We start from the raw sequence: 60,948 nt of genomic DNA on the forward strand, positions 1-60,948 counted from the left end.
CTTGTAGGAACAACCTCAAGGGGGTGGCCATGGCAAGTCTTTGTAACTGGTGAACCCCAGTGCCACTTCCTAGCCTTTCGTGCCTCACCCTGAACAGGCCACTGGCAGAGGGCAACTCTAGTGCACTCTAGTGTAGCGTTTACATTAGTTCTTGCCTATTGTTCCAACCTACTATTTCTACCTAATGCTCGTACCTACGGAGACAATACCATCACAGAATTACGGGTCTGAATTTTGTTGCTTTTGAATGCTTTGTTTTTATTTTCACCATGATTGAATTTCTAGGCCATACCTGCAAGTAAGGTTTAAGAAAAAGCATATATTGTCAGGTGTAAGTACAGTGGAATGTCACGATAGTATTTGACTCTGTTGAGATTGTTATTCACCTGTACTAGGTAACTGATAGACAGATTCATTTTATATTTTATTTTCAAACTAGCAAAAATAACAAAATACCCTAGAAATCTATATTAAGTAATAAGCAATTACATTTGGAAGACTTCTTCCATTCGATTTACCTACCCTTTAAAATTCAACTTCCCCATCACCCCACTGTATTTAAATTGTTTCTATTCCGATATTTAATAAAAGTAACTTTGTGCAGATAGTCCAAAAAACTCATCGCAGCATAATTACTAAAAATCCAGATGAAATTTAGTAACGGAATTGATAACATAAAGTAATGAAGTTATTTTACTGCATATTTAACGCACCCCAAAAGACAACATATTGAATAGACTTGCCAGGAAAAATTTACTGGATAAAGAATCTGAATGTATGTTCATGCACCCAACAAGTGCTTCATGTCTGATTGGTACAATACTGATGTTATGTTTTACTAACTGTAAAATGGAAGCCTTGATAAATTTCTTTAAAATTTTTGTCTCAAAACCATAACAGGTTGCATAACAACTTGGGTACAGTAAGTATAAATTTGGAAATGGAGATTACAATTTTGTTTTCTCTGCCAATTCTTGCGTTGTAAGGAAGCACCAGGAACAGATGAAGAAATTGGCCTCATTCATTCGCATACATTCTCTAGCGGTCATATATAATGCACCAAAACCACAACTACATGCCCTTTATCTTTCCCAGCTGCTTTCTATGCCCTGGTCCAGTCCACTGACAGCACAGCACATTACCCATGTATACCACACACTTCTAATTCACTCATCCCATGCACATCTTACAACTCCTGCATGGTTAGGCTCCAAGCACTTCACACATTTTCAGCTATACCCCATACTTTGCATCCATAATCGACCATTGAGACAACTATCATCAAAATGCCCATCTTCACCCTAAACAGATTGTGAACTTTCCACACAATCTTCCATGCTTCTAAGATGTTTGCCCCATCCTATGACCTGTCCAGCTCTTGTGGTTACATTTGCTGCCATGTCCACTCCCAGATATCTAAAGCCCTTCACTTCAAGATTTTTCCCATCCAAATAACTTATTTCTCTCCACTGTTAAACCTAATAACCTTGCTTTTATTTCACATTCTAACTCATGACATCATATTCAGTAGTTTTTGACTTGAATTTGCTATTGCTAGACAACTGACTTGCCTCCCAAGCTTCCCTTCCACAACATACTACATACCTGCACCTCCCTCACCACCCAATACATAAATGGATTAACCATCCACGGTAACATCACCTATTATATCTGAAGGGTATATCAGGTAGAAGTTGGTACTAACATAGGTAGGAGCATCTGAAGTGTTAAGGATGAGGCATAAAGGCTACGAAGCAGCACATGAGCTCACCAGTTATGGAGAGACTCGGTTTTTCTCCGGTATTTTTCACACATTTTCAAAGCAAACACCTGATCCACACATTTTCTACCACCCCTGAAACCAAACTGTTCCTCCTGACTCTGATGCTCTGTGCATGCTGCCACTCCTCTCAATCACCACCCTTTTATACAGCTTACCAGGTACACTTGATGAACTTGCCTCTTGTAATTCAAACATTCCACTTTGTCCCTCTTGATACCATGGCACTATATCGACATTACCAATCCTCAGACCCATACTTACCCTGAAGATCCTAACAATTCAAGAACTTTTACATAAACTGACACACCAAACAACTTCATCCTACGAGTTGCTTTTTGTGTCTATTGGTTTGCCCAGGGAAAATAAGCTGCTGCTACCCAACACATCCACCTCTTTTTATTTTAGCACCTTTAACCTCTTGCTGTAGACAGCTTTCCTGTTTTGACAAACTTTAGTTCGCCTCCATGTCATTGTATTTTTAAAGTCCCTTTCACAATAATATCTTGTACGTTTATCTGGAGACTCCCCTAATTACCATTTAAAATACATAAAGTACATCTGCACTAATACTGTGCCTATTGGTGCAGATTTATTTATAATACATGAGAATCATGAGGTGTATGTATTACACATGCTTTTGAATAAGGCCAAAAGCCAAAAATTTAACAAGCATTGAAAATGCATCTTGCAGTCATACAATAGTCCTTATGCAAAAGGGATATAGTAGTACCAATCTAGAACCAACATCAAAGTATTCTACAACATCATATTGGCTATAAACCTGTGGAAAATACTACTGTTTGTACAGAGAACATCCCCACAACTTGTCATTAGTTGTATAATCTGCTGATATTTAATAGTTATTATCCCCAATCAGGTCACCACCATCAAGTGCAATTTTCAATCAAATCTGACACAATGTGCTTGCTCACATAATGGTTTATCTTTTTAAAGACATCTACTGCTTATGTAGTAACAACTGGAAATGTTAGTTATCCTATCTCAACACCTTCTTTGATGAATCACAAGGCCCAATTCATAGAAAAAAATTTGGTAAGTATTAATGGAAAATCTGATCTAAATTTGCATTAAAACCCATGTATCTGCCTTACCCTTGAAAAAATGCAAATACAATAGTAAAAACTACGAAAGTTCCTTTAACTTTCCATTTACATATTGTAATTCAAAAATGATTACAATTTACACCATTTGCCTATGTAAAAGTGGATCAAAAAGCTCTTCAAACTACGTGACATGGACCGTACTTCTGAACATGCCTTAGAACCAAGGTATAAAAGGTTTTAGAAAATTCATTATCATGCACTGTGACAAAATGATCAAATATTCATTTCAGTGCCACTTACAAAAATATACAAGAACTAATCAAACTGAACCAGGCTTCAAAATTTTCAAATATCTAATCTAAATAAAATCTAGCGTCTGAACACTAGAGTATTTAAACGATTCTACAACATATGAATATCAACTTCTGTATGACATACATATCTACACTTCATTTTTGGATAAAATTTTTCCTCTATATCTTGATTTTTTCATATGAAAAAAATGTGCCCAATAATTTATAAGCAAGAATCTTTCAAGGCTGAACAATGAATTGATTGGTAAGTATTGTAAAAGAAAAAAAAATCAATTTCATTACCTAATAGTTTACAATAAGCTTTAAATTTTCATAAAAATTTGATGGCAATTTTAAAATTTGCACATTCATATACCTAGGCTCTTTAAATATTAACCAAAAGCATTATTCAATAACGCATTAACTTAAATCCTTATGAAAGTAATTATGTATATATTACATTAACTAATATCATTGGAATGTATGGATTTGTATAAAAATATTAAAATATGAGATTCATTATCAAAAAGATAACTAAAATCTTTTTGTCATAAGCGTTCCTAAATAGGCTGATGACCTGCATATGAGTCACACAATCAAATTACAATACAGTCAGTGACTTAAACATTTATGGAAAAAATTTAAACTGTTTAAAAACATTGGTTGTACTAGTATGGTTAAAATGTGTGGATATCCTTGAGCAACCACTAAAAACACTGGTTCAACTTTTCAATATTACAACTTACTCCTTGTTTTGAAAATTATAAATTATATAAAACAATGTGACCATCAAAATAATCTTTTGGAAGTCTCCCATTTTTAAGAGCACAATGCTGAGCTTCCATAGCTCAGACATTCACGCCAAAATAGGCATTAACGACTAGGCTCTGCCACCTGACTTTGTGGTAACCTTTGTCTCAAAAAGTTTCCTTAAGAAAAAGACTTGAAAGGCCCCTGCAGCAATAATGGCAACACACTGAGCCATAGACCAATACTGCACATAGGAATTGTTGCTCAGCAGCAAATTGAAGTCCCGAGATTCTTTAGCTCTGGCTTGACTTTGGAAGAGCAAAATTTCATGTATACGCTGATCGACGCTCTTAATGGAATGCTGAAAATGAAAAGATGATAGATTAATTCATGTATGGAAGAGTGATATCTAGAATTCTACAAATAATTTTGAGAGGATGTCTATAATATTGCCATATATTCAAATGCAAAATATAGAATATATCTATGATAGGTAGCTATAATTATATCACATTCACATACAAGATCAAATTTACATTTAAGTGTCAAATGATTATATATGGGAAATATTATACATTCACTTACTGTAAAGTTGTTCACACTGATATCCAGCTGCTCAAGTTCTTGCGTATACTTTTCCCATAAGTCATATCTGGGGAGAGAATATCAACGTCTCATTATTCTAAAAACTTTATGGAAAAAACAAAAACCATCATTATGATATCTGGTAATGTTAAAACTGTTGTTTGCTTTTGCTACAGCACTGGTGACAGGTTCGTATCAGAAACCACAGAAGCTCACGTCTGAGTTTGGTACAGTGTATAAAAGGAGAAAATTGAGAGTAAAAGGGAATAAGAGCAAGGTTAGTAGGTTTAACAGCAAAAAGGGTTATGTTATTTGGAATGGAATTTTAATGAAGAGAACTTGAAGGAAGTGGAGTATCATAAATACCTAGGAATGGATACGGTGGCAAATGAAACCACTGGAACTGAGGTATGCCATAAGGTGGTGAGGGGGCAAACATCTTGCATACACTAATAAATGTGAAAATAGTGTTCTCTGTCTGCAAAGATGGGTATGTCTGATGGTATAGTAGTCTTGGATGCAAAACAGGGGCATGAGACAATAATGTGAAGAATAGCGTGAATGTATTGCAAATGTCTGAGAACAATATACGGTGTCAGGAAGGTTGACTGAATAAGAAGTGACAAGGTAAGAGATAGGTGTGGTTGTAAGAGAAGTATGTACATATGACAGCAGAAGGTGTGCTGAAATGTTTTGGAGATATGGATAAGATGACTGAGGAAAGGATGACTTAAGAGGGCTTACATGCAGAAGAGGGAAAATGAGGAACCCTAGGAAGAGGTGAAAAGATGGGAGTGAAATATACTCTGAATACTCGGGAGGGTGTGCAACATGCAAGGGATTTAGCAAACTGGAGCATGTTGCTCCCAGGGGACAATCTACAATCATTGAGCTGAACTATATCATGAGGGGCAGTTCATAGAACCCATGGAAAGGACTATGGGGACTGGTTGTGGGTAAGCAGCCATTTTTTCATCTTTTATGTATATTTGTATATACTGTATATTTATTTTTCATCAGCAAGGTACCACCAAGAACAGACGACTGAGCCTTAAAGAGAAAAATCCTCACTTGGCCCCCTTTTCAATCCTTCTTTTGGAAAGTAAAACAGTACGGGAGGATTTCTGGCCCCCCAGTTCCCACCCCTTTCAGTCACCTACGACATGCAGGGAGTACATAGGAAGTATTCTTTCTCCTCCATCCCTAAAGATACATATAAATTGTAAGAGGTCACAGAGGTGTGCATGATCTAGTATATGCATATAACCTAGAGGAAAGTGAAACATGTTAAGTTTTCAAGTGCACTTTCATGCAATGATCACATCATCAGGGAGGTATAAGAATAATGTACCACAATCAGTTTATATACAAGGAAGAGACATAGCTAAAACATCATTGGTAAACAAGCATTACCAGATGTTGGTGTTCAGGTCTGGCATCAAGTCTGTGATAAAACTTTTATTTTGAGGACAGGAAAGGTAACTATTTACAAATTTTGCCTATGAAAAAGCTATCCATTTTGGAAAAGACCACTAATATTAATGCTACAAATCTTTGTGTATTTAAAAATAGAAGATTCAATGATATTTCTTGTGGTAAAGGAGTTATAGTTAATAAATGAATTAGCAATACTCCTGTCAATACACTGGTCATAATTTATATGATCATACAAAGCATTTAATGCTTGTCCTGTTCATACACTATATTTATGTTGCTTAAGTCTAACATGTCGTGTCTCATTTTCCTCATAATTATATGCATGCATATAACACAGAAAGGGGCCAAGTGAGGATATTCCCTCTAAGGCTCAGTCCTCTGTTCTTAATGCTGCTCTGTTAATGTGGGAAATGGCAAATACGTATGAAAAAATGAGAGGAAAGATTGACAAAAAGGAAGGAACAAGGAGAAGTGGGAGACCAAAGTGGAGAGGGAAGGATGGAGTGAAAAAGATTTTGAGCGATCGGGGCCTGAACATACAGGAAGGTGAAAGGCGTGCAAGGAATAGAGTGAATTGGAATGATGTGGTATACCAGGGTCGACGTGCTGTCAATGGATTGAAACAGGGAATGTGAAGCGTATGGGGTAAACCATGGAAAGTTTTGTGTGTACACATACAGTACTCCATTCATTTGATATATAAAATGAAAATAAAAAGGATAATGGAAAAAGCCAGTTTCATAGCAAGCACTTGGTATGTTGACATGGCATCCAATAGGATTGTACGATTCTAGTGACCCTACAGGTCAATGACAACATTCCAGTGGCAGTCTCTGGCTGGTTGAGGGTGGGTCTTAAACAAAAGGGCTTCAATCACAATGAACAAGAGATGACAAAAGAAGAAGGCTAGTGCTTCTACACCCGAAATACTGAGTGCTGAATGTTCCTAATCCTGATTATCCCGAGATATCTCACTGAATGTCTCATGCTCATGGGACAGAAAGCACAGTAAATTTATAAACCTAGTTATTAACAGCTACTATGAATCATTACAGTATTATCAATACCATATAATAGATTATAGACTTTTACTTGAATATATGGAAGTGCATTAGTATTCCCTTACCTGAACGTTGTCATGTACAAGTTTATGAGTTTGGCAGCAAAGCGTGAGAACTGATTATCAATGCAGACCGCATAATAACCTCCAGTCTTGGACACCTCTTCATACTCTGCAGACTGCTTCCATGTGTAGGGGTGAACAATCTCGCCTTTGGGATTCCGCACTGCCATGCCAGCCATTCCATCACCACCTTTCAACACCTATAACAAACAAATGAGTACCAGGATTCAGTGCGAAGAATGATGTAAATAGAGGACAGAAGCAGACAGGATTTCAGCTGAAAATGAGCAGACAGCATTAACATCATAAGCTGCATAGGGATATAAATCTACTGAAATATTTAAGGATCATACATAAAGTCTCCTTCAAATATAAGAAGCAGATTTAAGGGTTTAAGCCATTTTCCCAATTTGCCCTATACTTGTAACCTTTTTTTCTAGTATTCTCTTGACATATATTCTTTGTGAGTACCAACAAAATATATATCAGTTCTGGCAGTCTGTCTTATGACCATTCATGTGTACTGGACAAATTTAAGCTCTCCATTCCAAATGGAAGAAGCATTGCACACATGCAACATGGTCTTTTGACTTTTGGAGAATTCTGTGAGGATTCCACTGGTACCTACAGACTGTTTCTTCTTCATCTTCAATCAGCTATTTTATGCTCGCACTTGTTAATAATCACCACAACTAGTCTATATACTTTGAATGATTAAGTAATATGAACAGAATTAACAGCAATACACACATAAATATCTCACCTATGTAGTGTCCAAAGAGGGCAAAATATATGATTTCTTTTACATGTGTCTAGTCATTACCATGATGAGTTCAATACTATTTTCTTGCATAAATATATCAAATTAACCAAAAAATTTACCTGTTCAATACAAATTCTGACACGGAAAACATGTCCAATTTTATAACAGTCTAAGCCTTAACTAATCACAGAAATTTTGGATCAGGAACTGTACTATAATTATACATGAATGACTCCTGATAAGAGAATCCCTAAGCAATAGAGGCACCAATGGAGACAAGTATTCAGTCAAGTAAGTGTGATTCTAGCAGGTCTGAGAATCTGTGGCACCTGTCTGAAACATGTTAAGGGCAAGACACCAACTTTCACTTCAAGAAACTCAGATACCATTAAATAACACCTATAAATGGAAACCCTTGGCATTCGAAACATGTAAACCATTACTTCATTATACAATCAAAAATTCACAGTACCGAGAGATAATTACATCTAAGTTTGATTGATTTCCTAACAAAACTTATATATTATAAAAGATATTAAATTTTTGAAGTATGTTGGCATTAGAAAATAAAGAAATATATAATTATATTTTTTTTTATTATACTTTGACGCTGTCTTCCGCGTTAGTGAGGTAGTGCAAGGAAACAGACAAAAGAAGGTCCAACCCACCCACATACACATGTATATACATAAACGCCCACACACGCACACATACATACCTATACATTTCAACGTATACATACATATACATACACAGACATATACATACACACACATGCACATATTCATACATGCTGCCTATATAATTATATTTTTTTTATTATACTTTGACGCTGTCTTCCGCGTTAGTGAGGTAGTGCAAGGAAACAGACAAAAGAAGGTCCAACCCACCCACATACACATGTATATACATAAACGCCCACACACGCACACATACATACCTATACATTTCAACGTATACATACATATACACAGACAAAAGAAGGTCCAACCCACACACATACACATGTATATACATAAATGCCCACACACGCACACATACATACCTATACATTTCAACGTATACATACATATACATACACAGACATATACATACGCACACATGCACATATTCATACATGCTGCCTTCATCCATTCCTGCTGCCACCCTACCATATACGAAATGACACACACACACACACCTGTGTGTGCACAATGTAGTGCTAGGAAAAAACAACAAAGGCCACATTCGTTCACACTCAGTCTCTAGCTGTCATGTGTAATGCACCGAAACCACAGCTCCCTTTCCACATCCAGGCCCCACAAAACTTTCCATGGTTTACCCCAGATGCTTCACAAGCCCTGGTTCAATCCAGTGACAGCAGTCGACCCCGGTATACCACATCATTCCAATTCACTCTATTCTTTGCATGCCTGTCACCCTCCTGTATGTTCAGACCCCGATCGCTCAAAATCTCTTTCACTCCATCCTTCCACTTCCAATTTGGTCCTCCACTTCTTGTTCCCTCCACCTCTGAGACATATCCTCTTTGTCGATCTTTCCTCACTTATTCTCTCCATGTGGCCAAACCATTTCAATACAACCTCTTCTGCTCTCTCAACCACACTCTTTTTATTACCATACATCTCTCTTACCCTTTCATTACTTAATTGATCAAAGCACCTCACACCACATACTGACCTCAAACATCTCATTTCTAACACATCCACCCTCCTCCGCACAACCCTATCTATCACCCATGCCTCACAGCCATATAACATTGTAGGAACCACTATTCCTTCAAACATACCCATTTTTGCTCTGAGATAACATTCTCGCCTTCCACACATTCTTCAATGCTCTCAGAACCTTTGCCCCCTCCCCACCCTGTGACTCACTTCCACTTCCATGGTTCCATCGCTGCTAAACCACTCCAAGATATCTGAAACATTTCACTTCCTCCAGTTTTTCTCCATTCAAACTTACCTCCCAGTTTGCTTGTCCCTCAACCCTACTGAACCTAATAACCTTGCTCTTATTTACATTCACTCTCAGCTTTCTTCTATTATTATTCTATTCATTCCTAAAAAGGATATGTGTTAATAACAGCTGTCAATGCAGTTCATGATCCTAAATGCCAGTAATCAATTAATTAAAAATGATTCATAAATAACATTATTACCACATTAGAATGACATTATCAAGACCAGTAACCGAAGAATGAAATACGTAAAGAATGAAGTATCCTTTGTCTGGCTCAGCCAGATTTATTAGGGAATGATTAACAGCTCCTCTCTGCATCAACACCTCAAACTCAAAGGTACATTTTCCTTTCCTTTCTCCTCAGGGAAGAGATAGGGGTAGCAGGATCATCTGCTTCACCCTTTGGGTTACCATTTTCTGCTGCTGGCAGTACTGACAATAGAGAACTCTTCCTTTGTCAATTTGCTTTGAGGAACTTTTTTTGTAATATACATCTGATGATAGTAACTTCAGATACCTTTCTGTCTCTCTATGCAGCACTGTATAGCACTAGACAGTAGATCATATCATTTACTCCTCTAGAAACTTTAAAGCTGTATTCATGGTTTGGATCGCTATCAGTAAGAATGTGCAAACCTGCTTCATAATGTTATAAACTTCACAAACTTTTACAAGTTTGAAAATAACATAAAACTGACTTTCAGTCTTCCTTATACTGAAAGGGATTTATGAGTGAGTACAGCAAGTGGCTTGGGTGACTAGTTGTGTGTTACGGAGAAACTCCTGTAAGCCCATCATGCTGAGGTCTGGCAGTTATTCAATTAATAAAAACTGACAATAAAGAGCTGCTACTGTGTGCTTTCTGGATTCATTTCATACCCTCGGTACTAATTTGTAGTAACATTCCCAGTATCACTCCAGAAGTCCTTGCCCACAGCCACAGTTCATATGGACTCCAGTCATGACAGCAACTTGGCATGAAATGACCTGGGTGCCTTGTGAAACCACACTTCCATTTGTTGTTACAAAGACCATCTGGTTTGTGCTTAGAATTCACAATCAAGATGCTGTGAACAAGCTTGATGCTGTGAGAAACAACAGGCACAGTATACAATCTCTCCAGAGTCATAATTCACACCCTGGTGTGAACGACCTACATGAAGTTCCCAATGGGCCTTTTAAGTCACATAATACTTCTATGAGGCTTGCCATTTAGCTACCGTCTTGAATCAACGTGAAACCTCCTGCCTCTTACCTCCAGCTGCACAGCCAAAGGACCTCTATAAAGCCTCCTTCCCTTGCGGTACAGCTACAGGATCTAAGAAATGCCTCTTCCCTCCTGCAGCATAACTGTAATACCTCAGCAATGCCCCTTTTGTCCTGCAGTACAGCTACTGGATCTTGGCAATGCCTCATCCCTCCTAAGGCACTAACTAGGGGTTTTAGTCATGCGTCTTCCCAACTGCAGTACAACCATGGAACTTCAGCAATGTCTCTTCCCTCTTACACCACCTGCAGCATAGCCACAGTGCCTTAAGAATGCCTTTTCTCTACTGCAGTAGCACCACGAGACCAGGCAAGAACTCTCATCATTTGCAGCAGCCCCATGGTAAACTTGGATCACCTTTCCTATTCTTGCAGCAGCTGAAGCAGCTAGCCCCTAAGCTCCACTTCCCTGAACTTATTATTATTAATACAGCATTGATGTGTTATTTGTGTTTCTCTCTCCCCATTTTAGTCTTAGCATTCCAATACCTGATGTGACAGATTGGTCAAGTATGGTACACAATATTACTGAGTCAATCTTCCCTGCTCAACCTGACCACAGTAAATTCTGCTATCATTGCCTTGCCTTCTGCAGCTTGAAGTTGCACTCCACTCCAAGGCTGCTGCTCCCAGCTCTTTTTTTTTTTGATGGCCCTTGTAAGAAAAGATATATCCTGACTTTTTATCCTGCTCCCCCAACCCCCATCCCCCTCTATTTTGCTGATAAAACATGTACCTCACCCACATCCAGTGGCTGCCACATAATAAAGTGGAAGAAGAGGAGTACTGCATTGATACTCCCAATATCACTTCAAATGTCCAAATTACTTGCCCACGGCCATGGTCCACAAAGGCTCCTATCATGATGTCTAGCCCAATGTGAACGACCTCAATGCTTTCCACAATCTTAGGCTTGTTAAAAAGCTAAATTCAAATCACACTGGTGGGAATGACACTGAAGAAAAGATAGATAGGAAAATAGAAGGAAAGGAGGAAGGTAACAAGTCCTGGGGCTCAACCAGGTGGTCTATTCCTGAGCCTTACCCATATAATTACAAATGACCCCTGACTTACAATTTTCCAACTTTACAATTGTGAGATATTCAACACTTTATTATAAAACAGACTTTGTGTCATATGATTTTGTCCAACGGTAGGCTAATGTAAGTGTTCTGAGAATGTTTAAGGTATACTAAGGCTCAGCTCAGAGGTTCAGTAAGTTAGATGTAACTATTAAATGCATTTTCAACACTATATTTTCAACTTACGATGGGTTTATCAGAATGTAACCTCATCATAAGTCAAGGAGCATCTGTATATATCAACCTTACCCTCAACCTCACTCTGAGCTTCATGTTGCCACAGGTGTAAAGAGAGAATGCGGGCAATTGCTCATCCTAACATAAATCTAAACTCATACACAACTTAAGTTAGATGTAAACTATTAAATGCATTTTCAACACTATATTTTCAACTTATGATGGGTTTATCAGAATGTAACCTCATCATAAGTCAAGGAGCATCTGTATATATCAACCTTACCCTCTACCTCACTCTGAGCTTCATGTTGCCACAGGTGTAAAGAGAGAATACGGGCAACTGCTCGTCCTAACATAAATTTAAACTCATACACAACTTAACCCCAAATTTCACTCAATCAAAATTGCTACAGCACCCAAGAGGTCAATCATTTCACAGCAAATTGACACACCCCATAGGATAATGCTAGAAATAAGCAATTAAGATTATTCTTCACCCTAACCAAACCTGTCTCATGCACACTCACCCTCAATATTATACATTAACCTCACCAAGTTGTCACAAAGAAGGTTTAGAGAAGTTGACAAAACCTTATTCTAAAATTAAAACTGTTACCAGTGCCTAACAGGAAAGCTGTGTCCCATAACACAATGCAAAAAAAGTGCAATTCAGACCAATCTTCCCTTAACTGAATCTTCAGATGAATGTGCAACCTCACCTTCGTCAAGTTGCTACAAAGATGAGAAAGAAGATCGGACAACTACTTACCCTAACATAGCCTTTAAACTCATGCAGAACCTCACTCACAACCTACCCATCAACCTCACCCTTAATTTCACCCTTAACATTTGCTAAAAATATCCCAGATGACAGTCGCTTCAGGAAGTGCCCAACAGGATAATGATATAGTTTCAATTCAGACCAATCTTTCCCCTTGTGCACAACCTAATCCTGAAACACACATTAGATATTCATTTTCTCTTAACCACATCAAGCTCCCACCAAGATGTAGAAAAAAAATCTACCATCCACAATCATCATATCAACATTACCCTCAACCTCAATAAATGCTGTTAGCACCCCCAAGAATAGCTGTCCCAGAGGACAACGCTTTGGGCCAGTAAGAACCTTTACAATGTGATGCAACGGTTAAGGTTAAGGAAGAAATTACAGGCGAGGTTGATAGGAAGGTTGTGCACAAATTTAGAGGTTATGTTAGAGTTAGCAGTCGCCAGGTCTTCTCTATAATACCTGTGGTAATTTAGGGAGGTTGATGCATACAATCATAGGTGAGGTTGCCCATAAGTCCATTTGGCTAAAGTGAAAATTGCTCTTTTCTATCACTGTACTGTGGGGCACTGATATCCTGTGAGGTAACTGTCATCTGGTTGAAGGTAAAACTAAAGATGAGGTTGTCATTTTAGTGTTAGGTAAGGTTGAGCAGTTATCCAGATTTCTCTCAAAAACTTTGTCGGAACTTGGTGAGGTTTATGTATCACACTGTGGCTGAGGCTGATGTGTGACACTGTGGCTGAGGTTCAGGGTTAAGATGTATACGTGTGATGTTTAGGGTGAGGTTCAGGGTTAAGATGTATACGTGTGATGTTTAAGGTGAGGTAAATATATGATATTGTGGATGAAGCTGGCCATGAATCTGAAGGTTCAATTAGAGTCAAGACTCGCCTGAATTGCTGTTTTCTAATAATTTCCTGTGGGGTGTCGCTGTCCTGTGAGGCAACTGCCCTCTAGGGAATTGGTAACATTTGTTTAGGGGACGATTTTAAGGGTGAGGTTGTGTGTGACTTTAGAGGTTATATTAGGGTGAGGTTGTATGTGACTTTAGAGGTTATATTAGGGTGAGGTTGTGTGTGACTTTAGAGGTTATATTACGGTGAGCAACTTGGTGAGGTTGCTACATAATATTGTGGGTAGGGTTGTACATATGGCTAATAACATACCATAAGGTACTGACACATTCTCACACGAAACCTTAATCATGATAGCTTTTATACAATGTCCTGTGGGGTACCATTGGCGTGTTTACGCCAGTGTCCTTTGGCCTATGGGGTGTCCCTGGCGTGCTAACGATACTATCCCCCTACGGCGCCGACAGAACCTCAGTCCTTTACATATTCCATCCTCAATATTGCAAGTTGATATAACTTACTATAAATATCACTCTGCGTTCTAAATCTCCACATCCTTTAAGTCAATCATCACAGAAACCTCGATGCTTAAGAGAGTTTTCGATTCACTTGCCATAAGGTACCGACACGTTCTTAAATTTAAACATAACTACATTTCAACCATATGTGAACCCGTCTTTACATTTATGCCCGTCTAATTCTAGTGATAGAAAACATATTCCTTCGACTTTTCATACAGCAAAAGCCATTCCAAGACAGAGGGCACCGTGAACCGTTTGACACTTGGCCTTACCTGCATGTTGACATAGATGGTGGCTGCCGGGTGCACATACTGGTAGTAACAGTCCTCTTTCCCGGCATCTATGTGGATCTTGTATTCCATGGCAATTCCTGGCGCATTTTCAAACGCCCAGTCCCCAGTCTGGGTGGAGGAAACGACTGACAGGAGGAAAAAAGCTATACACTGCAACCACAATATGGTCATGCTTGCGGGACGTCAGTCTCTCGGGCTATGGGGAAAGTTGTTTACCTGAGGTGTTCGTATCCTCTGAAAGATCTGTGGCTTGGTCTTCGCTATACACCAATTAGATAAAAAGTTCTTCTATATCCTATTCATTAAAACTTTCACCACTTGTTCCATTACAATCTTAAGCAATAAGAATGTTTTAGTGTGTTTCACATTTGTTAGAAAAACATCAGATGATGGATTATGCAGACGATTGAAATGAAGACGAATGCAACAGGTGTCATTTCTGAAAGATCTTGAATTAATTAATGGTTACCTTAGCGTACTCGTCCATTAATCTTATTTCAGATTATTTGGTTTCGTAATTTTCAACATCACATATGCTTAGGTCCACCAAGTCTTCTAATTATATGTTCTGCTGGGCATCCGTGACTATTGTCTCCAAAAAGAGAACCTTGGGATTTTCCTCCAGAGAATCCCCAGATGTGTACTGACAAATGTCTTTTGTTCTTCATTAATTATAACTGTGGGGTCCTCAAGCCTAATATGGCCCGCCCTCACGGTTAAATTTCAGCCCTTATTGGAATTATCTTATGTGAAATCTTTGAATTCTTTTTTTTTTCTTCCTATCATCCTTTTACTAAAGAGCTTACGTTTGTACTATACCTAATTGTTCATGATAATAAGCCAATTTAAAAACACATTTTCTCTCAAAGCACCAAAACACCCTCCCCTATGAGAAAAATGTGATCTATAATGCCTGCTGTCGCAAACTAAACAAAAAAAAAAAAAAAAAAGAGGACAGGGCAAAGAATCTTAAACTGTTTGTCACATCTTTTCAAGGTCTTGTGTAGGTCTAATGTCTTGATATCAAGGCCAATGAGAGGTGGTTATGATGGGTCTGTAGCTCTGATGATGACATCTGTGTTTGTGGTGGGGCTGGAGCTCTCTTGGTGTCATCTGGGGTATTGTGGTGGGGCTGGAGCTCTCTTGGTGTCATCTGGGGTATTGTGGTGGGGCTGGAGCTCTCTTGGTGTCATCTGGGGTATTGTGGTGGGGCTGGAGCTTTCTTTGTGTCATCTGGGGTATTGTGGTGGGGCTGGAGCTCTCTTGGTGTCATCTGGGGTATTGTGGTGGGGTTGGAGCTCTCTTGGTGTCATCTGGGGTATTGTGGTGGGGCTGGAGCTTTCTTGGTGTCATCTGGGGTATTGCGGTGGGGCTGGAACTCTCTTGGTGTCATCTGGGGTATTGTGGAGGGGCTGGAGCTCTCTTCGTGTCATCTGGGGTATTGTGGTGGGGTTGGAGCTTTCTTGGTGTCATCTGGGGTATTGTGGTAGGGCTAGGGCCTACCAAAAACCCCCCAAATAGCATCAAGAGAGTCCCAGTCTCATGACACCACTGCCTGTCACCAACAGAGACCCTAACCCCACCACAAACACTGCAAATGTTACCAAAAGAGCCCCTAACCCCACCACAAACATTGCAAATGTTACCAACAGAGCCCCAACCCCACCACAAACTCTGCAAATGTTACCAAAAGAGCCTCAACCCCACCACAAACATTGCAAATGTTACCAACAGAGCCCCAACCCCACCACAAACACTGCAGACGTTACCAAAAGAGCCTCAACCCCACCACAAACATTGCAAATGTTACCAACAGAGCCCCAACCCCATCACAAACTCTGCAAATGTTACCAACAAAGCCCCAACCCCACCACAAACACTGCAAATGTCACCAACAAAGCCCCAACCCCACCACAAACACTGCAAATGTTACCAACAGAGCCCTAACCCCACCATGAGATCACTATGAATAAACGAAGATGTGCTTTACCTGTTCCTCTTACCATGATATGTAAAACTCCAACATGACTCTGCTGAGATAATAACAAGAAACTACAGTTTAGGACATGCAAAATCACGAGTCTAAGTATGCATAATTCAGTTCCTTCTTAAAGCATGAAGAAATTAGTAATCTCACCATTCTTAATAAAAGTCTGCAGGCGGAAATCCAACAATAAAATATGACTATCCTTAATCAATGTCAGAGATACACCAATGTAAAGATTACGTGGTAAAGAGTGGCTTTATTGAGGAACTCAGTTATATTATTTTCTTATTTCTGTATGTTGATCAAGACCAAATAGAACTTCACAAATCTAATGATGAGAAACTTAAGACTGGGATGTATATGATCAAAGTCTAATTGCATTTTTACCGAGCTCATGACTGAAAAATTTATCTTGCTAAGTCTGACAAAAACCTTATAATTTAGCAGAGCTAATGACTGGCAGCAAAAGCTTTTGGAATACACGTGATCCAATGTTAGATGGAAGGTTCATTGACGAACTGTTTACAGAATACCTTGTAAAAATTGTAATATGTTTTATGTTGAGTAGATTGGTAAGGATCTCTATGCAAGACTTAGGCAACATTAATATAGTATGAGAAGATAAGAATCAAATGCTTTGTTTAATCAATTAAAATCTATGACCAGTGTATTGACTGAAATAATGCCAATTCAGGTATTAACTGTGACTCCTTTACCACGAGAAATATCACAATCTTCTATTATTAAATATACAAAGAATAATAACAATATTAGTGGTTTATACAAATTGGATAGCTTTATTGTAGGCAAAAATTCTTAAACAGTTTCCTTTCTTGTCCACACAAAAACTTATGGCAGGCATGACGCCAGAACCGAACACACCAACATTCAATAATGCTTGTTTATCAATGGTGCCTTGGCTACGTCTCTTTCTTGTATATCAACTGACTGTTCTATGCCTTTTATCTCATTTTTGTATCTCCCCTGAACAATGTGATCATTACACAAATGCGCACTAGGGAACATCGTGTTTTGTTTTCCTGTGGTTTTTTATTCATCTTTTTTTCATATTCATTTGCCATTTCTCACAATGGCAAGGTAGCATCAAAAACAGATGGCTGAGCCTTAGAGGATAAAAATCTCAATTGGTCCGTTGGGGATAAGGAAGAAAGAATACTGCCCACGTATTCCCTGTATGTTTTAGAAGGCGACTAAAAGGGGTGGGTGCTGGAAATCTTCCCCTTCTGTTTTACTTTTCCTAAAGAAGGATGAAGAGAGGAGGAGGACAAGACAGGATTTTTTCCCTGTAATGCAAAAGAGTAATTCAATGTTGCAAAAATACATGCCAATCCCACATTCTGATCATATAAGAATATAGGATCACCTCTCCAGTAGCTTTTACTGGGATGAAAAAGGTCTATATAGCAAAGCCAATCATATGTGGTGCTCTTTAAAGATAGTACAACATGAAAGTTAAATTTTTGCAAAGACCAAACTTTTATTTCACTCATACATCTTCCTTATTTACAAAACTTTTTATATCTACATAATACCCAGTAATGTGGCTCTATAACAAAAGACTTAGCATGGTAATTTTAGTTTCCTCAATAACAAACATTTCTTATCACAATCAAGCTCTGGTACAAAACAAAAAAAGTTTCCTTGTTTTTCTAGACCATATTATGCTGGATCCACAACTTGTCACTCTATCATTCACACCTTTCCTATTGCTCCCACAAGCCTATAATCTTAATCACAGACATCTTCTCATAGGAAGACTTTTTAAGCACTATAACTCTAGGTTTGTTTATGACTTAGTCAAAGGGTCTCTTGTGAGTACAGATGGAATCTATACCATTAAACACTGTATACACTGGCTAATCCAACAAGCACCCACTTTTAATGAATACCCTTGTAACGTGACCTGTATTAGATCTTCCTATGGCTAACTTTTCTTGCATCCAAAACCCTTGCTGCTGCTGCTCATTCCACAATGATATACAAAAAATAAATATGGCAATATCCAACACTATGGGAGCAGTTACAGCTTCACAAAAAATCTTAGAAAGATCATTATACACTTATCTGAATCTCCACATAATCATATTCTATACAGTAATTTGTTACAACCTGGAGGCAGCAAATGGTCCTATGAAAGTAATTACAAAGTACGGTATACAGGTATGCAACGTATGTGTAGTGCACACAAGCTAACCCTGTGGGGTCAGGTGACTTATTATAGGGTTAAATAATCTTATAAATTCACAGGTTTCTATCACCGGTGTAGTTTCCCCTCAGTATAAAATTTAGGATACAGCACATCATTCCAGGATGCTACTTTTACAGGTCTTGTAACATAAAAGAAGCTGACAAATTCTAAAAACAAACTGTGGTAACTAATTTAAACGAACATTAACATTTACAATGATTCTATCAACAAAAACCTCTATACCATATACAAAGTTTTAAGATGTTAAAGCAATATCATAATTATAATAGTCATCTGAGAGATAGATCTTTAAATGCTATAGTTTTAACAAACCAATTTTATCCAAAATCCAAATATTTTCTATTCATATCCTATATGCATTCTCTTGCTATACAGCAGGGTGGCTCATGCAGAACCTCCTCCACACATCATGGTCTCTGACCATCTCAGACAAGAGAGAAAATCGGGTAACTGACAAGTAATCACTAAGTACCAGAGAGCAAACTTTCTAGCTGGGTTATTTCTTACCTATACTACATATGAATCTATCAAGACTTATTGAGCAAATCAGCAGACATTCTGAAGTCCTGCCGTTTTATCTTGAAGAACCATACCTACACAAACAATTAAGCTTTTACATCTGACAGGATTTACTATTCATTTCTGGAGATACAATAACAGGTTTGAGATGAGATGGTATTAAAGTCTGACAATGCATGAAAATAATTCATTATTACACTTCTTGCGTGAAGTAGTTATAATCCTTTACCAAGAACACTGAAACATAAGGTAACCCAAATTTCAGAGGTAAAATATTTTTGGTTCATCAAGAAGAGTAAGTGGTGATTTTGGTTATCAACACAGAAAACTAGTTATCATCAGATGGATGATATAGGAACACACATACAGAATTTCTTCCAACATGAATAAGGAAGGCAAAGACGGGAAATGCTCCCAGCTGCACGATGGAGACTGGTGGAAACAATGTCACTTTGATGTGCTTTCATTCTAACAATACCTTGTGAGCTTTTTGTTGTCATGCATCATGGTACCTCAAGTCAAGCTTACTCCATACAATCTTCAACCGATTGCTCAATACACAAACTCCCTGAACTTCCCCTTTCAGCTTAAGAGTTTTTAACTGTATCTACTCTTTTTCACCTCACTGAAACATTAGCTATTTTATGTTTATGACATCTAAGTGCTCTATATTAATCATTCTCAGTTCTATACCTTTAGGTGTAAACTTTCACTTCACATGTATTCAACATGGTAGGTAGCATCATTCCCTTCAACACAGTGACAAACATATTGGCATCTTGAAACTCTACCAATCTGCACAACTTTCAGCAAAATCTCAGATCAACTTACAATTAATAAAATATCCAAACATAAACCTTTCAGAAATTAACTATCTTTTATCCTTTCATCCATATTTCAATATAGAGGAAATATAAAAATTCTGACATTGAAAATAATTAACCATCAGGAAGTGCATTCAGTGCACCAATACTGCAGTGCAGTGATAATTATCAGCACATATGAGCTAAGTTCTATGGTTCAACAAGGATGAAGATGCTGTATTAATCTGATGAGGCATGTGCCCATATGGCCAATCTGTTATGTAGTGTCTTCTGATTTAGTAATCTGATTTATAATCTTTCCAGTCTAAGATACTGCTATTCCTTGTTTGAAGGACACAACATAACAGCATGTTTACCTATAACATACGATGTGCTAGAAAAAAAAATACACATATATGGAGAAAGCATATAATAGGGTTGACATAGGCTTTGTGAAAGGTGTTATGAACACTGAATCAGTGTAAAGCGAGTTATCAAATGGAGTAAGTTAGTGTTTCAGGGAAAGTAAGGCATATGTGCAAGTAGGAAGGGAAAAGTTGAGTTGTTTCCACTGAAGGTAGATCTATGGATGCAGGTCTTGGGCCCTGACTTCAAAAGAATAGAAGTGGGTGACAGCATTGAAAATAAAGTGCTTTAGGAGAATGCAAGGAGCAAGGAAGGTTTCAAGCAGAAAAGTAAGTGCAGTATTATCGAGACAGATGACCTGGGTTTGCTAAAATGGTTCAGACATATGGAAAGTAGGGGGAGGAAAAAATCAGTGTGTCACATGTGGTAGGAGGAAGGGTGAATACTGACCTACCTATGAGATTTTGTCTTACTGGTAGGACTACTGCAAAGTGCTCACAGCATCTCTTAGCTTCAATTATACTACTACTCTGCACCTTTACTCATCTTGCATACATATCTATCCAATATTCACTGGGGTTTAACTTCACCCGTAAGTCTACATTTTCTTTTCCTTTTAATGTTTCTGTAGTCACTCCATGCATGTTTTTTCATTTTCCTCACGTTGCATTAAATAATTTTCCAAGATTTTTTGCAGAGAAATTTAAATGTTTACATGACATCTTTTTGTTATGTTATTAGCAATTATTCCCACCCTGATGCTTTCATATTCAAAACTATCTCTTTATACCTCCTAATTTCTGCCATTCACATATCATACATCTCTCCCTTCTCTTTAAACAGAAGTTCAGGTTCTTTAAACTTCTTGGGATAGTTCATATGCCTTGGATAATCAATTTTCCCTGTGATGTGTTTCGGTAATCTTCCCATATCCTACAGATTCTCTTCATTCAAACTCACATTCTAACCTACTAGTCTCTTACGAAACCTAAATCTTATAACTTTACTTTTATTTACATTAACTCTCAACTTTCACACATTCTCCTAAACTTAGAAATCAGCATCTGTAGTGTCTCATTAAAGTCAGCCACCAGAACTATGTCATCACTGGCCCTTTCTTTAATACCCACACTTTCATCTCCCTCACCACCCCAACAATAAACAGGTTAAACAGCCATGGTGACATTACACACCCATCCTGCAGACCCACCTTCACATGGGACTGTTGACCATCCTCTTCCTACATACACACACACACAATTTTTGATAACCACAATGAAAAAAGTCCCACCATGCACTCTTGTGTTAAATACCTTGTCAAGGGAGATACAAGAATGAGATAAAAAATCTAGAAAAGTCAGTATTTAAAGCCCCCACTGATGAAGTAGATGTGAACAGGTCTACTGCAATTATACTGATGTAAATCACTTTACCCCATCGAAAATAGCATTGATGTACATCAGTGAAGTCGATGTCCTCTTGGAACCAGTGGTAACTAAGTGACGTGACATGGCAGCATACCACATAAGCATGCCTCAGTAGCAGTTTAGCTGTTATAGGAAATGAGAATGCCTTGTTGTACTACCCACTTATGCCCTGAATCCCCTTCTTCATACCTCTACCACTGACAATGATTGGAAGTACTCCCCTTAAGTGTCAATATAGCTTCTATAGTTGCACTTTACTCATCCCTGGAAGCAGGGGAGAAAGAATACTTCCCGCGTATTCCCTGCATGTCATAGAAGGCAACTAAAAGGGGAGGGAGTGGGTGGAGGGTGGGGGCTGGAAATCCTCCCCTCTCGTTTTTAATTTTCCAAAAGAGGAACAGAGAAGGGGGCCAAGTGGGGATATCCCCTCAAAGGCTCAGTCCTCTGTTCTTAATGCTGCTTCCTTGCTAACACGGGAAATGGTGAACAGTATGAAAAAAAAAGTTGCACTTTACACAGAAAATATGCCACTTAAGGGAATTTCTACTATTAATGGCATGAGCTTATGATTAGTAAGACAATGGGTAAAGAAATTTAACGATAGTGGGAGCACAACTACACCAACGTGGGAAGGCCAAAAACATCTCTTTATGTACTCAGAATATTCTTAAACAATTAGATACAGATCCATGCTTGAGTACAAAAGGATCAAGAGAAAACACCCTAGACTGCTCAGTGATGTTTCAGCAAGGACAGTGCAGCACCACTTAAACAAGGACCTTAAGTAAGCTGCAGACTATGTTCCAAACCACTCATAACCCATAGGCACCACAAGAAAAGATTTGATTTTTGCAAGAAATATAAAGTGTAGGGTATGGCCAAGTTCAGAAGTGTCTTGTGGAGTGACAAGTCCACCTTTTCTATAATCGGTGGCTGCGGAAGGCATGCGTAAAGTTGACCAGGCTGTGATCCATATGACCCCAAGTACACTACAAACACTATAAATTTCCCTGCTTCACTTATGATATGGGATTGTTTCAGTTATCATGGTGTTAGGGACCTAAAGCTACTGTGTATTCACCTTCCAGATTCATTCAAAAAATGAAAGGCCAATGTTTAAGCAGGATAGGGCTCCCTGCCACACTGCTAAACTAGTCACTGACAGAATGAAGGACTGTGCAGTGGGTTCTTCAGTGATTGGTTTGGGAATTCACTATATATGAATCAAATGAAAAACTTAGGGCACTTGTGAATGTGAAATCAAGTAACAGAGATACCTCGTTACTACCTTAGATGTAAGTGGCAATTCATGAAAACTGGGTAAAGATGGACCCTAAATAGCTTCAGAACTTTTCCGATTCAGTTCCTGGTCATTTCAAAGAATGCATAAAGAAGAAAAGGAAACCAATAAAATATTAGTTGGTAATGAATACATAGTTTTCTGGGTTTCATTTCATGTTATCCTAAGCTTGATGGTTGTGCAGCAAACCCCAAAAATCACAAACACCTTGTGTACCAAAAATGTCTTAGCTTTGCCACTCATAAATATATACTGAATGTTCTGAATCTCCTATCTCCCCGACAATGAAATTACACGAAAGTGCACTTAGGACTTAACATATTTCATTTTCCTTGTTGTTGTTCAGCAAATACTAGATATTGAGCATCGATGTTACCTTACTTCAATATATGTCTGTGTATATATATTTCATTCATCGTACACATTCACCATTGCCCTCATTAGCGAGGTAGCATTAATAACAGAGGACTGAGCCTTAGAGGGAATATCCTCACTTGGCCTCCTTCTCAGTTCCTTCTTTTGAAAAAGTAAAAATGGGAGGGGAGGATTTCCAACCCTCCCACTCCCTCCCCTTTTAGTCGCCTTCTACAACACACCAGTGTCAGCGAGATAGCACCAAGAAACAGACAGTGAAAGACCCATCCACTCATATAAACATATATATACATACATATACATAACATATACACATATACATACACATACACAGCCATATAGACATGTACATATTCATACTTGCTTGCCTTGGCCACCCCGCCCAACAGGAAACTGCATCAGCACCCCCTAAAAGATATATATATTATCCCTGGGGACAGGGGAGAAAGAATACTTCCCATGTATTCCCTGCGTGTTGTGGAAGGCAACTAAAAGGGAAGGGAGCGGGGGGGGGCTGGAAATCCTTCCCTCTCGTTTTTAGTTTTCCTAATGAAGGAACAGAGGAGGGGGCCAAGTGAGGATATTCCCTCAAAGGCTCAGTCATCTGTTCTTGACGCTACCTTGCTAACGTGGGAAATGGCGAATAGTATAAAAAAAAAAAAAAAAAATATAAAGTACATATAGGTATATATTTCAATGTGGTAAGCAGTAAGCAGATTTTCTTTGGTCACTTGAACCACATAACACAATGCATTTTACCATAAAAATACACCAGAGGCCATCATAACTATGGCTTGTGGCAGTTTTATACATGGCAGATCTTAAGACCAACAAACAAAATTCCAATACTGAACATATATTTTTCATGTAATGAGATAAAATTTGTTATTCACAGGAACGTTACACATCACCGCATACTTCACTGGTACAAGCTACATAAGGAATGCACAGCATGTCACTGGATAAATTTTTTCCTACCTGAACAGTGTTCCAAAGGTCTCCTATCAGAACCCTATAGAGTGCTAAGATGGAGGAAATTAAAAATCTGTGAATTTAGTGGTACAGTTATTGAGGTGCAAGAAGTTGGAAGCAATGGAAATGCAAAAAAATTGAGAGATGAGAAAGACATGTGGCTTACTAAACAGATATGCAAAGTGCAATCAGCTGGTTTGCCTTTTTCCTTCCTCCAAGCTTCACTTGTTGACAATGAAAATATGAGAAATTATTATAAAACTTGAAAAATGAGTGCTACTGTCAAAAGAAAAAAAAAAACTATGCATTCCTAAGCAAGATACCCCATGGTAGATCTTAGGTAAGGCCAGAGGTAGGATAAAGTTAGGGAAGAATCTGGACAAAATGCATGCAATTACAAATGACTATACACAGATGTTATCTTATGTCTGTTATAAAGTGTTTGCCTAGGCCAATGCTGTAAGGTGTCTGCCTGGGCCACTGCTGTAAGCATGAGAAACTGCTCACTAAATATATATATATATATACAACTCGTTCACAAAATCAGATAAACTGTTCTTGAACTTAAACTAAAAATCCACCATACAATTTTGGGAAATAAAATCTCTCCACACATGAAACACCTATTCACTGTAACTTGAGGGTCATGTGAGGTAATTCTGAACAGTGTTCTCTTAAATAAACCTGAGTTAAACTTTACCTTACATTGTAAAGTGAATCTCTGACCCTCTGTGGAATTGCTGCAGTCTGTACAATCCCATATTATGGAAACTAATGTAACATGGATCCCTTTAAATATTAAACTAGTTTCCAAAAATACCTGTAATCAAAATGATGTCCATCTACTTTGAAACAAAAACTGAATATATCATCTTGGTCAGTAGTAGTTATACATTTGCCCTTTCTGACTACATCAAACATGCAGTTTATAAATATATATATATATATATATATATATATATATATATATATATATATTCCCTGGGGATAGGGGAGAAAGAATACTTCCCACGTATTCCCTGCGTGTCGTAGAAGGCGACTAAAGGGGAAGGAGCAGGGGGCTGGAAATCCTCCCCTCTCATTTTTTTTTTAATTTTCCAAAAGAAGGAACAGAGAAGAGGGCCAGGTGAGGATATTCCCTCAAAGGCCCAGTCCTCTGTTCTTAACGCTACCTCGCTATAGTGGGAAATGGCGAATAGTGTATATATATATATATATATATATATATATATATATATATATATATATATATATATATATATATATATATATATATACCAAAACTCAGCATGTATGACATTATACTGCAGGTGAAGTCACCTGTGGTGAGGTTGCACCACTGCTAATGGACAACTGGAGTACAAACTTATCGAAGAACTTCTCACTCCAAAGGAGTTCATTATCTCCCTGCTAATGATTGTAGCACAGCATTGGGGATGCAACAGCCTGTAAAAGGGGGTTCTGGTGATTTATAATAATAAAAGTTGCCTATGAAAGAGTCCTGGTGTTACCACACGGCTCTTTCTAAATGCTCCCGCAGCCTTAGGCCGCACTTCCTCTAGTTGAGGGAAAATGTAGACTCATTTGGAGTGAGAAGTTCTTTAATGAGACTGTACTTCCAAAGATATCACCTCATCAAAGTGATTTTCACTCACAGCACAACTAAAAGTAGGTAGAGTCCAGTAACACCTACACATACATACATACATACATACACACAGAGAAGGGGGCCAGGTGAGGATTTCCCTCTGAGGCTCAGTCCTCTCTTCAGGAATGCTGTCAGTGGATTGAATCAAGGCATGTGAAGCGTCTGGGGTAAACCATGGAAAGCTGTGTAGGTATGTATATTTGCGTGTGTGGACGTATGTATATACATGTGTATGAGGGTGGGTTGGGCCATCTCTTTCGTCTGTTTCCTTGCGCTACCTCGCAAACGCGGGAGACAGCGACAAAGCACAAAAATATATATATATATATATATATATATATATTTTTTTTTTTTTTTGTGCTTGAGTGTGTGTGTGTGTGTGTGTGTGTGTGTGTGTGTGTGTGTGTGTGTGTGTGTGTGTGTGTGTGTGTGTGTGTGTGTGTGTGGGGGGGGTGGCAACGGAAATGGATGAAGGCAGCATGTGTGGATATGTACACGTGTATACATGTATATGTCTGTGTATGTACATGTATCTATACATTGAAATGTATAGGTATGTATATGTGCATGTGTGGGTGTTTAAGTATATACATGTGTATGTGGGAGGGTTGGGCCATTCTTTAGTCTGTTTCCTTGTGCTACCTCACTAACACAGGAGACAGCGACTAATATATTCATATTATATTTATTATACTTTGTCGCTGTCTCCCGCGTTAGCAAGGTAACGCAAGGAAACAGATGAAAGAATGGCCCAACCCACCCACATACACATGTATGTACATAAACATCCACACACACACATATACATACCTATACATCTCAATGTAAACATACATACACACACACAGACATATACATATATACACATGTACATAATTCATATTTGTTGCACCTCATTTATTCCCATCACCACCCCGCCACACATGAAATGACAACCCCTTCACCCTCATGTGCACATGGTAGCACTAGTAAAAGACAACAAAGGCCCCATTCGTTCACACTCAGTCTCTAGCTGTCATGTATAATGCAATGAAACCACAGCTCCCTTTCCACATCCAGGCCCCACATAAACTTTCCATGGTTTACTCCAAACACTTCACATGCCCTGGTTCAATCCATTGACAGCACGTCGACCCCGGTATACCACATCGATCCAATTCACTCCATTCCTTGCAAGCCTTTCACCCTCCTGCATGTTCAGGCCCTGATCACTCAAAATCTCTTTCACTCCATCTTTCCACCTCCAATTTGGTCTCCCACTTCTCCTCGTTCCCTCCACCTCTGACACATATATCCTCTTGGTCAATCTTTCCTCACTCATTCTCTCCATGTGACCAATCCATTTCAAAACACCCTCCTCTGCTCTCTCAACCACACTCTCTTTTTATTACCACACATCTCTCTTACCCTTTCATTACATACTCGATCAAACCACCTCACGCCACATATTGTCCTCAAACATCTCATTTCCAGCACATCCACCCTCCTCCACACAACTCTATCTATAGCCCATGCCTTGCGACCATATAACACTGCTGGAACCACTATCCCTTCAAACATACCCATTTTTGCTTTCCAGGATAATGTTCTCGACTTCCACACATTTTTCAACGCTCCCAGAACTTTCACCCCCTCACCCACCCTATGATTCACTTCCACTTCCATGGTTCCATCCGCTGCCAAAGCCACTCCCAGATATCTAAAACACCACTTCCTCCAATTTTTCTCCATTCAAACTTACCTCCTGATTAACTTGTCCCTCAACCCTGCTGTACCTAATAACCTTGCTCTTATTCACATTTACTCTCAGCTTTCTTCTTTCACACACTTTACCAAACTCAGTAACCACATTCTGCAGTTTCTCACATGAATCAGCCACCAGTGCTGTATCATCAGCGAACAACAACTGACTCACTTCCCAAGCTCTCTCACCCACAACAGACTGCATACTTGCCCCTCTCTCCAAAACTCTTGGATTCACCTCCCTAACAGCCCCATCCATAAACAAATTAAACAACCATGGAGACATCATGCATCCCTGCCGCAAACCGATATTCACTGAGAACCAATCACTTTCCTCTCTTCCTACTTGTACACATGCCTTACATCCTCAATAACAACTTTTCACTGCTTCTAACAACTTGCCTCCCACACCATATATTCTTAATACCTTCTACAGAGCATCTCTATCAACTCTATCATATGCCTTCTCCAGATCCATAAATGCTGCATACGAATCCATTTGCTTTTCTAAGTATTTCTCACATACATTCTTCAAAGCAAACACCTGATCCACACATCCTCTACCACTTCTGAAACCACACTGCTCTTCCCTAATCTGATGCTCTGTATATGCCTTCACCCTCTCAATCAATACCCTCCCATATAATTTCCCAGGAATACTCAACAAACTTATACCTCTGTAATTTGAGCACTCACCTTTATCCCCTTTGCCTTTGTACAATATATATATATATATATATATATATATATATGTGTGTGTGTGTGTGTGTGTGTGTGTGTGTGTGTGTGTGAGTGGTTGGGCCATTCTTCATCTGTTTCCTGGCACTACTGTGCTGATGTGGGAAACAGCAATTAAGTATAATAAAGAAAAAAAATATTATATACACATATGAAAGCGTGTATTCATATGTAATATTGTATAAGAACTTCTCATCTCAAAGGAGTCTGCATTTTCCTGCCACTGGAAGTAGTGCAGCTGTAAGCCACAATAGCCTTTAGATAGCCACTAAGTAATACTAAGACTCTTTCAAAGAAATCTGTTCTATATATATATATATATATACATATATATATATATATATATATATATACATAATTATGTATACACACACACGTGTGGGTGTTATTGGACTCCACCTCCTTGAGGTTACACCGCATGTGAAAATTTACCTTTGGCAAGGCTGTACCAATGAGGGTACAGTCTCATCAAAGAACTTCTCACTCAAAAGGAGTCAACATTTCTAGGCAACTGGAAGTAATGCAGCCTTGGGCTGTAGGAGCCTTTAGAAAGGTCCTTGATAGCACCAGGACTTTCATAGATATTGGTCCTGGGTTAACTATAATAAATAAATGTGTGTGTGCATGTGTGTGTGTGTTACTTATTCATAATAGACCTGTTAAACAAGAATGCTTTTCTCCATCACTAACAAGTTTTGTAAACTCCCAAAAAAGTCTTGTGTACAAAGAGTACTCAGAATATATATGTACTTTTTTAACAATATATTATACACCTCCTTCAAAACTCATGTCAAATAGTTCATAAACTACAACAAATGTGATTTTTCCTCATAATGTCTTCACCTGCAACATTATAAAAAAAAATCTTCCATTCTACCTACTCCACATAATAAATCCACTCTTCATTACTTGACATAAAAGAAATATTGTGCTCCTAAATTAAATATACAAGTCAAAATCAATAACATACACTTTCAGTACTTCAAACTAGTGAAACATTTCCTAGGCAGGCCTTTCATTACAAAAGTCTCTTTACTTTGCGGTTGAGGTGTGACACAGTCTTATCTAGCTGTGAGAGAATATCAATTCCCTCTTGATACACAACATCAGAGTCTTCAGAAGCATAGACATAGAGACAATCATCACGATGATCAAGCTGGGCATTGATGCGCTTGTCTAATATCATCTGTGAGAGTCTTCTCTCAACCTCTTCTCTGGGAAGGCCAATGCGATCAGCTATATGGACAATCTAAAAAAGAAAGATAAAATGTAATTGAACGAGGCTACAGCATGGGATAAGAAAAATAACAAACCTATGTCATACAGATGATGCTTTGAGATACAACTGTATTTGTTTCAGTAATACAGATGCTCAAAGAAAATTTTCAATGTTACTTCAAGTGAAAACAATGAAAAGACCATATCCAGACATAGTACCTTGATAAGAGATGAGATATAAAGGTTTTCAATCAGAATCTGCTTTTGACCCCTATACACCATAATTTGTATAGTGAAGAATAAAACTTCAGATTTTCTGTCTTCAACAAGTAAAAGCAAAAAAGTATAACACACCTACCATGCTACAGGAATCTGGCAAAGTATACATGCAGATCCAAGGATGAATAAATATAACTTATCTATTCTTGTTCAACTTTTCCTGCCTCAGCAAGGCAGTGCCAAAAACACACAAATAATGGCTTCATTTCTTCACATCCATCATCGAGGTGTTATGTAAGTGCATACAAAACTTGAACCCCCTATCTGCAGCCAAATCCCTACACACCATTCTGTCTCCCCTAGCCACTTAATATGCTCTGGTCAGCCCACTGCCCCACTGTATACCACCACCCCTTGATATGACAGGGTAAGTTGAGGCATCATAAATAATGTACCTCAAACCTATTAAATACAGGATACACTCATTACAATTCTTCCATATCTAGCTCTTAAATATGACTTTATATGAATCAACTTAGCTTTAGAATGTTTACCATACTCTCTTATCGTTAATCTACACAACAGTTAATGAAACATGTGAAAATGCAGTGCTAAGGGCTTGAAATGGTGATAGAGTTGGTACTGTGGAGGAGTACAGGGTTACTGGGAGGGAGAAAGAGGGGTGCTCAGGCTGTTTATGTCACCCCTTAAATTTCAGATGCAAAAGCTGTTGCCAAATCCCTGAGCCTAGGGATTTCCTGAATGAAACTAAAGCAAGGGGTCAAGCTTAAAAATCTCTGACAGTATTCCTTCCCAAGGAAAGTGTCAAGGAATCTTTGGCTAAATTAAACCCTGCAGCAGCCATATTTCTTTTCTTGCTAATAAATGTCCTGGCATGCATGCTTTTCCAAATAAGCTAGTCTTGTCCACATTCAATAACTGCTGAGGTGTGTACCCTAATCTCTGAATAATTTTCCTTAAATACACAGATTCCAACAAAATGTAAGCCATATCAAATAGAGATGCTTGGAAAAACACTTCTTGAAATGATCCACATAAAGAAGATGAATTATATGGAGATATACATCATTTCACAGTAATTTCATTATAATCTCTATGATAGAAAAGAAAATATACTAAACATGTTACAGAAACTGGGTAATAAAAATCCTACCAAACTTCATTATCAATATGAAATATAAACAGATGCAGCCATGAGAATATTTTCAACCTGAGACTCACTCATCTATTCCTGATGCTATCTCATCTAGAAGTTGAAGGCATGCAGCAAACAAATAAAAAGACAAAGAATATGAACTGAAAATCGTCTTCCCTTTATACCAAAAGGATGTAAATAAAACTGACCTGTAATCGTTCATAAGGTAGGATGATGTTAAGGAGGTTCTTTTCCATCATAGTAATGTAGAGGTCATCCAACACACTAGCAACAACCATATCCCCTCCCAAGTGCTCTCCATAGAGCTCAAGTGTCTTCCTGCATCAAAATGTTCAAAATCAGTGAGAATACCTTTACAGTCCCTGTCAACTGCTGAATGGCACATTTGCAATATAAAGATATTGTGGATGCAATATATCCTACAAGCTAAAATAAGTATGACAACATGCACGTTTACAGTAACTACTGTAAATAGAATAAAAAAATTATGACAGTTTTTGAGGGGAAAAAATCAAAAGTTAAAAATTACATAACCAAAAAGGGGGTCATCTTATTCTTACCCTATGGTTTGTTCAAGGGAATGAGCATGTACAGTAAAAGCGTAATCACTTATTTGTACAGTACAAGAAGGTAGTTCTATGCACAACAGGCCACATCTCTTTAATCTTCTTTACAATCTTTCAGCTTTTTTAACACTACATAATGTTACCATTCAAGACTTCATCATTTAATTCACTCCATAAATCCACAAAAGCTAATCAAGAATTTTGTAGCATTACAAGCCTGTCAAGCTTGCTTATTTTTGCATCTCTTTCTCCTAAACAACTAAGGGATCATACAATCAACTGATGCATCACATTATGCCTAGTTATCTCTGCCAGATTTCAAAATAAAATTTCTTATCTCACACTTCTAAAACCTTTATCAGTGAGGTGTAAAAGTGTAAAAAAAACTTTATATATAAAATGGCTGTGGTATTAGAAGATGCACAAATTAGTAACAAAAATCTTAAGTTCCATTAACCTCATTCTTCACGTAATTACAGTGGGTTATCTTCGTGTCTGTATCTAATATACTTCAAAAGTACCGTTGCATCTGTTGTGTTTTAATGTGACTGAGAATATTAATGGCTCCTCCCCCAAAGAAATAAACATATTCCTTTCTCCTCTACTGAACCTCCAACATCAATTATGACAGATGTCATGCATATAAACATAAACTGGAAATGTTTTCAAAGCATGATTAATGCCCTTATACCACCCCAAAATCAAGAGGATGTAAGGCATGTGTACGTGTAGGAAGAGAGGAAAGTGATTGGTTCTCAGTGAATGTAGGTTTGCGGCAGGGGTGTGTGATGTCTCCATGGTTGTTTAATTTGTTTATGGATGGGGTTGTTAGGGAGGTAAATGCAAGAGTTTTGGAAAGAGGGGCAAGTATGAAGTCTGTTGGGGATGAGAGAGCTTGGGAAGTGAGTCAGTTGTTGTTCGCTGATGATACAGCGCTGGTGGCTGATTCATGTGAGAAACTGCAGAAGCTGGTGACTGAGTTTGGTAAAGTGTGTGGAAGAAGAAAGTTAAGAGTAAATGTGAATAAGAGCAAGGTTATTAGGTACAGTAGGGGTGAGGGTCAAGTCAATTGGGAGGTGAGTTTGAATGGAGAAAAACTGGAGGAAGTGAAGTGTTTTAGATATCTGGGAGTGGATCTGTCAGCGGATGGAACCATGGAAGCGGAAGTGGATCATAGGGTGGGGGAGGGGGCGAAAATTTTGGGAGCCTTGAAAAATGTGTGGAAGTCGAGAACATTATCTCGGAAAGCAAAAATGGGTATGTTTGAAGGAATAGTGGTACCAACAATGTTGTATGGTTGCGAGGCGTGGGCTATGGATAGAGATGTGCGCAGGAGGATGGATGTGCTGGAAATGAGATGTTTGAGGAAAATGTGTGGTGTGAGGTGGTTTGATCGAGTAAGTAACGTAAGGGTAAGAGAGATGTGTGGAAATAAAAAGAGCGTGGTTGAGAGAGCAGAAGAGGGTGTTTTGAAATGGTTTGGGCACATGGAGAGAATGAGTGAGGAAAGATTGACCAAGAGGATATATGTGTCGGAGGTGGAGGGAACGAGGAGAAGAGGGAGACCAAATTGGAGGTGGAAAGATGGAGTGAAAAAGATTTTGTGTGATCGGGGCCTGAACATGCAGGAGGGTGAAAGGAGGGCAAGGAATAGAGTGAATTGGAGCGATGTGGTATACAGGGGTTGACGTGCTGTCAGTGGATTGAATCAAGGCATGTGAAGCGTCTGGGGTAAACCATGGAAAGCTGTGTAGGTATGTATATTTGCGTGTGTGGACGTGTGTATGTACATGTGTATGGGGGGGGGGTTGGGCCATTTCTTTCGTCTGTTTCCTTGCGCTACCTCGCAAACGCGGGAGACAGCGACAAAGTATAAAAAAAAAAAAAAAAAAAAAAATAATTTTCATGATCTTTTCTTTTCTTTTAAACTATTCGCCATTTCCTGCGTTAGCGAGGTAGCGTTAAGAACGGAGGACTGGGCCTTTTTTGGAATATCCTCACCTGGCCCCCTCTGTTCCTTCTTTTGGGAAAAAAAAAGAAAAAAAAGAGGGGAGGATTTCCAGCCCCCCGCTCCCTCCCCTTTTAGTCGCCTTCTACGACACGCAGGGAATACGTGGGAAGTATTCTTAATCCCCTATCCCCAGGGATAAATTTTCATGATATCAGCAATTTTGGTAAACAAAGAAGAGGTAGTAAAAGCTTTGCGGAAGATGAAAGCCGGCAAGGCAGCAGGTTTGGATGGTATTGCAGTGGAATTTATTAAAAAAGGGGGTGACTGTATTGTTGACTGGTTGGTAAGGTTATTTAATGTATGTATGACTCATGGTGAGGTGACTGAGGATTGGCGGAATGCGTGCATAGTGCCATTGTACAAAGGCAAAGGGGATAAAAGTGAGTGCTCAAATTACAGAGGTATAAGTTTGTTGAGTATTCCTGGTAAATTATATGGGAGGATATTGATTGAGAGGGTGAAGGCATGTACAGAGCATCAGATTGGGGAAGAGCAGTGTGGTTTCAGAAGTGGTAGAGGATGTGTGGATCAGGTGTTTGCTTTGAAGAATGTATGTGAGAAATACTTAGAAAAGCAAATGGATTTGTATGTAGCATTTATGGATCTGGAGAAGGCATATGATAGAGTTGATAGAGATGCTCTGTGGAAGGTATTAAGAATATATGGTGTGGGAGGCAAGTTGTTAGAAGCAGTGAAAAGTTTTTATCGAGGATGTAAGGCATGTGTACGTGTAGGAAGAGAGGAAAGTGATTGGTTCTCAGTGAATGTAGGTTTGCGGCAGGGGTGTGTGATGTCTCCATGGTTGTTTAATTTGTTTATGGATGGGGTTGTTAGGGAGGTGAATGCAAGAGTTTTGGAGAGAGGGGCAAGTATGAAGTCTGTTGGGGATGAGAGAGCTTGGGAAGTGAGTCAGTTGTTGTTCGCTGATGATACAGCGCTGGTGGCTGATTCATGTGAGAAACTGCAGAAGCTGGTGACTGAGTTTTGTAAAGTGTGTGAAAGAAGAAAGTTAAGAGTAAATGTGAATAAGAGCAAGGTTATTAGGTACAGTAGGGTTGAGGGTCAAGTCAATTGGGAGGTGAGTTTGAATGGAGAAAAACTGGAGGAAGTGAAGTGTTTTAGATATCTGGGAGTGGATCTGGCAGCAGATGGAACCATGGAAGCAGAAGTGGATCATAGGGTGCGGGAGGGGGCGAAAATTCTGGGAGCCTTGAAGAATGTGTGGAAGTCGAGAACATTATCTCAGAGAGCAAAAATGGGTATGTTTGAAGGAATAGTGGTTCCAACAATGTTGTATGGTTGCGAGACGTGGGCTATGGATAGAGTTGTGCGCAGGAGGATGGATGTGCTGGAAATGAGATGTTTGAGGACAATATGTGGTGTGAGGTGGTTTGATCGAGTAAGTAACGTAAGGGTAAGAGAGATGTGTGGAAATAAAAAGAGCGTGGTTGAGAGAGCAGAAGAGGGTGTTTTGAAATGGTTCAGGCACATGGAGAGAATGAGTGAGGAAAGATTGACCAAGAGAATATATGTGTCGGAGGTGGAGGGAACGAGGAGAAGAGGGAGACCAAATTGGAGGTGGAAAGATGGAGTGAAAAAGATTTTGTGTGATCGGGGCTTGAACATGCAGGAGGGTGAAAGGAGGGCAAGGAATAGAGTGAATTGGAGCGATGTGGTATACCGGGGTTGACGTGCTGTCAGTGGATTGAATCAAGGCATGTGAAGCATCTGGGGTAAACCATGGAAAGCTGTGTAGGTATGTATATTTGCGTGTGTGGACGTATGTATATACATGTGTATGGGGGTGGGTTGGGCCATTTCCTACGTCTGTTTCCTTGCGCTACCTCGCAAACGCGGGAGACAGCGAAGAAAAAAAAAAAAAAAAAAAAAAAAAAAAATCAACAATTTTAAATAAATGCTGTCTGGTCTCAGTCAATTCAAACCCAATACCAAATCACTAATACACAAACAGCAGTGAGGTGTACGAAGTGAATTCTGCATCAGTCATCTAGCAGGCTATCAAGAATGGCATACTGAGTTAAGGCAAAATAAAAATTCTTACCTGAAATCTGAGAGAGAGGACCTATTGGCAGCACTGGTAATAGCTAACATGGCTTCCACTCCTTCGTCGATATCTTGGACGTGACTCTGGCTTCGGACAGCCTTTTCTCCCTCCTCAGACCTTATGAGAGAAAACAGACTTAAAACAATTCCTAGTTACCCCTGACTAATAAAAGATGGTACATCCCCATAAATCCAAATTATCTCAAGTGTGACACGAATGTCCATCCTAAGACATCTTTCAACTCCACTTACCCATGTATGCTTGGGAAGGTGCACCCTTTTTTTTCTCTAGTTCAAGCATTCTCAGTCATCAATTACATTTCAGCACACAACTCTACAATCTCTTCCTATTTTCATTATACATCAAGGACCCAAGGCCCTATATATATGTACCTTCAACAGCCTCATTGCCCATTCTTTATTCCAATCCCCTAGCACCAAAACTCAACCCATTGTATCGAACCTGCAACTGAACTCATTCAGCTCCTTCCAAAATGCAGCCACTTCCTCTTCACTCCTCTTAAACAAAGTGCATAAGTAGTGCCAGTCATCTACTTGTCTGCTGACCCACATAAATCCTGAACTCAATTCCTTACAAACTTCAACACAGTTTCACACTCCTCCATCATTCATTCTCCCTACTTTTATCTTGCCCCTCACACTAACACCAGACAATTAAAAAAAAAATAAAGTCTGAAGAGGACATTTTCATTATTACTATAAACCGTTAAGACTTGTGTATACTGTCCACAATCACATCATTCAGTTTATCTATTCATCCATCAATAACACAATACATGCATTTTCTTACATCTTTTTCTACTAGTTATGTCCTCTGTTTGCTTTATCTTTGCTACTTTCTGAGAAATGTTCCATCAAACTAGTTTAAAACCTTAAAGGCTATGATCAAGTAACTCTTTATTCTTCTACAGTGGAAGAAATATAAGAAAGAAGTGATCTTAAAGGTAAGAGGGGGTACTGCAGAAAAATTATCACCATACAGACAGGATGAAGACAACACTCATGCACTCCCACCTGTTCACCATAATCTTTGAGAGGAGCATGTACTTGAGTGCTCGTGCTCTTTGCCTGCGTGAGGTGAAGCCTGTTGCTGCTTCCTTGAAGTAAGAATAAGCTGTTTCCATGTCCTTGCCTTCTGCTACTTGCATGATTCCTAGGAAATAAATTATGAAAAAAAATATAAAAAGAACCAAATTGATTATAAGCACTTCAAGGATTAAGTATGTAAGTAAGGGTGAAGATGAAGCGTGCAATGCTACCAACAGTTTAAAATATATTGCGAAAAGTCCATAGAAAAGTCCATATAATCAAAAATAGATAATTATCTTTATGATAGCAATGATTACTATAATCATTCAAGTAGAGGCAAAGCAATGATCAATGGGTACTATGACAAAAGTGGGATGGGCCTGTCAGAGAGAGATATCTATGCATAACTTATCAAGACATCCCACGCACTATTTCAAAGCCACTGCCAAAATTTTAGACTCTAAGCATGTTTACCTTATTTTTGTAGCTTTATCTGTGATCTAGTGATGCACCATCTCTACATAAACTTGAATGAGAGAGCATGAGATGCAGTCACTATGGCAAGCAAATTAAGATCAAGGTCATTTTCTTTCAAACAGGTAAGTGACAAGGCCCCTGGCAGCTTTATAGTTAACACTTACATTAAACTTTTCATTAACACTTCCATTAAAGTGCCAAGTTTAGCAGTGTGGAAGTTTGGTTTAGCTGGGAGTCAGCAAAGCTAAGAAAGATGTGTCTTGCACACAAAGGTTGAAAGTTCATCATACATCCTAACTGAGCTTCTCCTTGTAAGTAATACTGTACCATCCCATGTATCATATCGAATGTCTAAATTCTCAGCAACCAAGATATTATTTAAATAAAACATTCACCCAATCTCACCATCTGACACATTACCCCATCCATAGAGATATCCAATATCTAGGAAGACAGTACATGAGACATATTTCAAATCACTGTTGACAATTCCAGTTACACTAACATAGCAGTACAGCACTTCCTTTGTTTAAACCCTTAGCCCCCTGTTCTGTAGCTGATATAAAGTGATGTTCTTTTACAGAACAGCAGCCAACATCAATTTCTATTGTACATTTTCCCTCTCACATTTAAATCATATGTCCATTTTTGGTAACACTGGCCATCAGTACATATCACTATTATTGCCAGGCATTCACAGAAAAAGATCCCCTACTCCTTAGTACCCCTGTGATCATTATGTTTGAAACACTCCTCAACCTCAAATGGTGATATCCCAGGGTGGTGAGCATATGCTAACCCTGCTAATTTGGCAGAGAATCATGAGACTTTTCCTGACCTTAGTGATGAGGATGACCATCATGCACATATACATATATGTACATGTACATATTTGTACTTGCTTGCCTTCATCTGTTCCTAGAGCTACCCCGCCCCACAGGAAACAGCATCGCTATCCACCTGCTTCAGCAAGGTAGCGCCAGGAAAACTGACAAAAAAAGGCCATTTACACTCAGTCTCTAGCTGTCACTTGTAATGCACCGAAACCACACCTCCCTATCTACATCCTGGCCCTAAAGACCTTTCCATGGTTTACACTAGACGTTTCACATGCCCTGGTTCATTCCACTGACAGCACATTAACCCCAGCATACCAAATTGTTCCAATTCACTCTATTCCTTACATGCCTCTCACCCTCCTGTATGTTCAGGCCCCAATCGCTCAAAATCTTTTTCACTCCATCCTTCCACCTCCAATTTGGTCTCCCGCTTCACGTTCCCTCCACCTCTGACTCATATATCCTCTTTGTCATTCTCTCCATATATCCACACCATTTCAACACAGCCTCTTCTGCTCTCTCAACCACACTCTTTTTATTTTCACACATCTCTCTTACCCTTTCATTATTTACTCGATCAAACCACCTCACACCGCATATTGTCCCCACACATTTCATTTCCAACACATCCGTCCTCCTCCATACAACCCATGCCTCGCAACGATAACAATGTTGAAACTTTTCCTTCAAACATACTCATTTTTGCTCTCCAAGTTAACATTCTCTCCTTCCACACATTCTTCATTACTCCCAAAACCTTAGTCCCCTCCCCACCCTGTGACTCACTTCCACTTACATGATTCCATTTGCTGCTTAGGCCACTCCCAGATATCTAAAGCACTTCACTTCCTCCAAGTATAAAGTGAGGAATTCTTGCTACTCCCAGAGTCTATGCATTCTATGGACAATGATGCACAAGACTGCATGTAGAAAATCAGGAATGTTTTCATATCACATGAAAACAGGTTCAGCGTATTCTTCAAGTCATTCCAAAGGCTGATCGATTTGTGCTCTTCAAAGATTGGCTCAAGGAATATATATTACCTAAACACCAGAGATTTGGGCTAAAGCCATTTGCTTTAGTAACTGCATGACAAACAAATTATTAGATATGTTACAGACACCACTTATGACATTCCTGGAAAAGACACCTTCACACTTTCTGGTGTAACTGTAATGAAATGAAAAATATACAGGGAAAGGAAATATACTGTACAAATGATAAATGATATGCAAGCCTTAAACTGTGTAAATACTTCATAGAAAATTAGATGAAGAGAAAACATATGCCAAAGTTCATGAGATACATCCTCAGGTGATGTGTGCCATTACAGAATCTGGGATAAATGTTTGAAAAATATTCTGCTTAAGTTACTCTCTGACCTTAAAATGTGGCTTTTATGATAATGACATCGACATTGCAATAAAAACAGCAATGCAGAAGAAAAAGTTATCATCAATTACAGATAAAAAAAATCTACCCAAAGTTCTGACCAAAGAAATGAGAAAATAAAAGAAATTGCCTAAAAATGAAAGAACCAGAAGAACTGAAGACATACCTGACTGTAGGTCAAGTTCCCCCTGCATATCAGGGGGCGTATAGATCTTTAGAGCCTCTGTTTTGGCTGTTGTGATGTTGGCTCTAGCCTTGGAGATGTTGCCCATGGCATGGTAAACTTGACTCAGACACAAGCAAGCCTGTGTAATATATAGGACTATCTTCATTACTTTAGTACATGATATCAAATGACAATGCTGAAGGGAAGAGCAATGCACCAAGAGAGCAGATCTATCGTGACAAATAAAACTAGACCAAATAAAATAACTTTCAGAATGTTAATGTTTCAAAGGCAAAAACTTTCCAACTAACAATACAGAATTTGGAAAGAAAAAAGTTTTAATATGTACAAATGTTTGAGAGGAAGATGAATGAACTGGTTAATATGCAGGATTTAGATGGTCAAAAATTTCCAAATAAAATTATCATCAGTAGGGGAAAAGTACATTTTCAAATCCCATAAAATTCTGAGGTAAAAAATCTATCATAACTATCCTATATGGGAGGCAGTACAAAAAGGCTAAAATGAGTAAGCATTGTTCAAAGCAGATCAACTATCTCCCTCCCGATGAAAATGGAAAGAGATACAGGCACACCATTTACTTTATTTCTTCACTGATGTGTGTGTGAGAGAGAGAGAGAGAGAGAGAGAGAGAGAGAGAGAGAGAGAGAGAGAGAGAGAGAGAATCTGACCAAAATCTATGGGAATGCAGATGTCCCTCATTTACAATAAGGGTTGTGCTCTTAGAAAAGGCTATTACAAGTGAATTCAGTATATACGAAGGTAGGACTTTAGAGCAAATGAAGGATATCAAAAGTCGATGCCAAAGTGTTCCCTTCGGTGAAGCTCTTATACAGCATTAAGTTTTCATCCATAGCCCAACTACAACACAATGCTGCAAATGTTGAGTGAGCATAATCAATGAGTATAACATACTTCACTATGCATGCTGTTGTTTCTCCATGGGGAGACGCTTATGTCAGCAGAACTTCTCAAATGGGCAACAATTCCTTATTTTTGCAAATAAGCTTTTATTTTTGAAGGCTCATCACGGACTTAAGTCCACATTGTGACCAGGCCTTAATTGAAATATACAGAGAATTATGAAATGAAAAAGAAAAGGAAAGGGAAAGTATTCATTTGCTCCTGATAATATTATCCTTGGGGGTAAAAGAGAAAGAATATTCCACATGCATCATCTACAGGTCACAGAAGGTAACAAAGAGCGGTGGGGGCAGAAGATTAGAATTCTTCCTCTCCCAAACAATCAATTTCCAAATCAGTGAATAGAGGAGGGAGCCAAGCATAGGTTTCTTTTTTCTCTATGGCTAAGTCATCTGTTCCTGATGCTAACTCTTCTAAGCTTAAAAAGGAGAATAGGTATGACATATTATACATGAGATGTAGTTTACAGGCAACAGTTTCTTTTTAATAGTCAAGGGTGTTTCTTTCTTTTTTCTTAAGACACCTATTGAATGAACAGAGTCAGAGATGAGAGAACTCAGTGAAGAATGCAACAACATGAAGCTGATATAATTAAGAGTAACTGTTCATTTGTCTTGGAAATATTAAGGACAGGGGAACGATCATGCCTTTTACAAAACTGTTCATACAAGATACTTTTCCCTGAAATTCCCTTGTTTTCATCCATCCCATTCTCCCTCAACCTTAACACATCACAGTCTCATAATATGATTAAACAAGTATCACACAAGTCTTACCTTCACTGTTTTTTCCTTATCTTGCAATTTTTTTGTTTCTGAATAGAGCGCACTGGCAATGACTTCTGCTTGTTTATAATGACGGGTACTATAGTACAGTGACATCAAAGTAAGTTCCAACTCATGACGAAGGTTTACACTTTTTCGGTCATGTGCCCACTGTACTGCTTTCTGAAAAATGGAAGACATTAGAGGTTGCATCTCGACAAAGTAAACTCATATGGATATAAAAATGCCAATACATACAAAATAAATGAAAACTGCACGTGTGTAACAACCTAATCATACATTCTAAGGAAGGGAGTTCTACATTCATGGAACACAATCATGACAACCAGTCAAGCTATCAGCATATATTTTCATCCCTTAGCATTTTCCATTCATACACTACTCAGATACCATGCAAGGACTTCTTTGCATTTTAAAACATAAGTCTTGTCAATATAGGTATGTGTGTATTTGCGTAATTACCTATTTGTGAACTGTGGAGGGAGAGTTTTACACTTGCGGTACCCTGTCTCTTGAATCTATAAATGATACCTATGATGAGATTCTACCCTTACGTAGGGTTAGCACTTGTCATTCACCAATGGAAAGTTTAGAGTTAAGGATGAGGAAATGTATGAATTACATATTGCCAAGTTACTTGTGTAACTTAAGAGTCCTCTGTAACACAACTGTCACTCATCCCTACATTAGGAAAATCAAAATAATGAATATCAGAAATAATCCGTCTATCACATAACCAAGTAAAGCACAATGGAAGTTTGGTAAGCCCAACTTGGCAGCACCTGTGTGCTGTTGCGAGACCAAAAAACGTGCTATGTCAACAAAATTATTCTTACTCTCCTCACAAGCACTCTTAAGATTCTTAATTCATGTCCTCTAAATCACTTTCTGTTTATGATGGCACTACTTCAGCATCCACCAGTTCACTCTTACTATCAGAAAGGCTCGAGAGAATATCATTAATTTCCTTCCTGAGGATTAGTGAGCCACTTATTATGCTCAGCAGTGGGAGAATCACACCCTTATGCCACTGACAAACTTGGATAACTGAAAGGCAGAGAACTTTACCTTGTTTTACTTACAGTTAATTGTAATGTGGGGATATCTATACATAGGCCCACCCTCACTTTTTCAAGAAGATACCAATCATTTTTCCCTATATCATAATCAAGTCCATTCTTTTTGTTCTAATCAAAACATTCTTACTATAATGATGTCTAATATCTGCCTAGTCATCATCACTATCATTAGTACCCCAGACTCAAACTCAAATTTGCTTGGAATATCATGAGAGATGATGTACAACATACTAAGCACAATTGGCAGTCAAAGCTGTACTTTTCTCCATCATGTTACATGTGGATCTGACACCCAGTCATTTTTTCCAGGTGTCAATTGAAGTTGCCTGTGACATTAGGAATATCTATATACCGAAAAAGTATGTCTTACGATCTAAATGAGGGTAGGAAGAGGCAACCATACAACTAAATTCCCAACAACATAAATGGCAAAATCTTGTTGTAGGTAATCATAGGCAGGTAGGTATTCACCTCAACTTAGCCAGATATTTACAGAATCGCATTCTGTGTTGTATATTTAGGGAATGGCAAGGAAGAACTTTTCGTAAATATGATATATACCTACAGTTATGTTGTTTAAAACTAACAAAAACTTGTATTCATGTGATCTACTATCGAGTCCTTTTACAACATCAATACTGTACCACAACCTAGAAAACTCCATAAAACAACTGCTCATCCCCAATGTTGCCAAATCTGAGACAGAATGTACCACTAATCATGAAGGCAGGGTATATCAATTCCTCTGATAAGTACTGTACTTAGCTTCTGAGAGAGAAAAAGAAATCATTATGTATGCCATACCTCACAGAGTGCATGTTTGCTCTCCTTCGTGGTTTCAAGGTTGCAGTAATGTGTCAGTAACTGTCTGAGGAACTTATTAAAATGAGGAGCATTCATGGTCCTAACTGTGGTGGATCCATTTAGAAGTGTCTCAACTAAAACCTCTACTATTCTGGCCTCTGACGAATCTGAAAAATAATAAAAAAATGAGCCAAAAACAGTAAAATGTATGAAAACAATGACAAGCAAGCAAAAAATAAATAGCCCATTTAATAAGTACAAAATGGGTAAATATACTAATCAACATACAGGTAAATAAAAAGCAGATCTCTGAAAGTCACATACATTTGTATGTACATATTCATTACAATTACTCCTACTTATGCCCTATCACCACCTTATCAAGTGCAGTATCTCTGTAGTCATGATCAATATGTCTTAGGGGTAATTTGAACATTTCTGTAACTGAATGATCTCAAAATTTTTCTGAAATTCAATATAATTTCATTCACTGATAAAACATGGGATATATTTTGTTACACTTTAGGCAGGAGAGAAAAATTCTTAAGGTTTGAAGAGCAGGGCAAATGCTTTCTGGTAGTCCAGATAGACAATTCACCCAGCCTTCTCTTTACACTGAAATGGCACTCACTTTCTCATAGATACCCCCAGAGGTTTGTTACATATCATCTCTCCCTGAAACTATATTGCCTCTCACTTATATAGCATCTCTTTTGCAAGAAGTCATCCATCTGCTTTACAATCATCTTTTCTAGTACTTTACAAGCCATGATCAAAGGGATCAGTCAGTAGTAGAGCGCATCATCCCAGTCTCCTTTCTTGAAGATAGGCATTCCCTTAGCACTTTACCCTTCTCCAGCAACATCATGAGCAACACTTCTAGTGGTCAGTCAAGCATATCTGTACACTTGTCAGCACATCTGGAGAATTTCATTTGGATCCTGAGCCTTTTCTAGGTCAAAATCCTTCAGTTTATGTCTTTTCTTGATACTTCAATGCCTTGCAAGACCTCATCCCTATTCTGTCTAACTGGTATTGGAGATATAGTATTTTCTACATACAGTATCAAAAGAAACAAATTCAGTAGTATATGTATTCTACAAATATCATGCATGACTGTTATGCCATATGAAATGTTTATAAAATTCTGCAATAATTCAAGAAAATATATGGACACGAATGAAAATTACAGCCTCCTGCATTATTTTCAAGAATTTGCCCATCATGAATGCAATCTACAACATAAAAGGACAGCTCCTGCTAATCCTCCTTTGCTCCAAATCCTCTTACACACTCATGTGATTCTGTTCTTAAGTATTTCAAGGAACAAGCCACACCAATAGACAGGTATTTACACATCTGGCATATTACTTGGTTTGCTATAACAACATGTTTTGCAGACTTGGAAATCTAAATTACCTATGCTTTGTAAACATTTCACATGTCTGCTTACTTTTGGTTTGACAGTAACTTGAGATTACTTACACTTCCCTCTCTTTTTCATCTTCTGTTCCAATTCTATTTCTCTCTCCTCTTTCATCCAAAGGGACTTGGTAACTCTGCAGAGTGGCAAAATAACTGGGGTGAGGAGTGGGTTGGGGGAAGGTATACTGAAATGTATTTTCTAAAGCCAACCTACTTAAGGTTTTTGACTGCAATAAGTTTTCAGGTTTTAATCAAAGCTGTAAATATCAAAATGCATAGCTTTTACTTGATAATCAAAATAAATATGTCAATACTCCCAAATTTACTCCTGGGATATAATACTGTCTACGTTCAGAATTACTTAGTACTTTCATCGTTTGCTACCTGCTACCTTACTTTCTACGGAAAAGGCTCCAACCATAGATAAAGTCCTTATGAAAGCCTGGCCATAAATGAAACGAAAACTAAATGAGGAAAGGATGAAGTACAGAAAACGTTACAATACTAAACATCTTCTAAAGGAAATGGAAATCAGCCCCTTAGAATGGAACAGACCACAACTGTTGAGAAGACTTCAGAAGGTAAATGGTTCCAAAGATCAGCAGTCCAGGCTCTCTCTCTCATATATATATATGTAGTGGTGATGTGAGAAGGAGATGGAGTGAGTATTTTGAAGGTATGTTGAATGTGTTTGATGATAGAGTGGCATATATAGGGTGTTTTGGTCGAGGTGGTGTGCAAAGTGAGAGGGTTAGGGAAAATGATCTGGTAAACAGAGAAGAGGTAATAAAAGCATTGCAGAAGATGAAAGCTGGCAAGGCAGCTGGTTTGGATGGTACTGCAAAGGAATTTATTAAAAAAGGGGGTGACTGTATTGTTGACTGGTTGGTAAGGTTATTTAATGTATGTATGATTCATGGTGAGGTGACTGAGGATTGGCAGAATGCTTGCATAGTGCCATTGTACAAAGGCAAAGGGGATAAGAGTGAGTGCTCAAATTACAGAGGTATAAGTTTGTTGAGTATTCCTGGGAAATTATATGGGAGGGTATTGACTGAGAGGGTGAAGGGATATACAGAGCATCAGACTGGGTAAGAGCCGTGTGGTTTCAGAAGTGGTAGAGGATGTGTGGATCAGGTGTTTGCTTTGAAGAATGTATGTGAGAAATACTTAGAAAAGCAAATGGATTTGTATGTAGCATTTATGGATCTGGAGAAGGCATATGATACTAGAGTTGATAGAGATGCTCTGAGGAAGGTATTAAGAATATATGGTGTGGGAGGCAAGTTGTTAGAAGCAGTGAAAAGTTTTTATCAAGGATGTAAGGCATGTGTACGTGTAGGAAGAGAGGAAAGTGATTGGTTCTCAGTGAATGTAGGTTTGCAGCAGGGGTGTGTGATGTCTCCATGGTTGTTTAATTTGTTTATGGATGGGGCTGTTTGGGAGGTGAATCCAAGAGTTTTGGAAAGAGGGGCAAGTATGCAGTCTGTTGTGGATGAGAGAGCTTGGGAAGTGAGTCAGTTGTTGTTCGCTGATGATACAGTGCTGGTGGCTGAATCATGTAAGAAATTGCAGAAGCTGGTGACTGAGTTTGGTAAAGTGTGTGAAAGAAGAAAATTGAGAGTAAATGTGAATACGAGCAAGGTTATTAGGTACAGTAGGGGTGAGGGTTAAGTCAATTGGGAGGTAAGTTTGAATGGAGAAAAACTGGAGGAAGTGAAGTGTTTTAGATATCTGGGAGTGGATTTGGCAGCGGATGGAACCATGGAAGCGGAAGTGAATCATAGGGTGGGGGAGGGGGCGAAAATTCTGGGAGCCTTGAAAAATGTGTGGAAGTCGAGAACATTATCCCGGAAAGCAAAAATGGGTATGTTTGAAGGAATAGTGGTTCCAACAATGTTGTATGGTTGCGAGGCGTGGGCTATGGATAGAGTTGTTCGCAGGAGGATGGATGTGCTGGAAATGAGATGTTTGAGGACAATGTGTGGTGTGAGGTGGTTTGATCGAGTAAGTAACGTAAGGGTAAGAGAGATGTGTGGAAATAAAAAGAGCGTGGTTGAGAGAGCAGAAGAGGGTGTTTTGAAATGGTTTGGGCACATGGAGAGAATGAGTGAGGAAAGATTGGCCAAGAGGATATATGTGTCGGAGGTGGAGGGAACGAGGAGAAGAGGGAGACCAAATTGGAGGTGGAAAGATGGAGTGAAAAGGATTTTGTGTGATCGGGGCCTGAACATGCAGGAGGGTGAAAGGAGGGCAAGGAATAGAGTGAATTGGAGCGATGTGGTATACAGGGGTTGACGTGCTGTCAGTGGATTGAATCAGGGCATGTGAAGCGTCCGGGGTAAACCATGGAAAGCTGAGTAGGTATGTATATTTGCGTGTGTGGACGTGTGTATGTACATGTGTATGGGGGGGGGGCCATTTCTTTCGTCTGTTTCCTTGCGCTACCTCGCAAACGCGGGAGACAGCGACGAGGTATAAAAAAAAAAAAAAAAAATATATATATATATATATATATATATATATATATATATATATATATATATATATATATATATATATATATATATATATATATATATATACCCCAGACGCTTCACATGCCTTGATTCAATCCACTGACAGCACGTCAACCCCGGTATACCACATCGCTCCAATTCACTCTATTCCTTGCCCTCCTTTCACCCTCCTGCATGTTCAGGCCCCGGTCACACAAAATCTTTTTCACTCCATCTTTCCACCTCCAATTTGGTCTCCCTCTTCTCCTCGTTCCCTCCACCTCCGACACATATATCCTCTTGGTCAATCTTTCCTCACTCATTCTCTCCATGTGCCCAAACCACTTCAAAACACCCTCTTCTGCTCTCTCAACCACGCTCTTTTTATTTCCACACATCTCTCTTACCCTTACGTTACTAACTCGATCAAACCACCTCACACCACACATTGTCCTCAAACATCTCATTTCCAGCACATCCATCCTCCTGCGCACAACTCTATCCATAGCCCACGCCTCGCAACCATACAACATTGTTGGAACCACTATTCCTTCAAACATACCCATTTTTGCTTTCCGAGATAATGTTCTCGACTTCCACACATTCTTCAAGGCCAATTTTAAGCGATCAGGGAATGAACATACAGGAGGGTGAAAGGTGTGCAAGGAAGAGAGTGAACTGGAAAAATGTGGTATACTGGGGTCGACATGCTGTCAATGGATTGAACCAGGGCATGTGAAGCATCTGGGGTAAACCATGTAAAGTTTTGTGAGGCCTAGATGTGGAAAGGGAGCCATGGTTTCAGTGCATTACACATGATAGCTACAGACTAAGTGTGAACAAATGTGGCCTTTGTGTCTTTTCTAGCACTACCTCGCGTGCGCATGAGGGGAAAGGGGTGCTGTTTCATGTGTGGCGGGGTGGTGACGGGAATGGATAAAGGCAGCAAGTATGAATATGTACATGTGTATATATGTATATGTCTGTGAATGCATAGGTGCATAGGTATGTATACGTTGAAATGTATAGGTATGTATATAAGCATGTGTGGGCATTTATGTATATACATGTGTATGTGGGTGGGTTGGGCCATTCTTTCGTCTGTTTCCTTGCGCTACCTCACTAACGTGGGAGAAAATGAATAAGTATTATAAAATACAATTAATATAAATAATTGTCATAAAAATTGTCATACTTGATTCCCATTACCACATTTGCAAGGTAGGAACAAAAACAAAAAAAAAAAAAAGGCTGCATCCCTCACATCCATTCTCAGAACTTGCTTTGGTTTACCCCGGCTACTTCACATGCTCTGGTTCAGTCCACTGACAGCACAAAAACCCCTCTACACCACATCATTCTAGTTCACTCTATCCCGAGCACATTTTTCATCCTCCAGCATGTTCAGGTTCCAGTGACTCCAAATATTTTTCACTCCATCTTCCCATCCCAATTTGGTCAAAACCTTCTTGGTGTTCTCTCCACTTTAGACATATACCCTCACTGTTAGCCTCTCTTCACTCATTCTCTTCACATGTCTAAACCATTTCAGCATATCCTCTTCACCTCTCTAAACCACCTTTATCATTATCACACCTATTATTATCATTATCACACCTCTCTCTCAGCCTTTTTTTGCTAACTCGATCAATCAACATCACACCATGTACTACAATCAAACATTCAACTTCAAGCACATCCACCATCATCTGCACATCCTCATCTACAGCCCATGTCTCGCATCCATATAGCACTGCTGGGACTACTATACTTTCAAATATACTCAGTTTTGCTCTCCCAGACAACAAGCTCACTTTCCACATATTCTTTAGTGCTCCCACAACCTTTAACCCCTCATCTAACCTGTAACTCACTTCTGCTTCCAAAGATCCATTTACCAACACGTCCACTCCCATGTATCAAAAACACTTCACCTCCTCCAATTCTTTCTTATTCAAACTCACACCCCAACTAACATGTTCCTTAATCCTGCTCTACCTAATAACCTTGCTTTTAATCACACTTACTCTCAAGTCCCTCCTTTCACTCACTCTTCCAAACCCAATCATCAAACACAATCAACAGTCTCTCAAAATACTCACTCCATCTCCAACCCACTTCAGTACCTGTTACCAATTTCCCATTTACCCCCTTATGGTGCAATTGCAATTTAGATGTTTAATAAAGGACATTCCTCAGGCAAAACCTAAATTTAGTTTACAGTTCTTGTGCCATTATTTTTGTAGGTTTACAACTACATACACAATTGTTTAATGCATTTCACCTGAGTCAATCACGATCTGACAGTGTGCGTCCCTCCTGTATCCTGTAAATCTCTTGATTTCTTCATTTTACCCATAATGGTAGAGTTAGAATCTATCCCCACTGCGAAGGATAGTGTTTTTGGTGTTACAGTGGAAGACTTTGTTTACATCTCTCTAGTTACTTGGAGTTTTCTAATGAGATTTTCATACTTATTCCAGTATCACTTGCAAGGGGAACAGAATGGGCGCAAGGAGCAAGCAACAAAAGAAAAAGCCTCATTGCTTTCACACACAGGTTCAAATGTCACATACTTAGAAAATGTGTTGCTTGAGGACTGAGCCTTTTTACTATGATGAAATAGGAAACAGTTTGATTCCCCATGTTGTAATCTGTTAGTTAAAAAGTTCTAGCTATATATCCATCTTCCAGTTTTAATGATTATCACCAGCTTACACCTTTTACATGCTTGAACACTCAAGTCACATTTACCAAATACTTTTGTAAAGTCTGTGTATAGCAATGTCAGGAATTCTGCTGTTCTCCATTGCCCCTACAAAATTATCCACATAGTCAAGAAACTGAAACAGACAAGACCTTCCAGCCCTAAAGTCATGTTGTCCTAGGTTATGTAGACAGTAACACTGTGCCTTTCAGTTTCAGGGGTAATATCCTACAGTCTTCCATGCTTGCTATGCTAACAATGAACTACTTTCATGTGTTGATTGAAAGCTCATCCTTATGAGATTTTTCATGTACAGTACATTATGATATCTCTCTCCTGATTACACTCTAAAGGTTACTACCTCAGAGCTTTCAAGCAGTTCGATTACAAAATTTCAGTTTCTATGTCAATGTGGCCTATGTAACAGCTCTGCACACACTAACTGATGGCTCCAACACTACTTGAGTAGTTTTTAGATGTGTTCTACCCTACAACCCAGACTGGCTTCAGGCTCCAGGGATGGGTTGCAGGTTGACCAAGCTATTCAAAACTGCAGCCTGCATAGCCCCCACAGCCTGGCTGGTCTGGTACACCTTCCAAATATTTGTCCTGGGTACAAAATCTTCTCTAGCGTGCAGTCCTAGTGGTGGGGAAGAGGGCTGTACACTGGTGATATCTAAAAGGCCCTGAATAAGAATCTATGAAGTGTTGGTAAACTTCATGATCACAGCCTGGCTGCGGTCATTATGTAAGCCTGCAGGCAGCGGCCTCCAACACTCTGACCAACATTTATGGCATGGCCCTAGCCTGAGCTGTGGGGGATACTAGACCTAAGATGTGTGGCTCTAATGCCTTTACATATTCAGGGTGTCAAGAGATGCCCTAGAGAGGGACCAGCAAGATCTAATGATAGAGTGCCTTGACAGAAAACTCACAACAACCATTCAGACTATTCTCATAATGAAAATGTCTCATCACATTCACACGGAAATGCCCATGCAAATGCATGGAAACAAAATTCCAATTGATGTCACAAGATATAGCCATGACAGTAGCCAACACATTTTCTATATGATCATAAACTTTGTAAATACGTTCTTACATAACTTCATTACATCTAACCTCACTGTTTTAACTGTTTCCTTTAAGTCATATATTATGAGGATACAAAACATGATACAAGCTTACTAACTACCCAAAAGTAATGAATATACAAAGTCTGAAAAAGGCCATTTGGATTCTGTCATTATTCCTATAAAAGATTGTTCATCATTACAGGAAATCTTTGGATAACAATATGTCAGACATTTTTCTTAACTAATACTGCAACATGTTATCAATATTGTTAGCATTTTAAATATAACAGTATTTACTAACCATACATTGTGGACTGGTTAAAAGTAATAAATAAAAGGACAGGCTGAGGATCAAAGGTGATTCTTAAAAGGAATAAAAACTGGAGATGCTTTGAAAGCTTTGGTGAAAAAATTTCAGTTTACTGTCGTTCATTCAAGAAGCTTGCATGTAGGAGTACCTAACACTCCAACCTAATACAACAGACTTCAAGTCCCTGATCCAAAAAGGGAGAGGCTTTCTGCATAAACCATTAAACCTACATTCTTAATTCTTGCAAAGCATCTCTTACTACAACCCTGCACCATAAATATAGCAAGTACACTACTGAACAATTCTAAAATACCTCCTTAATAAAACTAAGAATACTGTACCATGGTTTTCAAATCACATCTGTACAATTATGTACACCATTTTTTTTTTTTTGACTAATAGGTATCTTAAGGGTGTTTATCTACAGACTCAGAGTGAACAGTTGCCAACTCAAAGGTAAAAACCTGCATATCTAACAAGTAATCTTGTAAATGAAAAAAAAAATTGATAGAGTCCACTGGTAAGAGGCACCAGGTGGTCAACCAGAATTTTGACAATTAGCATATTTTACTTTGTTTTCTCATTACTGGATTCAACTTTTCATACTGAATAAATATTACAAATCCTGGGATTCAGACAAATATAAAAAATTATGACAAAAGTATCAAATCTAATCAGGTTCAAAATGAATCATGTGAGATCTCATATTCATTAGTCCCAAAAGTTTAGGCAAGTGTTGGGTTCAAACAGTTAAGCCTTGCACTTTACCTATCCCCAAAACCAAATGCTCCAATGCCTGACCCTAACCTACCTCAGCATAAACCTAGTCTAATCATTGTAATTCAAGAGGTGTTGCAATGAAAAATAAACTCTGTAGAAAATAAATTAGTTAGCAATAATAACTCCTATCCCAACAGTGCCACCTACTTGGCATATTAATGACAAAGTTCAATAAGAGTGCATCTTTTGTTTTGGCTAAGAGACACCATGTGTGTAATGTGTAGCTTAAGGACAAGCTTGATGCTTGAAATATGTAGCACTGGAACGAGTGCTCTAATAAAAGAAATGTACGATTTGATATCAGTCATATCAGTGAAAAACAAATCCTGAAACCGTTCCTCTGCCTTAACTGGTCCTACAAAATTCTATGTAACCCATACTAACTCTGCTGGATGCGAGTACCTAATCTGTCACTCAATAGGCCAACTATTTAGACATGAATGACTAATAGCAATGATATGACAACTCGAGTCAGATGTTAGTGATGTGGCCTTTCTTTGTCCGTTTCCTGGCATTACCTCACCAATGCAGTAAATGGTGATCAATTCCAAAAGAAAGAAGTAATGGCTTACATTAATTCCAAGAAAAATACAAAGACCACATACCAGGTACTTAACCACAATATTTCTTACCTCTCACATCAGCAGGAAGAGCAGAACAAACTTCTTGGGTCTGTGCATGTGTGAGTGCAAGGGACGCTAAAAAGGTTTCTGCCTTAGTCACAGAATCCATCTCTACTTCAACAATTGCTTTTTCTTTTACACAACTTAAACACTTTGACATATCCACTTCTTTATGTCCCTCACATTTTCCCCTATCCAAGTCTGATTTATCAGTTTCTTTACTTCTTTCACATTTTCCAATCACAGAATCTCTAATCTTTTCACCAGCAATATTATTGGTAACATCAGGTACACTATCACTTAGTTTAGCTTTTTTTGGAGCTTTAGGTTTTACTTCTGGACTTTCAGAATCGGAAGATTCACCACTAGTTTGTCTCCTCTTTGCACTTTGCACACGACTAGAACTATTTGTAGATGATAAGGTTGTTGCAGACAAATCTGACACTTCACACTTGTTACTTACATCACAAGTTCTTAACTGTGCGTCACTTGGGCTACGGAGTCGGTTCTCTGCCACATCCTTAAGTTTTGTGGGAATACTGTTCGACAAAGAAGTATTAGCATCTTCATGTCTTACACTCTTTGATACTGGACTATTTGACTTCTGGCATGTTTCACTCGTGTCATTTTCACTGTTTGATGCTGGGATATTAGTATCTACATGCTTTTTACCATGTCCACTCTCACATTCTAATATTGGAATATCAATAGCTTGGTGCTTTCCACTGCATTCATTCTTACTATCTAATAATGGAATATTAGTCCCTTCATGTCTTTCAAGTTGTTTGTTCACACTAAGTGATTCTGGAATATCAGTACCTTCATGTCTCTCAAGGTGTTTGTTCTCACTGTCCGTTTCCGGAACACTGGTACCTTTGTGTTTTGAGTGTTCATTCTCACAGTCTGATTCCGTAATACTGGCACCCTCATGTTTCTTAGAGGATATGGTCTCCCTGTCTGATTCTGGAATGTTAGTACGACAGTGTTTCCCACCGAGTTCCCTCTCACTGTCTGGTACTGAAACACCAGCATCTTTGTCATTTTTGTTGCGTTCATTCACACAAACTGCAACTGGAATAGTGGCACGTTGTATTTTATCACTGTCTATCGGAATATCATCATCATGGTATTTCTCTGTGTGTTTTTCCTTGCACAAATTGCTTTCTTTTTCAGAATTTTGTTCTGCTTCACTTCTATGCAATCCATGATCTTCATTTACATTTTTGTCATACGTATCATTTAAGTTTCGACAAATTTCCAATTTTTTACATTCACTACTCCCCTCCCCAACATCATTTGAACTGCAAGAGGTATTGCCTGGAAGTTCTGGGGTTTCAAGTTCAGCAAGCTTCAAACTATCTGAAGAATTCTGGAGGACGCTGCTGCTACTGTCTCCCAAATGTGATGACTCCTCATCGTCTGTTCCTCCATCTAAGTCTTCCTGCGGTGGTGTCTCAGACACACCCCCTCTACCTCGAGTTCTACGACCATTTCGCCCATTAGCTGCTGGCAAGGATGTTCCCACCTGAGCAGCACCCTTCCTCCTTTTTGTATTTCTGGATGCATACTGTGGTGATGCTCCATTTGTTTTCTTTGAAAGAACTGAGGGAGGACTGTTTGACTTGTTCCTCTTACGTCCCCTGCCTGTTTGCCTTGTACGAGGAGTGATTTGTGAGTTTTCTGACGCAGCACTAACCCCTGAGCTGCTACTCCCTCTACGGCCACGCCTCGGTGTTGGAGTGGAGGAGGAAGCTACACTAACAGTGCCCACACTACTGGCGCTAGAGTCTGTGCTTCCCCTGCGAGTCCTTCGACCCCTGCCTCTCGGCGTTATAGGGGTATCCTTGGCAACAGGTGAGCCCCCTCCACGACCCCTAGGGCTAGTTCTCTGTGGTGTGTCTGGGGTAGCGGTACCTCGCCGGGTTTTTCTTGGAGGCAACTCTGGAGAAACTTGAGAAGGACTGGTCTGGGTTACATTTTTTCTCTGTCCTCGGCCAGTCTCTGGAGGAGTAACTGCAGCAGCACTGGATGTAGGGGAACCATCACTCCTCCCTCGTTTCCTGGTTGTCTTCATATCTGTGGCCTCATCTGGAAAGAAGAAACTTATTTTTAGAATCTATCAGACATAATTTTACTTTTCCTCAGTTATAAATAACATTAGCAGACCATCTACCTCAAAATCATAAAACTGCAACAGTGGTAATATCCAATGTACACTCTGTGAGCAGGATATCATCAAACATCCTAAATAAATATCTCCCTAAGCGTTATGATTCAATAAAACACACTTTTCAAAATCAAATGATAAACTCAACCTGGTGACACAGTTATATGTGCTACATGCCCTTAGATTACTCCTTTGCCAGATGTATGAAGTAAACCAGGAGTACTCTCATGAATATGTTATGAGATGTATGGTATTACTGGAAGTTTATTGCACATACAAATACAGAATGATTAATGATCTTCTTCACTAATATCTATTATCCTGTAAGAATGTCACAGTTTCGCAAATAATTACACAACGTAAAGGCAGAGATATGATACTAGCTTCCGTGACAGATGAAGAGTGGCCAAATTATAGAAAAAATTTAAGCCCTAACATTACGTAACAATTCAAGAGATGCCACTAAAACAATCTTAATCCCTTAACTCTTCAGTTTGGTTTTCTTTGCACTTATTAATTTCACAATTTTCCAGTTGTATAGAAAATCTATTTAGCCTTAAAAAAATAAAAAAAATAATTCATAAAAAGCAAAAATATAATCAATTCAACAAGTATATTTGGTCTACTACATTTTGATGAAAAGAACAAGTCTTGCCGACTTTTTAAAGCAACGTGCTACAAGCACAGGAGGAAGCCCTGGGTGATAGTTGAGTTGCCACTATGCCTATCTTATAGATTAAATATTTTACCAACATAACATTATAAGTTATCCTTGTGTTTTATCTAATATAATAAATCCTTTCCTGTTATAATCTATATCAGTCAAAGATAATTTTTTCTAACAGCAAAATTGTGTCTGCAAAATTACCTGCCGCAAAAGTAAGATGCAGTGTTCATAAGTTCAGTCAAGCAGTTGCAACACTGGCTTCACTATCTATCTATATCTTTGGCGATTGTTCCCTTAAGGAGCTCCCATCAAAGGGGCAGCCTTAGCAAAAGTCTCCACATATCCCTGTTCTTACATGACTCCTTTGCATACTCCATTCCAACAATTTTCTCCCTCAGTACTCTTTCCCCCATATCACATCTGGTGCTTCTCTCAAACCAACTCCTTCAATTATACTACCATACACTCCTTATCTTGTATTCTTTCCGCATACCCTAACCACCTCCAAGTACTACGTTTTACTCACTCTACTACACATTTCATTCTCTTCATATCCCTGCCATACCTCATTTCTCATTCCCCCTCCTCATTTCTTTCCTCATTCCATCCAGCCATAACACATACTCTTTTCAAATAGCCCATTTCCACAGCCCAGATTCTTGACCTCTGTGACTCATTCCTTACTCAAGTTTCAACTGCATAGGTCAGGGTCAGGAGGACTATGCTGTCCCTTAATCCTTTCTTCACTTCAAAACTCACACCTCTACCCTTCATTATTCTATTAGGGTGCCCAATGACTCTTCTACTTTGTACCGTTCTCTCCCTTATATATCATCATCAAACTTAGGCAAGATAGCTCCTAAGTACTTAAAGTCATCATCCCTTCCAGCTTTCTCCCCAATATCTATGACAGCTTAACACACTTTCATCTTTCACCCTATAAGGTTTTGCAAAATCTGTACTTTTACTTGTAATGGTAACCCTTTTACTGCCTTATCTTAGTCAATTTTCAACACTAGAAGAGTCAGTCTTCACAAAATCACTCTCCAAATGATCTAACAACAGATCGTCCTCAAATAATTTAAGATCAACTTCTTACTGGTTCTCTAAACTTACTCAAATTACTTTTTGGAAAACTCCGAGAATATGCTATCATTGGCATGGGAGGATGATGACTGATTGTGGAGAGAAATTTCCATGCAATGCCACCTCCACCACCAGCCAGGATTAGTGAGCGTCCTTTAGAAGCTCAAAATTTAATGCATAAATATATGAGTTTATGTGATCAAAAAATCTAGTCTTTTTTCCTAACAGAATGTCTACATTAGACCTTTAGAGGCACAAATGAAAAGGGCAGTATCCTTTCCTCTATGCTAGAATGAGGTGTCCAACAAATGGGGCAGGGCCAAAATTTATCTATTTTCAAATGCAATTTCCCACAAATATATTTTTCAAGTGACTCCGACCTTTTCTCCAAGTTTTCATTTTCTGTTATCTTTCAGAGAACTTTATATAAAAGTCAAGGAATATATATGCTAACACCAAAAATGTCATACTGAAAAATGTTTCTGTTATCTTTATCAAAAACTAACCACAATAATGAATGATGAAATCTGGTTTCCCATCTAGATGACTTTAATACAATCCCTCTGATGTCCTGCGGGTGACTGAGATGCAAGATATTTCTTCCAACCATGGTGGTATGCTGCGAGTGACATCTATGGAAAACTGGTGGAAACAAACATCAGCTGGGATTCTAGGAAAGGGACATGAAGCTTTAATTCTTCATGTGACAATGGAAGCATGGCTATAAAATTTCTCAATAGTCAAAGGGAGTAGTTTATACGTGTTGATGACCATATTTTTTGCCTCGAGGCAGAAGCATTCAAGAATTATCAAGGTATACACCCCAACCAAAGTTGAAAGAAAGAAAAGTGCATGGAATCTATGCCCCTGCTGCAGTATATGGGTTACAGACAAACAGAAATATTAACATGTATACTGGTTCGGCTATAGCATGAGGCACCTACCAACACCTGTCAATGAGAAATTACAAAATGAACATGCAATCCCTGGTAGCAGATAAATCTAACACTGGTATATTTCTACTAGATACTGTTTCAATTACAAGCCAAGGGTTTTATAAGGTCTACTGACTTTTACGTATTAAAAAACAAAATGTTTTCCTCATCCTTACTACTTTCCATTCTATTATCATTTATCATAATAATACCTTAACTACCCTTACACAACAAATTTAACCTTGGTGTACTTGATAAATATCAACAATATGGCAAGGGTTATTCTATGTTCTATGTTTTGTTGATTTTTTTTTAATACAAATATATTACCTACTTTTACATTAGTCAGTCCATAAATTTTCCCAGATATACATAACTCACTAGTATCATCTTATTCCGTATCTAATAAAATACACTCAATTTCTTCCTCTGTACATTTCAGTATTTTCTAAACATCACACCAGAGCAGCAGAATACTATCACTGAACAACCAAAGATCATGATTAGTATTAAGTTTAATCTTACTCAAACATTTTTTTTCCTACTTTACCCACATTTTCCTACACCTTCAAGCACTGCCCACTTTGAGAGGGAGGGGGGGCCAACCTCCACTAACTATAAACACCGTACATTATCACCTTCACTCGTCTAAAACAGCTACTCTCACAGGATGAAATGTGCTGAAATTAGTTTCCTTCGAATCCACCGGGAAAAAGCAGTGTGTGGCCACCCAACCCCCGAAACACATAAACTTTTTATCACAGTTCAATACATGGCAGAAGGTTCGTACCCAAGTTGTTGTAGCCTCCTCCTCCCGGGAAGGGTGGCCATCAAACTCCAATCCCGCCCCGCCCGGCCCTCCACACCACCTTGTACCATCACCCATGACACCAGGATATCTACCTAAAAATCCCTCAGCCTCACTAGATCTCCTCCTCCTCGAAGCCTACTCCCATAACTTTTGCCCTGGCGCGCATCAGGCATAATCACATCCACGGGAAAAAAACACACCCGCCATCCTCTCCTCCTGCGCCACTCCCGCTGCCGCCATCACTATATTCTACAGACCCACCTGGTGTCCTGCCTCTCTAGCAACACCCCATGGGCCAATTGCATGAATCCCTGCCGTACTTACTGGTGTTTTTCTTAGTTTTTCTGCGGGACGTCATGTTTCATGCAAGTCACTCAAAAGTCAACACCGGCAGGACGACGCGCGGAAATTATGAAGTGATTGGTAAATTGTTACCACTCTGAACACTCCAGTATTTCCTAAGAAGACTGGATTAACTGATCAATTTTATCACTCTTATCTAGATGTGATAGTGTCTAGGAATGAGACGAAGGTGGATGATAATAATTATGGTCTGAACAAGATCCCAGCCACTGCCAATTATACTCCCATGGAGCAATTAATAAGGTCGAGTGGTGTGGGGCCTGACACCACATTTCAAGTCATGATTAATCCATGAATAAGATTCATATCTAGTAAGTGTATAGAATTTCATTAAGCAGGCAAAGACCCAGAGAGCTTCCAATGATACATTATATACGGTATCACAGGTCGTCCAGGATAAAGCACAAGACGCAATGTAATATTTCTCTTGGTAGGAAAGTACTCGGAAATCTTACGCCACGTCTGAAGAGATTTACGAAAACTTAAGTCAGTCAGGATATAGCAAACGTAAATATTTGTGTGATATATCAGACATTATCTTATAAACTTTTTTCTTTTCCAGGGACAAGAAAATTACTAGTTGCAAACTGCTGGTTTAGCGAGGACAATGCCGGTCTGTAAGACTGGTTAGAATTTTGACGTTTTGCTTCCTCTTGTCTTGACTTTGATTATATGGAATGTGCTTCTTGATCATAGCTTGATGACAAATTTTTTCTTAATTGCAACTACGTACGTGTCTCAAATCTCATATCAGTTTGAAGACAGTGAAGTGGATACTTGCGAAGGCAAAGTTTTAACTTTTCAGGTGAGTGTATACATATAATATATATATATATATATATATATATATATATATATATATATATATATATATATATACTTTTTCTAGTCTTGATTGTCGTTTCCAGCGTTAGCGAAGTAGCGCCAGAAGCACACGAAAGGCCGCATTTGTTTGCATATATATATGTATATATATATATATATATATATATATATATATATTTATATATATATATATATATATATATATATATATATATATATATATATATATATATATGAGATACAATAAGCAGCAGAGAAATTATGGACTCATTACAATTTCGCAGAGGTGCTCCCTCCAAATGAGTCCACATTTCCTTGTTACTGGAGGTAGCGCTGCCTTGGGTTCCATGACCCCTGTATCAGGTCTCTTTCCCAAAAAATTGGTCCTGCTATAATCATAGATACAAAATAAGGATAAACATGGACATTCATCTATCATGGAGTTATGATCGTGTTCTCCTAAGTCAATTTTAAGTTCTTTTGCAAAACATGGAGCCATCACATTTCCCTGTAACCAATCACACGTTCTGAGCATTGCAAAGTTTTGAAGGCAGAGTTTATTTGTCTAACTTGTGACATTAATTCTCCTAGTGACCTATTGAGAAGGTAGATGAGTTATTTGCCGCATTGAATCACTGATAGAAATTAAATGTTTACTGCTTCAGGTACTCATTCTTTCTGCTTTTGACCATCACAATGATCAACCAAGGATTTTATTTAAGCCTGAATGATCATCCTACAAATTTGTACAGCCAGCTTTGGTATTACCCCCATATATACAGGTAGCAGCCATCCTGTAGCAGAAATTCGACTACGCTTGCTAAAGAATATTTTTCCTTTTAAACTGTCGGTAAAAATATGAGAATATGTAGACATTCAAACTGTGATAACTGCAAACAAAATTATCTAAATGCGGAAGTCTGCAAGACCCAAATCTGCTAAATATTTGGCACATACAATAAACAATGTACTCAAAGATGACTTAAGTTAGAACTTTGGAAAACAGCGACACTTCTAAGTTACAATCA

General features: G+C 38.7%; 2 protein-coding genes across 6 annotated transcripts; both read right to left on the bottom strand.

The window, feature by feature from the left end:
- Positions 1–411: 411 nt before the first annotated feature.
- Positions 412–14,959, bottom strand: loj (p24 family member logjam). Its single transcript, XM_071689672.1, has 4 exons — positions 14,726–14,959; positions 7,039–7,235; positions 4,476–4,542; positions 412–4,251 (listed from the first exon to the last, which is right to left on the bottom strand). Exons 1-4 carry the CDS (start codon positions 14,915–14,917, stop codon positions 4,021–4,023), a joined length of 687 nt encoding a protein of 228 aa, XP_071545773.1. The 5' UTR covers positions 14,918–14,959; the 3' UTR covers positions 412–4,020.
- A 12,201-nt stretch (positions 14,960–27,160) lies between these two features.
- Positions 27,161–59,213, bottom strand: LOC139763518 (uncharacterized). 5 transcript variants are annotated; one of them, XM_071689673.1, is made up of 9 exons: positions 59,057–59,213; positions 53,076–55,154; positions 43,648–43,814; positions 41,756–41,926; positions 40,035–40,173; positions 37,145–37,283; positions 36,108–36,227; positions 31,657–31,786; positions 27,161–30,103 (listed from the first exon to the last, which is right to left on the bottom strand). In XM_071689673.1, the coding sequence occupies exons 1-9, from the start codon at positions 59,088–59,090 to the stop codon at positions 29,873–29,875; spliced, it is 3,210 nt and encodes a 1,069-aa protein (XP_071545774.1). In that variant the 5' UTR covers positions 59,091–59,213; the 3' UTR covers positions 27,161–29,872. The 5 variants fall into 5 exon arrangements, with proteins under 5 accessions (XP_071545774.1, XP_071545776.1, XP_071545775.1 ...); XM_071689675.1 differs by lacking the exon at positions 59,057–59,213 and adding an exon at positions 58,994–59,046; XM_071689674.1 differs by lacking the exon at positions 59,057–59,213 and adding an exon at positions 58,933–58,961.
- Positions 59,214–60,948: the final 1,735 nt, after the last annotated feature.

Source organism: Panulirus ornatus, chromosome 47, assembly GCF_036320965.1.
Source record: "Panulirus ornatus isolate Po-2019 chromosome 47, ASM3632096v1, whole genome shotgun sequence".
In the NCBI taxonomy this organism is placed as follows: domain Eukaryota; kingdom Metazoa; phylum Arthropoda; class Malacostraca; order Decapoda; family Palinuridae; genus Panulirus; species Panulirus ornatus.

Bases quoted from the DNA above. Each gene is read 5' to 3' on its own strand.
- loj (XM_071689672.1), bottom strand. From the start codon at position 14,917: ATGACCATATTGTGGTTGCAGTGTATAGCTTTTTTCCTCCTGTCAGTC. The intron at 7,236-14,725 runs GTAAGGCCAAGT...TGTTTGTTATAG, and splicing joins CCATCTATGTCAACATGCAG to GTGTTGAAAGGTGGTGATGG. The intron at 4,252-4,475 runs GTAAGTGAATGT...TTTCATTTTCAG, and splicing joins TCAGTGTGAACAACTTTACA to CATTCCATTAAGAGCGTCGA.
- LOC139763518 (XM_071689673.1), bottom strand. From the start codon at position 59,090: ATGACGTCCCGCAGAAAAACTAAGAAAAACACCA. The intron at 40,174-41,755 runs GTAAGACTTGTG...TATATTACACAG, and splicing joins ATAAGGAAAAAACAGTGAAG to GCTTGCTTGTGTCTGAGTCA. The intron at 30,104-31,656 runs GTCAGTTTTATT...TTTCTTTTTTAG, and splicing joins TACCTTATGAACGATTACAG to ATTGTCCATATAGCTGATCG.